Here is a 72,089-nt window from a genome sequence, read left to right on the forward strand (position 1 = left end):
ATGCTGTATTATGCAGCTTATTTCTAGTGCATTGTTGCCACGTTGTCTGTGCACTCTGTCTAAGGTTGGGCATATAGAACACAATGCCCTTGTGTTATGTTTTCCATTGGAGACAGCCTTGAGGCTCTAGACAAACTATCACATCAGCTTTGCACCTTTGACACAATGCAATAGCAACAATGCTTTTATTATGCAAACAGCTTAATTCCTTAGAGGAGCACTCCTGCTGGGATTATCCTGAAACTTCCACAACACAAAGCATAGTTTAAGAAGAAGAAAATGGCAGGTATTTCCAATAAATATGCCACACATATTGTGAGTGCTCCTTCAGAGCAAGATGTGGGCAATGACACTGCTAGACAGCGCAGCAGAGTTCATGATAGTTCACCGGAATCTTCAAGAATTTCTAGTTTCGGGAGCAACTAATGAATTTATTCAAGTTACAAATACCAGATCAGCAGGTTATCCCTCCCGAGAGACTCTATGACTTGGACATCTAAAGTGAGGGTGACATTACGCACACTATAAAAGTAATATTCTGTGAAAATGTAACCATCACCTATGACATTCTTTTAGCTGAGGTACATTAGTCGCCTGAGTTTGGTGGAAAAGTCCCACAGGGACAGGATGTAATTATACCTTCCTTCTCTGTCCTTGTCCTTGAAGTTGTTACAGAAGTATATCTCAGCCATGTAGGTTGGGATAAGGATTTTCCTCATCAGGTCATATTTACATGCTCCTGCCCACAAATGCAACCACAATACCCAATTAAACAGGAAGCTATAGGCGGGGTGAGAGAGATTCTCTCACCATTAGAGTATCAAGGCATGATTGAGCCCAGTGTATTTCCCATGAATTATCCACTTTTTCTTGTAATGAAACCAGACTCTTCATATTGCATAGTCTTAGACTATAGACAATTGAAGTCATACATGCACATTTGCAATTCAAAATTCCCAAAGCGCAATCTTAATGAACAATAGTGTCTGTAAAAATATAAAACAACATTGAACCTTTCCAATGTTTTTTTTCTGCCAAAAAATAGCTCCTGAAAGCAGAGACTTAACGGCATTTAGCGCATTAGGGGTCCAGAGAAAATTCTGCTGTCTCCCCCAAGGGTATAAGAACAGTACAGTTTGCTGCCGGAGTAACATCAGCTCTACAGGAAATTGACTCAGAAGCATTGGTCTATGCTGATGACATATACCTCCCAGGTGATGACTTGAACACACACTTAGCCAGAGTAGACTGCATAATTTTGGGATTTGCTGAACATGGCTACAAAATCAATTTTAAAAAAACAAAAATTGCTTTTCTCAGTGTCTTATTTTTGGGATACAAGTTATCAAATGAAGGCAAAATCCTTGCACCACATTTCTTGGAGAAGTGTGCTCTCTCGCAACCACCAAACACCATAAAAAGACTTCAATCACTTTTGGGCGTTCTCAACTTTGGTAGAACGTACATACCAGACTATGCACAATGGGCTAAACCGTTGTACATATTAATTTGTTTTGACTTCTTCAGTACACATTGGACTTAAGAACACACACAGATTCTCAGAATATTGCAAACTGACATTCTTGCATCCATGCACTTACACACATTTGTGTCAACACAACTAACTTGGTGATCTGCATAATTGCGGGGTCCACTTATTATACATATGTGACCATTAATGAGAGTGATACTGCATGAATTGCTTATAAATCACATTTATACTCTAATGCTGAAATGCATTTTGTGTCAACAGAAAAAATACTGACTGCAGTTCAGACAGCTGTTATAAAGGAAAGACTGTTGGCTAAGGGGAAACATATATTTGTGGTAACCACCTGTCCAGGTTTAGAGGCTAATGCAAAAGGACCACCTCCTTAACAGCTGTTGACTATGTCTTTGACCCTAGTTTGTAAACTCAAGAATTCCTCCAGTATGAACTTGAAAGCCCTATGCCCAGTGACATTTTTACCTATTGAATAGTGTGAATATATTATATATACTGATGGTTCAGCTCAGCCCTCGGTTGGCACTAAACAATGATACTCAGCCGCATGTGCTGCATTATGCGGTGTCATGAAAGATGGAGTATTTCATGCACAAAAACATTTACATAGTCCTTTAAGGATTGTACCGCTCAGCTGGCCAAATTGAAAACTTTGATTCTGGCACTGGAGAATACGGATACTGATTTACCCACACTCATACTGTGTCATTTACATTACTGTATCCAGTCTTTTAATTAAAATGTAAACTATTGGTGCCTGAATGGATTCAGAGATTCTAAAGGAAATGCCATCAAGCATAGATTGCTTTGGGGAAAAGTTGTGCATCTTAAAGACTGCTTGCCACAGGCTCCTGTATTTCATCAGCGTGCTGGAGTATATGTTGGAAGGAATTCTCAGGTTGACAACACTGCCAAAGTAACAGTTCAGACTGCTGTTGTAGTTGTGATTACTCATTCACACATGAGGGTAAATGATGATATCATGGCTGCTGTTACTGCTTTGTGTAGTGGCACTCCATTACCTAACTAAAATATCGAGCAAAATACTCCACTGTTGAATGCTCAAAATATACAATTTTCTTACATTCTTGGGGTAGGTGATCGAGTGATAGCAAACCATCACCGCAGGCTAGAATTAATCATTGCTGCTTACGAATAATTAGTGCCTGTCCATGCAAGTGTGGTGGCTACAGTTTCCTTACTGCAGACACGCTATTGTGGCATACTCTACACAAACAAACTAAAGACTATGGCCCTCATCATGACCCTGGCGGTCTTCTGACCACCAGGGTTAATGTGACGGTATTACCACCAAGAGGCTGGTGGTACATACTGCCACATTATGAGATTAGGGGTTGGCTGCAGTCAACCCACCACTTCTCCACTCATACCGCCATGGCAGTATGAGCCACAGGGCCAGTGATGTTTTTCTCTAGCCCGGCCGCCGACATAGTACCACCCATGGAATTATGAGCTGGCCTACCACCATGGTTTTCGTAGAATTACCAACGGCACGAAAACCATGGTGGTAGGCCCTACTGGTGACAGGGAATTCTTTCCCCGTCAACGGTAGGCGGCTCCCCAACCCCCCCAACACTCACCTGAAATCCCTCACCCCCATCCATCCAAACTCACCCCCACCTACCCCCTCATACACACACTAAACCCCACCCCCTCCGATACATTCTCACACACCACTAGCCCCCATACACGCACACATGACACCCACATGTACCATGCATACACCAATTCACTTACAGTGGCATACACGCATTCATACACACACTGGCATACACACATTCATACACGCATGCAGATATACTCACACACATTCTTACACACAGTCACAATGACATGCAGACACACACTCACTTCACCATTCTAACACGCATTCACTCACACGCATACAACCACACATACACCACAACACTCACAGACGCATTCACATACACGCTCACACATTCATGCACACACTCAGACACACACACACAACACCCCCCCCACTCTACCACCCCCCTCCCTTGTAGGGCACCCACTTACCTTGTTAGGTGAGGAGGTCATCCAGCAGGGAACGGGAATGGGCACTTCTACCACCACCAGCGCCACGCCATCAGAACACTGCCGGGCTGTATTTCTGGTCATAATAGGACTGGTGGAGTCCTACTGGCAGGGCGGGGCTGTGTTGGTGTTATCAGCGCCAGCTTATCACCCTCCATCACCATGAGCACTGCCGGATGTCCGCCATTATTGTGGAGAAAGTCAGGCAGTGCTCATAGTATGGTGGACGGATGGTAGCCGCCATGGTGGGATATTTGCGCCCGTCCCCGCGGCGATAGGCGGTATTTCCCACCAATGTCATACTGAGGCCATAATACGTGGGTAATCATTTTGTGGTTCTGCTACTGTATCACTAGTGTTAGCCGTAAAGAGCTATTTTTATGCACTTGTCTGGCATTAGTGCCATTTTAACATGAATCTGATAACCATTTTAAGTTACTATATAAGCTTTTATTACATTGTGCTTGTGTTTTTAATGACTTGACAGTGCCTAAATTTGCCTATACGATTGTGCCGGTTGCAGGCGCCCTTACTAAAGTATGCCACTTAAACTACCAAGAAACTGTACTATTATGTAACATCAACTCAGCACTCTAAAGCTTAAATCATGGGCCTGATAGCTTGCACTTATCTTGGTGATGGTACCACCTGGGAAACTTGAATCTGAAACCATCTCATATTGTTTTAAGAGCCTTAAATATTTGTATTATTTTTAACACTATGAAGCAGATGTTCAGAAACCTTGGCATCTAAATGTTAAGTTATGTATCGGGAACAATGGTGGACTATAGTAGGCCATGGCCTATAGAAGCTATTTTTATTCTAAACTCTATTTTATGCCAGTGTGAAAGTATAATGGAACAAATGCACCTTCTTTGTATAATTTAATGTGTAACTTTTATGACCCATGGTCGAATAAAGTATATATATATATATATATATATATATATATACTGAGGCCCTATGTTCTCAGCTGTGACATTTGTCAGAAAGTTAAAAGTTCCACCATAGCTCGCCCTCCGCTGACACCCCTTTTAGAATTAAAGAAACCACTACAATGTGCCTATTTGAATTGTTGTGAACCTCTGCACTCAGATTGAATGTTTAAATTTATTTTATTGGGCGTTGATTGATTTTCTAGATTTCTTTGGGTGTGGCCATAGTGAAAGGCTGATGCTTACAATGTTATTAAAGATTTGCAGGTCCTTATCAGAACATATGCATTAATATCATTCCACTCGGACCAGGAGCCAGTGTTTGTGTCTAAGGCTTACTGGGATACCATGGGAACCCTTGGTAATGCTGTGCATTATTCCTTCCCCTATCATCCTGAGGGAAATTTGATAGTGGAAAGGAAGAACCATGACTTAAAGCAGTCCTTAATAGCTAGAGTATTAGGTTCAGGTCATAGCTGGATCCATCACCTGTATGGAGTCCAGAGAGCTTCAACCAATTGTCGTAGAAGATCTTTGTGGAGCCGGACTCCCTATGAGGTCTTCTTCAGCATCCAGATGTACGTTCCATATCTTGATAACTTTGGCCCCTGGCTGGGGACTTCAGATGTTGAAGTTTTACTAGTATCTGTTGCTATTGCTAATACAGGATACATATCAGATGGGAGTCTACAGTTTTCTGATAGTACTCTTGACAATTAAGTTGTTTATTGCCAGACACATCGGGAGGTGTCTACCAGTTCTCCATTAGCAAATTAAGTATCTGTTTTTGCACAGACTGCCTCTGGTTACTTTGTCAAAATTGATGATTTTTCTTAAAATTCCTCGCATACTTCACTGCATGGTGTCTGTGCCTTTCGTCTTTGACTGAAACAGACTTATCTAAGTCCTCCAAGGTCCTATATTTGGATTTCCATTTCACTGAGTTTCCTGTTTATTTGGATTGGAAGTGTTACAGTTTTCTTCTTGCTTCTAAGTGGACATTAGCTTCCTGAACACTCTGTTCCAGAACTGGTGTTCCATAAAGTGCAAAGGGACCTGTCCCTTGTGAACATTCTGCATTTCGTGTCTCTGATGGAATTGTGTAGTATAAGATCCCATTTGATATTTTTAGTTGTACAGAAACTTTACAATTTCCTTATATGTTTGAGGTCACTATGGATAAAATAATTACTCCAAGTTCAATGTCTGAAGGATGGGATGTGGAAACTGTAAAAAATATGCTTTCTGAATTAGAATCTTACACAGTATTCAACTCTGAAGATTTGTATTAAATTCTTCTAACTGTGGTGAAATGTTTAGTTATCATCACTAGGCTCATCTCTATTTACTCAGAGCTAGTACTTCACATACAGTTTTCAATTATACACAATAGGAGCATTGCTGACACCACCAGTAGCTAGTTCAAAAACACACTTGAAAAAGTTTGCATATTTTTCTGGTAATATCCCTTTGGGCTATTACTATTACTATTACTATTATAAGTTTTCTTTCCTCAACAAAGTTAAATATGCTGACCCAAACACAATTATTTTATCCCAACCCATATATTTCCCAGTTGACCCTACAGGGCTATGAATATTGGAAAGAAAACTTTAATTTGAAATTGATTTGGGTAACACAACACTGGCAAGTCTACAGCATTGATGCTTTATTTACACTTTATCTGAACCCTCAACAAACGATCTTTCTGAACAAAACAGGGCAAAAGCAACTTGCCTGGGTTTGGCTTAAATAAAGATATGAACATTCCTAACATTCCATCTGTTGCACGTTTTTGATAATTGACAATATTTAGCAAATTTTACCAATGACCAAGTCTATGGTATGGTACAGAATGGTAGTTGCAACCCTTCAACTTCAGGTTAAGATGAGTGGTTAGTGTGGTCAGTTGGAACTATTGATTGTAATGCATGTTTTTTAAACTCCTTCACGGGTTTTAAAGTTAACAGACCACACTTCTGGTGTACGGTCACAACATTCACGAGTGGTTACTACCTATAGCGCAGGACAGTTATGCCAGCAATGGTTACAACATTCCCCCTTACCTGTATTTAAAGAACATTTATCTCTCCTTTCTGATGACATGAATTTCTTGTTGGGTCCTAGATCACCATGTTCTTAATGTTTTATATAAACTACTTACAATGAGATTTGGAAAACACTTAAGAAAACTTGACAGGGTTAATTTGGAAAAATGTTGGTGGTTGTGGACAATGGCCTGACTATATTGTCTATGCGCATTTATTCTTTGAATAATATTGTATTGTCTGCATTTAATATCAAACAGAGTGATCTGTCTTTTCTCCAGCATGGGCAAGTCAGTTATGATTGATTATGCAACTGAGTCGGACATTGCAGGTTTTCAAATCAAAACTTTTGCCATGGAGATATATGTTAGCAGCAGAGTTTTTTTTACCTTATAATTTAACACGCACACAAAGACTGATGGCAAAGAAAGATGCAAATTATACAATGTTGAACTAGGAGCATTTAGAAAAAATATTCAGTACAGTAGCTGAAACACCATCTGCTGTGAGGTTAATTCATGGGTTCATTTTAATACCAGTATCAATGTTTAATTTTACATCTTGTCTGAAACATTTTCAAGTAAGCAGATATGAAGCTATGGGGGAATGTTTTGTTCATGAAACCTGTTTTTTGCCTTTAGATGACAGATGCTTGAGTGGGGAAACTGAAATTTTCATTAGTCAAAACGAATGTGAAACTTCGTTTGGCCATTCATTGGTTTGTAAAGAAGTGACACTTAATGAGGTTTGCAATGCTTCCGTGGCTAATTTAGCATGTTACCTGAAAGGTGTCCCAATATCCTTAATTCTGCCAGTGTTCAGATTACTTTCAAACGGAAGTTATTTGATTCTGAATGACCAAGGTTGTTGTGTGATGAAGCCAGTTGTCCTTTATGGGGTGGCAGTTTTTAGGATTGTGACATGCTGTAATAACGTGTTGTTTCCAACCACACACACGATTAGGGAAGAAACCTTGTGGCCGACAACTCCTATTTTTAACATTAACTTTGATAAGTTAAGTTGACTGAAAGCCTTATTGGTTCAAAAGGACATTGCCTTACCATCTGCTTGAGAAACATTTTATCTTCAGGCTGCAAGGTCTTCTTCTAAAGTACAATCACTTTTGCGCACAAATCTACAGTAACATTTTGATGAACTTGTGCACTGAATATTTAACACTTCAAATTCTTAGGGAGTGGTGCACTTTTTTTAAGTGATTGGGCCTGGCTTTGTTAGCACGTTCCAGACTGTATTCACAGCAATATTGCCCTTTTTGCACTCTTTAGTTTCCAGTGTATTTGGAGGCATACCCCTTGTGTTATTCCTGATAATTGCTATTTTGGTCCTATTTTTGTTGCTGTGCAATGGATGTTCCACTCTGAGGCCAAATGGTGATGTAATTACCACACGCTCTGCTGTGACGTGAGTGCAGGAGACAGCACTTTGGAGTGTCTTTGCTTCAGGAATTGAACGTGAACTGGTCCTTGACCTGTGTGTCTATATTGTGTGCAGCCTGTGTTCTACTGTCTGTGGTGCCCTTTTGAGTGTGCACTGGACCTATGTCTAGTGATGCACTTGGTTCAGCCTATGAATATAGACCTGCAAGTGCCTTTGTTGAGGACTCACCTTCAGTGCTGTCCCATGAGGCTGCCATTGCTGCAGGATGCTTACTTTGGATCATTATCACTGGTTGACATGGATGCTTCAGCTCCTGAATCCCTTAGATCCAGCTCTCATACGATTGCACTGCAGGCTACCACACCTTCAGCATCTGCTGATGTTGCTGGATATGACCATGTTTGTTCCTTGAAACTTGCTCGTTAGGCTAGTGCGGATCTGCCGTCTATGAATGAGGGTTCCTTCCTGGACCCCACTGCCTCTCTGAACATGGAAAGCTCTTTAAGAGCCTCCTAAGCCTTTAATTCAGCCCCTTGTTTTAAAAAAATGATTTTTTACTATCACACCCTCTAGCGCTACAATGACCACATTACTGCAGCTAGGGTCACAATGAAGGTAATGGGGGAATGGGACAAAATAATAAACAAGATATAATCCCCTGCTTCACTGGTCACCCTCATCTTACTTTCTTGGATGGCTGTCACCCTCATTTGTGATTGCCAGGGGGCGTTGAGGATGTAGTGTGCGCTATAAGACAAGCATAAACAAATACTGCACTACTCAACACGTCACTCTCGCACTTTCTTCTGTGTACAATCACTCATTCCTCATTATTACCTCTCACATGACCAAACTGGCATATAACCAATGATGTCTGCCTATTGTCCATAAGGCCTGCAGACTTTGGGCACCAATTAGTTCATTGGCTCTAGCTACTCACAACTGAGGCCCTCATTATGAACTTGGCTGCAAATACCACTGAACGCTGTGCTGACAGTGAACAAAAGACCACCAGTGGCGGTGGACTGCACACTGCTGTATAATGATGCCAAAAACAATCACCAAAAAATGACAACCTCCATTCACCACCAGGGCTAACAACGGCAGAAAGGAAGGACACAGCACCCTGCCACCACCATCCCTACACACCCCCACCCACCAGACAATTATGCTGAAATCAGCTTGGCGGACAGTGGATGTCGAACAACCATTAGCGGTAATGACAGCGGTGCTCAGAAATGGGACCTGCCAAAAACAGAAGCACACATTGGCAAATATGTATAGCACACACTGGACACATATCCATGCCACCATAAAACACACACATAGACAACCCACAATCCTTTGAAACACCAACAGCACCACAGAAATTGACACCACAACGCACATACACTCAAACAACCAGCACACAAGTCACACACACAAAATCAACACCAAAAATCAACCACAGCATACACACCCCCGCAGACCACACACACAACCACACAACAGCACCATCACCAAAACACCCACAGTACACACCATGGCACCGCCTAAGCACCCCTGCTTCGCCGATAGGAAGCTGAGGCCCATGATGTACAAAATACTCAGGGTTGAGTCGCAGCTATTTGGGGCACAGGTGCAGCAGATGCTCTAGGGCCAAGAAGATGGAGCTATGGCAGAGGATTGTCAACAAGGTCAATGCTGTAGGAATCCATCCACGCATAAAGGAGGACATCAGGAAGAGATGGAATGACCAGCGGGGGAAGGTGCCTTCCATGTCATCACAGCACAACATCGCCGTACAGAAGACTTTCGGTGGTCCCCCACCTCCTCCCCCCGAATACACCGACTGGGAGGAGAGGGTCTTGGCAATCCTGCACCCGGAGAGCCTCACTGGACTCTGGAGGACTGGACTTGGCTAAGTCAACTACACCCAGAGTGCATGTATCACCCCATCCCTCTCACTATCACCATGCCACCATCCCCTACCCAGCCCACAACACCCAGATACTCCTATCCATGTTCTCTGCATGCCCTCAACCCCCCCCCCCACAGATCACTATCCAGCCCCATGTGCACAGTCACTAACCCAGGCATGAAATGGTAGGAGCACTACAACACCCAGAATGCAACACCCCCCTCACTATATGCATCCAAAAGATCACAAAGGGACCCGACATGGTACCACATGGGAATGGAACCACCAATAACTCCTAAGCAGTGCTGCAAGGGACAAGTGTGTGCAGGACACCCACATCTCTATTCTCTCACACATAAGCACCACCACCCATGCCACCTGAATGGAGACGTCAAGGAGTGCCAGTCCTCCACCTGAAGATGAAGGCCCCACTGAGGAGAGTGCATAAGGATGCATGGACACAGAGGAAGTCCCTTGGCCATCCCAGAACCCTGGACAGTCACACTCCAGAAGCCCCACACAGGACACCACTGACACCCCTACCACTCAGCCACCACCATCAGTTCTGGCACGATGCCCCCACACCAGTGTCTCCAGGCCACAGACTGGCTGCCCACAAGTACAGAGGCCCAAGTCTCCACCCACCATCAGGCAGGATGATGAAGGGCCCAGTGCAAGTGGGACTGTCAGACCAGTGCAGGGGACACAGGTACAGGGGGCTAGGGCCAGTGGGAGGGGAGCAGTGGGTCGGGGGTGGCCCAAGGACGGATGCTGCTGCCCAGGAGGCCATTGCTGAGGTCCTGGGAGCATACCACCATTCCCAAGACAGGATAGCCCAGATCCTGGCCATGCTGGAGGAGAATCCGAGGCTGTGTGTAGCACACCATCAGGAGGCCATGGAGCAATGGAAACAGCTCAATGCTCTCATGGCCTCCATTGCAGAGGTGCTGCAGCGCCAGTTCCACAGCCAGTCTGAGTCCACCACTCACCTCCTTTCCACTAGCCAGGTCAATGCCCTGCCATTCACATTTGCAGCTGCTAGTGGACTGGTGGCACTGCCAGAGGACTCACAGGACACCAACACCCGTTCTCCTGCAGCCCAGCTTCCCCTTTGCAAACGTGGCCTCAGACCCAGACATCCCTGTGAAACACCAGCTAAGACCAAGCCAGGAAGCGACTTTGCCCTGAACTGTCTCCCTTGTGTGCCTCTGAGCTACCTTGTCAACATGACACTGCCATATCACCATCTTCCAATGGCCCCATGGACTATGCCCCTGTGCTACCAACAGCTGTGGAAATGTACGTGGGATATTGTTCACCATGTGCTCACGCTCTTCCACTGTCCCATCCCTCATGGATGTTTTGTCTGAGAATAAAAGCACTTGTGCACTCAAAATATCTGTCCTTCATTAATATGACCACTCAAATGGAAATATAAATATATTAGCCAGTTACCATCATAATGCCGTTTTCATTGCATGAGGGGGTCTAACAGACTGCTGTGTTTGAAGTATGTCACACTGTACATTCCATGGCTGTAATACACATCTTCCCATTCATTCATGAAGTATACACATCACTGGTAAGGGACACCACAGCACGTTGCACATGAGTCACCTTGAAACAGTGGAGTAGACCCATCGGCATCATAGAACAGTACCTGAGAGTCAGTGGAAGTATAGCCGGATTAGCTGGGTCCTGGAGTTGAGGTCTGGCCCCTCCTCTTCCCCATCATTCTCATCCATCCTCTGAGGTAGCAGGGGTGATTGGACAGCATCCTCCTCATCTAGTAGTGGGATTGCTTTCCTCAAAGCCAAGTTGTGCAGCATGCAGCAGGCCACCACTATCTGACACACCTTGTCAGGAACATAGCACAGGGATCCCACAGAGAGATGGAGGCAACAAATCTTGCCTTTAGGAGTCCTATGGTCCGCTCATTGACCCGTCTAGTGCGACCATGTGCCTCATTATGGAGTGGAGAAGTGTGGCTCAATGGTTAGAGCGGCAGACCCTGAAGCAGAGATCTGGCTCAAGACCAGGGTTCAAGTCCTGCTTCGGCAGGTCTTGGGCTCAATTCCCCTTGAACAGATAATTCTCGCCTTGGTGCCTAATCTAATTCATGGGTCCCACTCTGCAACTCTGGGCAATAGCTTGCTTAATCTCCACAACGGCCCCAACAGCGCTTGGATGCCTGGCTTCACCCTGGGGGTGCTCAGGAGTGGGTGCCTCACAGGGAAAAAGCCAGGAGGGTTTCCATAGCAGTATGAGTACAGCGCCTTGAGACCCTAACGGGTGAGTAGTGCGCTATACAAGTGCTAATTTAAATTTTTTTACATTTACATTATAATGGATTTCTGCATCTGTCCTATGATTCCTCACAAGTGTCAGGGGCCATTGTATGTTTGGGTAGCCAGAATCCCCTGGAAACGTGGGTAAAAGAGGGTTGAAACATACACTATCTACTTGCATACAGCCTGCTTGTCAGCTATCTAACTGATCCAATGTCAAACACACTCACCTATGAGCCAAGCTCTTTCCCCCGTAGTTGTCCCATCATGTGCGGCAAACTGCTGTTTCTTAGGACAAAGGAGGCATGGACTGATCCTGGGAACCTTGCATTGACATGAGTAATGGACTGATCAGCAGTACACACCAATTGGACATTCATGGAGTGAAAGTTTTTACGATTTCTGAACACTTGTTCTTTTACCATTAGGGGTATGAGGGCTATGTGGGTACCATCAATGGCACCTATCACATGGGGGATATTTGCAAAAGCATAGAATCCAGATATGATGGAATGAGAGCAGCCCTTTGGGGAAACTGGACATAACTTTGCAGGTGTTGCACGAAGGAATCGAGAAAATTAGTCAGGATGTTGCTGAACATTGGCAGAGATACCCCGGCTGTCATGCCCACTGTAACTTGGAATGAGCCTGTGGCCAGAAAATGTAGTACAGATAGGACCTGCACAGTTGTAGGTATGGCATGGGGATTCCTATTAGCTGGTATCAGAACAGGCTCCATTTGTGTACAGAGTTCCAGGATTGTGGCTCGATTCAGGCGGTAAGTGATGATGATGTGACTTTCCTCCTTGGTGGCCAGATCAACCAAGGGTCTGTAAACAGATGGGGCCCTCCCTTGCCACATGGGTCTGTACCTATGAGGGTGAAAGAGAGACACATTGAGTTGTGACAAACACTTCAATGACATTGTTCCACCATTCATCTTGTACATGCAACACTACTGTCCCTCACACAGACACAGAGTAAATGGTAATCCTGTCGGGGTAATGTCAGGTGAGGTGTGTATGTGCCATTGTGTCACCGTGTCGGCACACTTCCCACTATGATTCTATGAGGATCACTGATCATACCAGTACTCGATGAAGGGGAGAGGGAATGGAGCCATGGACTAGGACCCCCGGCAGACTATGAAGGTGTGGTGGATGCAAAATGGCAGCCCCCTGCCCTACAGGTAGTGTAGTGCAAGAAGTGACTTAATTCTGCTGGCGTTAGCCGTCATGGCAGTAGTTGGTGATCACCGCCATGCACCTGTTCATTGGATATCAGTGGCGTCTATGGGGAAGCAAGGCCAATCACAATTACCGCCGGCGGTGACGGTGCACACCGCTGCGGGAAATACCACCATTTTGCTTTGCCCTTGCCACTTGACTCCTGCACCTCGAGAGGGACGGAACTCCACTGAGTGAGCTGCTGTGTCTTGACTCTGGTCCTCAAGATGGCACGTGCTACAGGGGAACGGGCCCTGGCCTTCCCGGCAGAGGAGCTGGAGAAGCTTGTGGACAGGGTCCGACCCCTGTACGCAAAACTGAATGGGTGATCAGAGGCTCAGGTAAGTTGCTATTTCACATCCATGAATGTGTGTGAATGTGGCGGATGCCTGTAGGCATTTTTGTTGGCTGTGTGGATGCTTACCCATAATGTGTCTGGCTGTTGTCAATATGTGTTTCTCCATGGGCCATGTAAGGTCGAACTGGCATGGCATTTGTGTATGGGGCACTCACTCTGACATCTGTTTCTGTACTCTGTGTGTCCAACGCAGGACAGCGCCCATCAGAAGAAATGATTTTGCAAAGCCATTACCCAGGAAGTGCGGACCCTAGGGGTCTACAACCGGCGGAGCACCCAATGCAGAAGGCGGTGAGAGGATCTGTGGTGCTGGGCAAGGAAGACGGAAGAGGCCCAGCTGGGGACGGCCTTCAAAAGTGGGAGAGGTGCCCATCGGACCCTGACCCCCCACCCCTAATGGTCCGCATACTGATGGTGGCCTTTCCCGATTTGGATGGGCGCTTGAAGGCAGCAAAGCAGCCACAATCGGGTGAATACCAACACTATTGTGATGCTACTGTGCTGAATGTAGTTAGGTGCCATGGGATGCATGCAGTGTAGTGCCAGGCACATAGACAGGTGTGTCCCTGCAGTCCTGCCCCCCTCTACATCCGAGGGATTGTGTCCTAAGGTAGATATGGCTGGGAATGTAAGCCTGTGAGGGTCCCCTGTTTGGGCTATTGGTTTAGATGTAGCCTAATTTAATTGCAGATTTGTGGTCTTGCCATTGTCTCTCATTGTATTCCATTGCAAAGTGTATCAGAGTAGAGGGTGAGGATGGGCATGTAGTGTACTGTGGGATCATGCCTACCAGTCAGGGGCAAATTCTTGTCAAATATTGTGCCAGCTGGGGGTTAGTGCCTGAGATGGGTGGGGGTGTATGTATGCAAACAGGTATGTTTGACCTTGATTTGACATACTTCTTTCTTGTTTTTTCCCTCCCAACCCTCTGTGCTCTTGTGTCTTTGTGTGTGTTAGTATCATCTGGCGAGGGAGCTGAGGCACCAGCAAGTGGGAATGCTGCAGCCCACGGTTCCCAGGAGGCAGAGTCCACCAATGACAAGGGAACCAGTGGGTTGGAGTGCGAGGAGGGTACCACTGGGGAGGCAACTACCACATCCTCCAATGGCAGCTCCCTGGTGGTGGCAGACCCTACTGGGCCCACCCATACTTTATCATCTTCCGCCACCCCCATATCATCACCACCCTCTCAGTAGCTCCCCAGCGAGTAACCCGTGCCTGCTCACCCATTAGGGTGGGTGTCTCCTTCACTCCAGGCACCTCATCTCCTGCCCCCGTTAGCCCTGCTGCCCTCACTGAGGAGGCTGTTGACCTCCTGAGGAGCATCTCTAGGTCAGACAACCATTGTGAATGTAATCCAGGGCTGGCATCAGAGATGCAGCAATGCAATGCGTTCCTGGAAGGCATTCACAGTGACATATGTGGCCTACAGAGATCTTTTTAGACTCTGGCCTCCACTTTGACAGCAGCCAGTGTCCCTGATATTTCCATCCCCCCTCCCACCACCTCTACCTCTTCTAGCACCCCACTCCCTTCTCCCATCCGAAGCACACATTCAGACAGCCGTACACCCAAATCAACACCCAAGAAGCAGGCAGACAAACACAACACCACACGCCCCACCACATGCAGGCACACACTCAACATTCTAAAGCGAACACAGCAACATCCACCTCTCCTTCTGTGTCCACCCCCCTCCTCCCAGGACACAGAAACGCTCCCAGACATCAACTCTACACATATCCACCAAACATGATCATACTGTACCGGCACCTGCATCCAAGCACAACAAACCTACACCTCATACCACCACGCCCAAACCTGTCTCCAAGACTCCTCTAGCTGCTCCTCGAAAGCTTTTCCTCTCCTGTGTTGACCTGTTCGAACCCACTTGCCCACCCCGTCTTGTGCTCAAATGTTCCCTTGGCCTCCAGAAGCCCTCTCCTTCCTCATCCAAGTCCTCCCTAGTCTGCCCTACCCATTCCTGTGCCCCTTCCCAGTGAGGAAGAAGGCCTGTGTTGCCCCGGTCCCTCTGCCATCCCCATGTCCAGGCCCACTCCTCCTCCTCTCAAGGGCAAGCCCAAACCTCTCTGCCTCCAGAGCCTATGCCCAAGACCCCCCTTCCAAACCAGAATCCCCACCCCCACCACCCTCTGCCCGTGAACCCTGAGGTGCCTGGCTATCCCAAAGATGCCCCTTCTCAGTGGAGTTTTCTTTTCCATCGTAGAAGTCAAGTGTGGGCTATATTTGCCCTTCTGAGACTTTGAAATGGACTGGCCAATGGCCTTGTTTGAACAAATTGGATTTTGTTAGGAATAAATTCTGTTGCCAGCAGACGTGTTGGTGCTACATTGACCGTTGCACAGTGTTTCACTGTGGGCGGTGTGGTGTGCACAGGATATGCAGTGGTGCAGGTATTTGTTGGTTTGAGTCTGGTAAGTACATTTTGTTAGGGTATGTATGGTTTGGGGTGGTGGGAGGGGTTGGTTGCGGTGTGGGTGGGGTGAGTGGATGTGCAATTGTGCCCTTTCCTCCCATGTGTGCTAGGCTGCGGTACTTACCTTCATCGTCTTCGTTGGCGGTCACAGTCCTGGAGAAATGTGGCAAGGAGGAGCACTGGGATTATTTCCACTCTTTGTGTGGCAGTTGTTCCCGCCCCGGAACTGATGGCGGTGTGGTGTTTCATTATATAGTGGTCGGGTTGAGCCTTTCCGCCAGGCTGAGGATGGCCTCCGCCATCGTCAGCGGTGCTACCAAAACAGTGGTGAGTGGATGGGCCCCTGGCTGTTTCTCCTATGCTTCTTTATTTGGCGGTCTGCACCGCCAGCCTGTTGACGGTAATTACTGACACCGCCGGCAGTGCGGTCTTTCCCACCTGGTTCATAATGACCGCCTAAATCTCTAAGCACTATGCATAGAACTGTTCTTGACCATACCCCATGCAGTTGGTCATCTATCCTGTGTAGATGCTGTAGCCATATACCTTGAGACATTAGAAATAACACGCTAGCAACATACTAGCACACATGTCTTTCTTAGGTTAGTTTGCATGCATAAGTCTTTCTAACATTTATTCATATATGCAGGTTAAAAGTGCTAGCAGTGTTAGGCAGCCTTTGTTAGTCCATTGAAGCGCTAGTAGAGTTATGCAGCCTTTATTGGTTCAGACATGTATACTATTTGGCTTGCAGTGTGAGTGAAGGGCACTGTTCGGGTGCATTTTAAAAGACCAGCAGAACTGATACTATGTCATGCCCTTTATAAGTTGGAACTGTAAGGTATGATGTTCTGGTAGTGAGATACGCGGTGAGAGTGCCCGGGCCTCCGTTGGGAAATGCCTGCAGCAGTGCACAACTTACTGTCATCTTTTACCTCGATCTTGAGTCCGCATGCAAGGGATATCAGAGCCGGTAGGACCTCCAAGCTCAACTGGGAGTGCTGTCCTGTAGGCACAAGACTGGGTGCAGAACACTGGAACAATTTGACGTGTGGTGCTGCTTGAAGTCCCAAATGCCTAGAAAACCGGTGTGGCCAGGGCGTAGCTATTTATAGACTCAATCTTGCCAAGATGTGCGCCGCAAGCTAATAGTCTTGTGCTGATTGCTTAGTCATCAGGCAACCTCCTGATTGCTTGATCATCAGGCAACCTCCTAATTGCTTAGCCATCAGGCAACCCAATCAAGCACACTGAGAACATAGAGATACTCATATAATTTCATGTTGGTAGTGTTATTTCATGTATACTTGCTCACATTAAGTTGGTCTAGGATTTCGTAGTAGGGCGTGCCATATAATTCTCTAGGGAATCGGCAGTGTATATGCCCATGACACAGAATCAGAAACAACACCACCATATAAATCCAGCACTAGTTGAAGAAATAGCTGAAGATGTACCTTTTTAAAGAGCTCTAAATCATTATGCACTAACAGTTCACAAACTTGATGCTCTCAAATCAGTTTTTCACTGTATCCTTGCTTTGGCCCTGTACTGTGCTTTGCTGCCTTTTAGCTAGGTGCACATCATACAAACATTACATACCTACACACAAACATACATATATAAATACCCAGAACAAGTAAGTAACACATAACAATGACAACACACTACAATGGAAAACAAGACAATGCAAGAATGTAACACTGGGGACTGCACATTAGTTAAAGTGGGGTCTGCAGTTTGAAGCTATATTCCGCACTTCACTGCACAGGCAGCAGCTTGTCCTGCATTTCAAATAGAAACAGAGATCACCCTGCAGGCAGATCCAACGAGTGACTGCACCTACTTCCAAGGAGATACCTCAGGTGCTCCCTGGGACCACTTCCCTCCCTTTCAAATGCAGTCCTCAGGCGACACAATGACTGTGCACCACCTCTATTTGGCACAAAGTTAGTCTACCCCCTTAAGACCTCTTGTCCTCCGCACCCATAATGGTAATATGGCATGGGCAGAATGGCAAAGGATTACCTGATTTGCTTGGGATAAGCTCCAGGCAAATGAGAGAACTCCTCCTTAAGATCACATTATGCACAATTTTCCTTTTGCAATCTGTATTACAGAAGGAGCAACGCAAGTGTCTGCGGTCCCTTCTGTAATACAAAAGTTCCCCAGGAGTGCAAAAGTCATGCACACATGCCTGTTTATTCCCCCAGGGCACTATTTGTAATACAGCCCCTAGTGTCCAGTCACCATTAACTAGTTAAAGATGGTAAAGCCACTAGTGTCAAGGGTCTATATAAATCCCATCTGGTCCTTTTAGTCCTAATTTAGGTATAAGAGAATATAGTGGGCGAGTTTCTACTCTTTATCCCAAAGTGGCTTTAAGAAAGGAATCTACCAGCCCATATTTTCTACCGGATGACCGTTTTCAAGGTCAAGGTCACACTTTGAGCCACTGGTCAGGTTAGTGGTTGTCTTATCACCTCTTCAACTAGTGACATATTTTGAAACATAAATTCTGGACCAATAGTTTTGAGTTTTCAGGACAACCTCCTCCTGTCAGGGAAACCAAGCACCCACTAAGGGTGTGTGGCTATAATGTCAACAGGCCCCTGTAAGTCTAAATCAAGTTTAAGTATGGACACACTTCATTCATTAGATGCTTCGGAGAGAATAAAGGGTAACCCTCTATTATCCTTGGGACAATAGTGCTGCTTTTTTCCAAATTCTAAGATTTTCTTCGGGGCAGTTGGTCTGGGACCATCTAGTGGTTCCTGGGCAGTCTCAGTCGGTCAAGCTCTCCACATGCAAGTCCTTTCATTCAGTTTGGACTTCTGTAGATCTTCCAGATAATTAAGGCACTTCCTCTGGCAGACACAGTCTAGCTGTTCAGCAGGCAAGTGAGCTATTTCTCTTCCCAGGTCACTGCAGCTTTTCTGGACTTGGGAGCAGGAGGGTGGGAGGACAGCAACACTATGACTAACCCACTATTGGTATGCCCTTTCCTGGACTGAATCGCTCATATGTGCTCCTTGACTGATATATCAGGAGCAGTGATTCTTTGCAACTGATCCTGATGAACATTTTAATGTCAGGGAGCAGTGATCCATAAAAACTGATCTTGATGAATACTTTAATGTCCTTGCTCTAATGTACAATATTGATAGCCTGTTTTTTTTTGCTTTTCACATTTGAAACCCACAAAGATATAGCCTCTGTCCTCGTAGCATCAGGCATTCAGGGTGGCCTATTTATCCTCGTAGTATATGCTTGTATTATCATGATGGAAATGTAACCAGGCACACACAGCTAATGTACACACCATCTACACATTGCCATAATATAGCACAGGCCACCTTCTTGGCAGTTGTGACCCATGTACAATGTAAAAACTATATTTCCTGGCAATTTTTGAGAAACTGTACTCATTTCAAATAAGTGGTCTGTTTTACTCAGAGTGTATTAATTGTAGTACAGAGGAAATGAACAATCTGGTACTGTGGAGATGAGACTGCTGTATTCATCATCTTGGACAGTGACGATTGCTTCTTTTAAATGGAATGCTAAAACAAAGAGGATTTTTGAGGATTGTTGCTCCCTGGGATTGATTTTTGCCACACTTCCCAGGAAGTGGTCATCACAAGAGGAAGGACCCTGCACCTGATTGGATAACCAGGACCCCCAAGTTTTCACCCAGGAGCAAGGATAAAACTGGCAGACCTGCACCCACACCTCAGTTCCCTGCCAGATTACAACAAGGAAGAACTACAGAAGAAGGACTGCCCTGCTGGACCCCTGACCTGCACCTGGACACTGCACTCTGGAGGACTGCACCAGCTACACACTTGGGCTTCACCGCAAGAAGGACTTTGGCTTGCTTCAACTGGTTCAAGGAGGTTCTCCCTGTTTGCTGCAGGTGAAAACTTGCTAACCAGAGTCCCCTGTACTAACCCCTGAAGAAACTGACCAGCTGACCACTGTCCAGTGGACAAAAAGGAGTTTGCGCCAGGTGCATTCTGGGAGTTGCAGTCTGCACCCCCCAGAGTTTCTGGAACCTTGGGGTGAGCTGTGGACCTCAAAAGAACTTCAAAGGAGCATCTGGAAGAAGATCCAGAAGATTGAAGAAGTTTGGAGAACTTTTGGAAAAAAGCTCCATAAAGGGACCGACCTTCCGCTTCAACTCTAGCCGGCATGTGAACAGCTCAGTCTTGGAACCAGCACACTTGACTTCTTGCCAGTGACAGCAATACCAGAAGTTTAAAAATGTCAAAGATGGATTGTCCATGACACAAGAATGCATTACCCCAAGGAGTTCGAGAGTTGTTATTCTGGAGAGTCTGTGACAACAGATATTTGAAGTGAACCATGAAGGACTTCATGGAATCATTGCCACAAAATGAGCCCTCCGAGACTGAGTCTGGTTTCCTCATCTAGATGAAAGAGTTGAAAGGGAGTTGAAGGCCTGTCATCTATGCAACTGCCAGCCATTGAAAACCACTCAACACACCTTAAGTATGTCAGGGTTGCCAAGGCATGTATGGGAAAGAATTGCTGTTGATTTTTCAGTCCTCTTGACAATGAACATCACCTGATGGTGATTGTTGATGAATACTTCTGTTTTCCATCGATAGAAGATCTCTCATCTATCATTCAAGAGAAAGTTATTAAGAGATAAGACGACGTCTTTGAGACATCGGGCATTTTTGCAATCTTAAAATTTGACAATGGCCCACATTTCAACAGTTGAAAATGCAAAGACTTTCTCAGTCATCTTAATGTGAAGCATCAGAAGAGCACACCTCTTTGGCCACATGCCAATGGCCTTGTCAAACGTTTCATGAGTACATTGACGAGAGCTGCTCAGTGTGCTGCATTAGAAAAGCAAGACCTTAAAAATGTCCTAAACTCTTCCTTGCAAGCATACTGTTCAACCCTCACTCAACCACAGGTGAAAGCCCTGCACCTTTAATGTTAAGGAGAGCCATGTCAACCAGGCTTCCCCAATGGACCAACAAAAGATCACGTACTGAAGAGGAAACCTGTACCAAAGACTTGGATTGCAAGAGGAAAGTAAAGGCCTTTGCAGACAGGTGTTGACATGCAAAAGACAATGGGGCTGATTTAAGAGCCCCTAGCACCTCCATGTGCCAAATTAGTTTCATTCATTTTTTTATGCTAATGTAGCCCAACAAGGCCAAATTCACTGCGCCAAATTTACAAAGTGGTGCAATGCATGCATTGCACCATTTTGGAACCCTTTGCACTACATTATGCCTGCGCCAGACATTATGTATGCAAAGAGGGTGTTCCCCTGTTGGGGGGGGGGGGTGAAAAAATGGCACAAATAAATCTAAAGGATTCTTTTTGCCATTTGTTTCATTACTTTTAACACCTGCTCAGAGCAGGCATTGAAAGAAGGCATGCTATTGTTTTCAATGGGCCTCAATGGGTTTTGCAGGATTTGCACCAACATTTTTTACACTAATCCTGCAAAGCTCCCAACTAGCATCAACAATTTTGACGGTTGTTCTTTTTAACTACTGCCAGGGTGCACCGTATCTTAGATACGGCGCACACATGGTGGTGTTAAGGGGGGCACTGAGGGGCACAAGAAAAGTGGCGCTGCGCTGGGTGCACCACCTCTTTTCTTAAATCAGGGCCACTGTTTTCACTAGAGAAGATGGAATGCTTGTTTGCCAGTCAAGAAAATGCAAGTCTGATTCTCCATTCAATGCTGAGCCATTCCATGTCTGTTGCACATGTAATATAGCATACTTTGCTGGGTCATGTAAATAAGTTTGGGTTTGAATTTTGTGTTAGTGTTCCTTGTGTCATTGTTATGCTGTGCTTACATTCAATATGCTTTCCCATGCCTTGCGAGTGGTGAGCATGGATTCCAGCAGCAGTTAGAGTCAATCACTGCTGGGATATGAGCTGATCAATCACAGTGCATCGTGGGCAATCCAACTTTAGAATTAACACCTTCTTTAACTTTATACAGGGTCCTCCGCCTCTTATTATATTTGGCAACTCTAGGATTTAACCTACTACATTGCCTACCAACGTCCCGCTTTTGTTGAGGCATTTCCTCTGTGGATACCCCAGCTCCTCTCATCATCTATGCATTGCCGCTCCTGCTAACACCCAAGCCCTGCAGATTGGTGCCAGCACATACTTTTGTCTGCTTTCAACATTGGCACTGAGAGGTGGTGTGGCCCCTGCATGAGTAGAGCCGAGCAATCACAGTATTTTTCGGCTCCTCGTGGCTTGTGCTGCCTTGTTGGCTTCATGCACCTGCTTTCATCAGATCATTGCTGCCATCACAGCCATCAATGCCTCTTGTCATTACACACATGCTCACGTTGAGGTGTGACATTGTGGTGGTTCATGTAGTGGTGTTCTTGCTTTGGGCTGTATCTTTTTGTATTTAACACAACTTATGTCATGCGGCCATTTTCAATAGGTCTTTTTTGGCAAATACCGGATACTTATATCACTGGCAATCCTGTGGCAGCTGCTCAGGCTCTCCAAAAAATTCCTTCTCTTTGCATGTACCTTAGCCTTCATTGGAGTTGTGCTGAATGATGTGGAAAAACCTGTGGCAGTTGTCGCAGGGATTTGGGGTATCTACTAGTGGTGGGAGGCAGACTCCACTCTGCTGGCATTGTTTTGCCACTTCACGCTTCACTTGGAGAGCAGTTTTCAGTAAAAACTCTGCATTTCACTGCGAATCTGAGTTTACTGGGGTGGATTACTGGCAGTGTTGTTTTTAAACTCTAAACAAGAGAACTGCTGATGGTTGGGGAGATCGAAGATGCCACAAGGACATTACCAAATGAGCTCAGGTGGTGCTGGTTTGAAACGGGCAATGGTAGGGCAGCAGATGGGTTGCACGCTCGGGATCATGGAGCGGGCAATACAATATCAAGGTTCCTTTTCCGGTTTATCAGAGTCTCGCCGATGAATGAATTCAGTGCCTTTGCCCAGTCAATCTATATACACACTTACTTGCACTACGCAGCCCCAACCTTAGATGGCTTATCATGGCCGTGTCCATTTCATTTACTGGATTTACTCATTATCCTCCAGTCCTTCGCAAGACAACTCTACACTTTGCGTCACCCCGTGCTCGGGAATATGGGATAATTTCTTTAATATTATATTGTTTGCGAACATATGCCTTGCGGAAGTCTTGAAGACGAAACACGTGTTGACTGTTGTCCACTGGATTGCTGTGTTTACTGAATTCATGGTGCCTTGGATGAATAAGGCTGTTGTTTACTGGATTCATGGTGCCTTGGATGAATAAAATCTCAACTATACACAGACACTTACGTGGATTTTTGACTGTTTACATTGTACCAAGAAACTTTTTGTTTTGGACACTTGTGGTGTGTCTTGGTATACTATTATCAGTGCTACTGCCCAGTATGGGCTCTAACAGCTTCACTATATTTAGCTGCACCAACGCCATGATGACGAGTTGACAACCACCACCACGTTCTCAGGTGTGGATCCCAGTGGCAGGAGCAGTTCTAGGTGACTGAGTGCATGTGGGGTGCGCTTGGTGTGGGGAGGGCATAGCAGGAACGCTGGCTGAGGTGGTCTATTTTTATTTTTCCCTGTTTTGGCTGGTATGTTTACTGGACTCTATAGTCTTCAGTGGCATATGCAATTTCCTTTGGGTTGGTTCTTGGTAATGCTGCATTTGTGTCCCAATGTTTTACTTGCTGCCCCCTCCCATCTAGTGATTGTTTATAGCTCCTGTGAGCTAGAAACTAATATGGACAACAGTGGCATCATGCCGTATGCTTTCAGGCAGGAGTAAAGAACTGTTGGTGCACCAGAATAATGAATAACAGACAAAATAAAATGCTTCAAAGTCTCCTTCATGTGAAGTGTAATATTACAGTCTCCCTCCTCCCCCCTATGGTATCTAAATTGAAGGACTGACTGAAACTGCTGGCTGTCTGTTGCAGGGTGGAAAGCCATAATCTCTGCCACTGATAAATATCACCTTAGACTGGTGGCTCTCCAATTCGGGGAATCCACTAACAACCAATGTGTGGTGCTCAGTTTCACTGATATGAATAATTAGTGAAGACTGCGCATTCTTGTCCACTTCATGATAGGAACCAAATCTCTTGAACATCACTGTCCAAGAAGAAGATGCAGAACTGCATGGCTTCGTACTGACTTCATCATTGTGTGCCAACTTCACTGCAAACATGTGATGAAGCTGTCTTGAAAAAGAAGACATGTTCCCTCAATGCACAGTACTCTTGCATGGTTGTATAGCACTCTGTAGTGGATAGATAGAAAAGGCTCAGAACTAGAAAATGAGAAGGCATAGTTATTTAGACAGAACATACAGAACATTACTTTTGAAAGAATTCCGCTGGTCATTGAACTCTGCAGAATTATGCAGAATTTGTAGGTGACTCTGCGGAAATACATGGAGTACAGCTCTGCAAGTTCCTTAGTATCTACTGACATTTGTTTTAACTGTTTCATTCATTATTTCTTGCATCATCGCAACATCCCAAAAAATTATGCAGCCACCTCCTTTTATATTGCGACCAGGGAACCCAGCAATGAAATGGGCACAGTGCTTAAGACTATTTGAAAACCACATTGTAGCCATTGATGAAAGCGATTAGAAGCATGAACTGAAGTTTGCCTTGTTGTTTGGCATCCTGGGTCAGACTGTTCAGCAAACCTTTGATAACTTTCCACCAGTTCGGGCTCCTTGTGGTGAGTCAGGAGATGCATGATGGAATGTGTACATAGAAGTTGTTGAGAGAATGTGCAAGCAATTTTCAGATGAGCCCAGCATTATGCTGGAATGTCATAATTTATTTAAACAGAAGCAGTCCACAGACGAAAGGGGGAGAAGTACATTTCCACTGTTAGGACGTTGGCATCTACGTATGAATTTGGTCCAAACTTTGATATGTACATCCATGACCAGTTTGTTTTCAGTTGTTCATTCAGGAACATACAAGAAAGACTGCTGAGTTGCAGGAACCCTACGCTCACAGAAGTCATTAATGTTGACAAAAGTATAGAAATCCCTAATTTCTTCAAAAGTTCTTAATGCAGACACTTTAGTGAATGTAGTGGCCATTAAAGGGGATTATCAGGTGCAGCCTGTGTGTTTCATAAACACACAAGGGAGAACACACAAAAATGTAAACAAGAAACCTTCTAATGCATGTTATAGGTGTAGTTCTAAGGATCACCTTTGTAACTTTACAGGGTGTCCTGCGATGGTGCCTGTTGTGTAAGAAGATGGGGCATTTTCAATTTGAATGCAGAAATAGTAAGACCCCTGAAAGGATAGGTTGCGTGGATGCAGAGTTTGGTTCTGTACGGAGTCAATCAACATTGTAGTACTGACTGTTGAATGTAATTATGAGTGTCCACCAGTTAAGGGTTCTACTTGTGAGGCATTTATTGGTGATATTTCCTTGCAGGTCATAAGAGACTCAGGACCTCCATTCAATTCACCAATCTAAGGGATACCACATTTCACAAGAACTGAGTCAGACCACTAACACCCATTGACGAAAATCCAAAAGCATTTGGAGAAAAAGAAATTGAAATGTTGGGATTTTTCTCTCCTAAGGTGGTTTGCCTAGGGAGGGAAACACTCACAAAGGTTTATGTGGTCATCAAAGGAAAGGATATTATAGGGTGACAAGGTCTAGCAAGAATGGGGCTATCTTTAGAGCCAGGGTCTGATAACCTAGTTGTGTTAGATGAGCGCCCTGCAGACAATGTCTGCAGTTTGGAAGATTCAGTGAAAGAACTATTAGGGGAGTTTAAGGATCTTCTCGGTGGGCAGGTTTGTACAGTGTGGGATTTCTAACACTGCATTAGGTTGAAAGCCGAAGCACAACCTGTCATTCACAAGGTACGTCCCATTCCCTTCAGCGTCAGGAAAGAATTAAGACTCACTTTGCAAAATCTGTGTTATCAGGGCATAATAGAACCTTGTGATTTCTACCATTTGGGTTGCACTAATAGTAGTGGCATAGAAGGGGTCAGGAGAGATCAGACTTTTCACTGATCTAAGAGCTCTTAAGTCCAACATTCTGGTGGACGGTCACCCACTTCCCAAAATCAAGAAACTGTTGGCCAACCTGGGTGGGGCAAAGTGGCTCTCAATAATTGACTTAAGATCAGCCTATCACAAGGTGGCTCTGGCAAGGATGTCCCAAGAGCTAATTACCTCTATCACACCCTTTGGTGCCAGCAGGTACCTGAGATTGCTGTTTGGACTTGCTTTGGACACCAGAGTATTTAAAAAAATGATCAGACAATCTATTCAGCAATCTCAGGGGAGTGCAGACTTAACAAGACGATATTCTTGTTTTTGTTGACAGTCTAGAGAAGCACAACTAGATTCTAAGACAAGCTCTCATGATTCTTTCTCAGCAGGAAATGACTCTCAGACATGAAAAGTGTAAGTTCACCACATGTAATCTCGAACATCAATCAATCAATCAAAAAATGTATAGAGCGCGCTCGGGGGGAGAAAACCAAGTAGGGGGGGCTGCCGATTACTGTTCGAAAAGCCATGTCTTGAGGTGTTTTCTGAAAGATAGGAGGTCCTGAGTCTTGTGGAGGTCGGTAGGGAGGGAATTCCGGGTTTTGGGGGCGAGGTAGGAGAAGCATCTGGCTCCGGTGGTGGCGCGTTGGATGCGGGGGACCATGGCGAGTGCGAGGTCGGCGGAGCAGAGGTGGCGAGTGGGAGTGTGGAAGTTCACTATTTCGTCGAGGTAGGACTTTGAAGATGATCGGAAGCCAGTGAAGGGATCTGACGTGGGAGGAGATGTGTTCATGGCGTGGGAGGTCCAGGATGAGGCGGGCGGCTGCGATCTGGATCCTCTGGAGTTTGCACTTAAGCATGAGCTTGAGCATCTAGGCCACACAATATCTGCCTCAGGTTTTCACCATAAAGGCCATCAAAGAAACTAAGACTCCCACTAATAGAGGGGCCGTCCGCTCTTTTTTGGACCTTGCTGAATCCTATGCATGGTTTGTACCTGGTTAAGCCCAAGCAGTTGAACCATTGAGGTTACTGCTTGGAAAAAGGCAAAAGTTCCTATGGTCGTAGGAAAGAGAGGATGGGTTCAAAAAAAGTTAAGACCCTAATAGAGATGGCACCAGTGTTGAACACCTTCCATTAGCGATGTACCTCTGTCATCACAGTGGACACCAGTCTGGAGGGTTTGGGGGCCATCTTGAGTTTAAAAAAACATACCTAGTAAAGAACAGACTGCAGCCTTTGCATCAAGGTCCTTAAGGCACTTTGAGATACAGTATCGCGCGGGAAGCTTTGCCTTGTGTGTGGGCCGTCCATAAGTTCCAGATAGGAAAATGTCCTTTTTCATGAAGGCTTTATCATGCATAGGCTTTACAATGAAAGCAGCACCACAAAGATGTCGTTACTAGGCCCGTCTTTAAGCTGAATAGTTTTCTATTTTGAATGGCATTGCCCTACATGTCACTGCAATGAAAATTATCATTGTAGTTGACAACATTAGTGCCTAATGTTAGTGGTAGGTGGGGTTGCGCATGGTGTGGGTCTTAAGGCTCAGAGCTGGGGAAGGGGCAGTTTGAGGGCAAAGGGTGTGCAACCCACAAAGTGTTCAGAGTTTAAAAAACGCTGCTTAAGGAGTGGGAGGGTTGAGGTGGCTTGTGCTTGGTGTGGGTCTTAGGGCTCATAGCTGGGGAAGGGGCGATTTTGCCTTTCCAAATGAGGCTGGACGAAGTCCAGTGAGAAAGTATCAGTGCCAGGAATTAGACCGTTCCAACACACCGCACATGTATGATGAAATTACATGCATTCTTCCAATGTAAGGGCACCTTTATTCTTGAAATAGACGAGAAAGAACTACCACATGGGGTACTAGCTGCATTACATCTGGTTTACATGACACAAAAATACCAGCCCAGCAAGCTCCATGTACAGCAAACAGACTTGCAGCCATGACTCCATGAAGGGTTTTGGGGTTTACCTCTGTAGGGCCTGTTGCTATGAGAGACCTACTACAGTGGGGGTGTTCAGGAGGACAGTTGGCAGGTGAAATTCAATACAAATGACAACAGAAAATGGCAGACTGCAGCACAGTCTATCAAACTTACCACATGTCATTAATAACAATTAACTTTCCTTTTCAGAAGCGGCAGTGAGTTTTAGTTTGATGCTTTTCCTAAAAGCCTAAATTACATAGCCATTTTGCATTGGGGAACATTGATAAATATTACTAAACAGTAAGGTAGGACTACAAGTCCATTATTTTACTGCTTATGCGCATAGGGCAGAAATGTTACAGTGGTGCTTTTGAACTAATGACTCCATTTTCCCAAAGCAGATACATTATTTGGCTGATTTCAAAGCTTACCCAAATTGAGTGAAAATGAGTGAAATATCTTTATTGTTCGATTAATAAAAACCATTGCAATATAAAATTTAATAAAACATTATAAAATTACCAATTGCTAGAGTCAAAAGTTAAGTTCTTATAAATGCTTGAAAGCAATAGAAACTAGAGTTTTAACGGAGGCTGTATAAAATGAATGAGAGCCCTGCCAGCACGTTACAGTCATTGATGGAGCATTTCTACTCAATAAAATGATAAATCATGAGTGGGGATTAAAACTAAGGCCCTCATTTTGACAATGACGGTAAAAACTACCTACTGCTGCCGTGACGGCTGCTAAAATACCACCACCGCTGCTACCATCCATCCACCAGATTATGACCACTCCTGGACTTCCACCACAATCAGGGCGGAAATCCGGCAGTGGTCATACTGGCGGATGGTAGTAAGGTGGCGCTGCTACCACCAGCACCGCCACACCAGTGGAACGCCACCAGCCGTATCATGACCTGTGATACGGCCTGGTGGTGTTCTGCTGCGGGGTGCTGCTGACGGTAGCAGTGCCCATTCCCATTCCCTGCCGGAAGACCTCCTCGGACAAGGTAAGTCAGGCTTTCAACAGGGGAGAGGGGTGGGGGTTGCTGTGTGTGTGTGTTTGAGTGTGTGCATGTGTGTGTGAGTGTGTGTATGAATGCGTGTATGCCAGTGTGAGAGATTGGGTGTATGCGTGGTGTGTGTCTGTGGGTGTGTGCTTGTATGAGGGGTAGGGGAGAGTGAGGATCAGAGGGAGTGGGGGCTGAGTTTGGATGTTGGGGTGGGGTTAGTGTGTGTATGGAGGGGTGGGTGGTGGCTGAGTTTGGATGTCGGGGTGGGGGGGTTAGTGTGTGTATCGAGGGGTGGATGGGGGCTGAGTTTGGATGTCGGGTGGTGGGGGTGTCAGGTGAGTGTTAGGGGGGTGGGGGAGCCACCTACTGGTGACAGAGAAGGAATTCCCTGTCACCAGTAGCGCCTACCGCCATGGTTTTTGTGGCGTTGCTAACGCCACAGAAAACATGGCAGTAGGCTGGCTCAAAATGCCAGAGGTGGTACTCTGCTGGGCGCCGGGCTGGGCATTCACATCCCCGGCCCGGCAGCTCATGCCACCACAACGGTATGAATGGTAAATTGGTGGCTTAGCTGCAGCTAACCCACCAATGTCATAACATGGCAGTAAGTACCGCCAGCCTGTTGGCGGTACTACAGCCACCTTAACACCTACCGCAGGGGTCATAATGACCCCCAAAGTTCTTAAGGTGGAGAGACTTGCAATGTGTTGTCCGCAACACTGTATATATCAACAGTTATTCCAAATCGGCCATGGCCAGTTTCTTATGAAGCAGTTGTAAAATCTTTACCCCCCGCAGCAGAATGGAATTGGATCGCCCTTGAGCCAAGTTATTACCGCTGGTCTGCAGGAGCGTATATTATGAATTAAAAAGACAAGTTTTAGCAGCTTCCTTCTTTCTAAGCCTAGAGCGGGACAGGGAAAAGGCGTGCAACAATGATTCCTGATTGTATCCACAAAGGCAGCAGTTCTGTTGAGGGTACTGCTCTTTCCATGGTGGGAGAGCGTCTTTGGGATGCCCCATTTGGCCAACTTGGACCAAAGCCTTTCCCTGGGGACCTGGTCGAAGGATGACTTAAGATCAACAAAACATGCATAAAGGCTCAACTTCCTATGGCTGGTCTTTTCCACTATAAGGGAGAGGGCGATTAGGTTTGTTGACGTTCCCATGCCTGCCCTGAAGCCCTTTGAAATCTCGGGAGAAGCATTTATCAGCAGCCCAGGTTTGAAGATGTTGTAACAGGCAGGAGCCTTGTAGCTTAGCTTCTACATCGATGAGAGCTATTAGCCAGTAGTTTGAAGGTAGGGCCGGGTTTCCGCTTTTAAAGATAGTATATACAATGCTGCTTCTCCATGATTCTGGGATCTGATTAGCATAGGCAGCGGTAATGAAGAGTGGCAAGAAGTACAGTACCAAGTATTCTGGATCACATTTAAAGATTCAGTTTGGGATCCCATTAGGTCTGGCAGCCCCTTTGTGCTTCATCTTCCTAATCAGACCAGCTATTTGTTCTAGCTTCCAAACTTGATCCTAATATCCCTTCTTGGAGATGGTCAAAAGCATTCCCTCAGCTTGCTGACCTGGGGGGTAGTTGTTGCTCAGGGGCAGTTGCACCCCTATCAATTTAAGTGGAGGATTGGCTGATGTTCCACTCCCGTCTGTCGCTCCATACAGACTGTAAATATAACACCCCCAAGTGGCTGAATCAACCCCAAAGCTTTGGTGCCTATTTTGGCCCAGGGCCAGTTCTCTCACCATGCCCCAAAAGAGCTTGCTGTTTGGCATTTTGCTTGCCAAAAGTAACTTCGGCCATGAATATTATTGAAAAATGTTCTTTGCAGACACAGTCAGAGTGATATTTTTTTTTATGGCCCTCAGGGTGAGTTTGTCTCCAACCTCTCCCTGACTGATCGCTTTTACCAGTTTCCTGGCCTGCTGTGCAATTTGTGATTTCTGTGTGCGCAAGGCTTTGTTGAACCAGGACTGTCTGACTCTAACCCTTTTTGAGTCAGAAGCCAAATGCTGAAAAGTTGTTTGATAGGTGGCCGGAAATTTTGAAAGCAGACTGTAGCTGAGCTCAGCCCAATCTTCATTCTTATTCCCTTTGAAAGTGGGCTCCTTTTGTTGCATGACAGCTATATTTGTTCTCTCTTCTAGGGAACCTGGCCTTTGATACACCTCATCCATCATGGCCGCTATCCCTGTTTGACACCATTTTAATCTCTTGAGGTTGAACATCACTGGAGTTGAAATTAAGTCATTTGAGGTTTGTAGCTTCTCTGGTTTGTAAGCCAGTTCTTGTGTTTGTGGGAAATGATCACTCTCAGCTCTACATTTAATTTGAAAATTCCACACCAGGGGTGCCGTGGAGTTGTTTATCAGGGTGTAATCGATGGTTGAACTTGTTTTTATGCTTACAAAGGTTACGGATGCTGGAGAGTCCTTCTCGCTGTTTCAGTTTAATAATGTTAGGCCTAAGAGTTCCAGGTGTTTCCTGTGAGTACTTGTGGTTCGGTTCTTCACGGTTCCTCCTTTTGTGGTGAGCAAGTTAAGATTAAAATCGCCACTAATGATGAATATGGACTTGATGTATTTTCTTTGTAGTACCTCAATTAGTGCGCCCAATGTTTCCACTTTCCCCCCCTTCGAGCTTTTTTTGGATGAATATACACATTTATAAGGATTAGCTTTTATTGACTGCTATGCAGCCTACCAAGTGCAACCTTGGTTGCCTGAATCTAATCTCTTTGTCGATTGAGACTTTGGCCCTCATTACAACCCTTGCGGTCGGTGATAAAGTGGCATTATTACCGCCAACAGGCCGGTGGTAATTAGCGCCAAATTATGACCACGGCAGAAACAGCTCAGACAGACAGCCACTTTACCACACCGACTGCCAGGGAGGAAACAACAGGCACCACAGCGGTAACCGCCTACAGCCAGATGGAAGACAACGTTCCGCCCACTGTATTAAGACATCCCAATCTGCCACCTTTTCCGGGGCGGTACCAACGACATCAAAAGTCTGGCAGAAACACTGCACAGAAGGGAAACAACTCACCTGTGGTGACTCAGGGAAGAAGCCCGAGTTACATGTCTTCCCCATGCTCTTCTACGTGCTGCTCCACTACGAACACCAACGACGGCGAAGACGACCACGGTGAGTACAGCCACCTAGCACACAGGGGAGGGGGAGGAAAAAGAGAGTGACACACACACACACACGCAATACTCAACACCCCCACCTCCAACACCATACACACAAGCAGATGCAGTAACATAACATATCGATCCCGTAATACTCAGTAATAATGCAAGGACAACTCCAATAGATTAAAGTAAGTGTAATAAGATAAATATTGTAGGAATACCTGCACCCAAATAAAAAAGTATATACATATGTACAAAACAAGGGACACTGCCCAGTTCTCAATGTTCGTGGGCCACAGGGCCACATCACAAGGTCCAAGGCCCCACCTCACTCCTGCAACAACACGGAGAGAAAACAGCAGGGGAATCAGGTCGAAAATAGGCAGGCACCTCAGGGGGACGGGGAACAGAGGGGCACCTCAGGTGGACGATAGTACAACGCCACTGGTCCTGGAGGGGGCAAAATGCCCATTTCTCTGTCCTGGGGAGTGCAAGGCCACAGTCTCTCGAGTGGATGACTTCTCCACTGGCTCTGGAGGGGGCAACATGCCCATTGTTCTGTCCTGGGGAGTGCAAGGCCACAGTCTCTCGAGTGGATGGCTTCTCCACTGGCTCTGGAGGGGGCAACCTGCCCATTGCTCTGTCCTGGGGAGTGCAAGGCCACAGTCTTGCGAGTGGATTACTTCTCCACTGGCTCTGGAGGGGTCAACATGCCCATTGCTCTGTCCTGGGGAGTGCAAGCCGCAGTCTCTTGAGTGGATAACTACGCCACTGGTTCTGGAGGGCGCATAATGCGCAGTTATCTTCATCCTGGGGTGGATGGGGTGAATGGATGGCTTCTCCACTGGTTCTGGAGGGGGCATCGTGCCCACTTAGCTTCATCCTGAGGAGGATGGGGTGAGTGGATGGCTTCCCCACTGGTTCTGGGGGGGGGGGAGCATCGTGCCCAGTGATAGAGATCTTGGGGAGTGCGAGGTCAGTCTCTCAGCTGGGTGTCATACCCACAGGATGTGCAGTGGTTAGGCCCCACAATAGCCCATGGATGCAGGACTACACACTGTCCGCCGGCGGAGACGGCTGTTCAGTAGTGGCAGTGGTGGTGCTGCTGCTAGTAGTGGTGGGGGGAGGCTCCAGCTCATCCCCTGCAGCCTCGGACAGCTACCCACTCGGGTTGCTGCTGCTAGTGGTGGTGGCGGTGCTGCTGGTGGTGGTGGGGGGAGGCTCCAGCTCATACCCAGCAGCCTCGGATGGCTGACCACTGGGGCTGCTGCTGGTGGTGGTGGCGGTGCTGCTGGTAGTGGTGGGGGGAGGCTCCAGCCCATCCTCTGCAGCCTCGGATGGCTGCACCACCATGGCTGGTGGTGGGGGCTTTAAATGAGTCCCAGCACCAGGCCCTTTGTCCTTACTGCCTGCTAGTGCAGCCCCTTGTCCTTCCTAGCAGCAGCTGGGGCTGGCTCCTTGCCCTTCCTTCCATCAGCTGGGGCTGGCTCCTTGCCATTCCTTGAAGCACTTGGGGCAGACACCCTTTCCGTCTTGCTGGCTGGTGGCCGGGATCCCTTCTCACCTGGCATTGCTAGGGACACTACTGTGCCCATGGACTGGGTGGCTGAGGTGCTTGCCTGGGATTTGACCACCCTGGCTTGACATGAGGGACCGGGGAGGGGTAGGGAAGAGGTCGGTGGTGGAAAGGAAATGCTTCTTAGGGAACGCCATATACCCTTCTTTTGATGGGCGCTGACCTGCAGGGAAATACACACAGGGAAAGGTATTAGTTTGACCGTCCTGCCTGTTACACTTATGGCCCACCATGCCCCTTCCCATCCCCATTAGCACAGACATGGCCCAGCATACATGCTACACGCTACCCATGGCCCATCCACCAACCCCCCTACACGACGCCTTCGCACACAGCACTCCATGCATTCATGGCCCATGCATCGTACTCACGGTGTACTCAACTGTTGGTCTGGAGGTCCATACAGAAATCGGTACTGGGGTAGGACCCCATCCACCAGTCTCTCCAACTCTGCTGATGTGAAGGCAGGGGCACTTTCACCAGTCACATGAGCCATGGTCGGTTCCAGACACAGGTCACAGCAGCACATGCAGTGTAGGTCCTCTCCTGTTGAAGGTCAGGTAATAAGTGAGTGAACAGATAGAAAATGGCCGTCACATCCGCAGCGGTGCGTATCGTCACCACCGGCGTACATCACCATTGGCCACTGTACCTCATAGGGCCCAATGACAACCAATGAGGAGTTGCACAGTGGTTCTTGACTGCCTCTCGCAATGGCGCACAAAATCAGCGGAATTACCTCACTTCCGCCTGTCCCTCCATACTGGACAGGCGGACACCATTTCAGGGCGGGTGCAGGCCATTGATCCTAAATGCATCACATTACATAAATTCACATTTTCGACCTATCACACCTAAATAATGTAACAATCACAATATGCGGAGGAGGCTGGAGATGGCTGTGTGGCAGCAGTGGACCCTGTGGACAGTGAAGATGAGGAGACAGAGGATGAGGATGAGGACAACAGAACTGCCGTCATCTGTCAATACTTCCAGTGACACACAGGTAAGACAGTGTTATTTCACATTTCATTTACAGTTTGATGTGTAACATTGTCAATGGCAGGCTGTGAATTCCTACTTTTATGCCCACTCACTGTACCCTTTGGCATCTCTGTTTGCAGATGTTGGTGCCCCACTATTGCTCCTGGTGTGTTCAGTGCAACCAACTACAGGTCTTTCCTATGTAAACATTACTGTACAGTTGAATTGCAATGTTTGAACCTTGTTATACGAATACATTTTGAAATCATTTGGCATACACCATACTTGTATTATTTCAAAGAGTGTTTCTTGCAGTGCTCTGAAGAAGAGAGGGTAGTTCAGTGGGCTGGGTTGATGATTGAGGAAAGTCCAGGGTAGAGTCCAGTCTATTTGTATCACAGATGCAGTGTCCAAGGGGGCATAGTAAGGGGAGAAATGGCAGTTCAAGTTTGACAGGGTGACAGTGTGGGACACAAGGGTGACAAGGGAGAGTCTTATTTCCTGCCAGGGGTCTTGGCAATAGTCTCTGGCTTCTGCCTGGATCGCAGGGAACGTTTGTGGGGTGGTTCACCTTCTGCAGGGGGAGGGATGCTGGTGGTTTGTTGGTCCTGTGGCAGGGCCTCCTGTCCACCAGCGGCAGCAGAGGTGGAGGGCTGTTCAGTAGTCAGGCTAGTGTCAGGGGCCCGGTGGTGTGCCCGTGCCTCCCTCATACTGTTGCCCATGTCTGCCAGCACCCCTGCAATGGAGACCAGGGTGGTGTTAATGGACTTCAAGTCCTCCCTGATCCCCAGGTACTGTCCATCCTCCAGCCGCATGTTCTCCTGCATCTTGTCCAGAATCTGGCCCAGCGTATCCTGGGAATTTTGGTAGGCTCCCAGGATCGTGGTGAGTGCCTCCTGGAGGGTCGGTTCCCTGGGCCTGTCCTCCCCCTGTCGTACAGCAGTCCTCCCAGCTTCCCTGTTGTCCTGTGCCTCGGTTCCATGAACCATGTACCCACTGCCACTGACCCAAGGTCCCTGATTGTCCTGGGTTTGTAGGGTGCCCTGGGGTCCCTGTAGGGACAGAGGTATGGGCCCGCTGCGTGGGTGCTGTGGTGGTGTTTCCTGAAGAGGGAGGCTCTGTGATGGTGTGAGACTGTGGCTGGCTAACCGACTGTTCGGAGGTCCCTGATGGGCAAGGTTGCTCATCCAGATCCAAGTGAGCAGAGCTGCTGTCATCACTGTGGGCCTCTTCTGTGGGGGGGACTGGATGTTGCTGCCACCTTTTCTCCGGTGACATAGGCTGGGATACCTTTGGGGATGTAAATGCAGTGTTATTGTTTCTGTGTGTGACATCTTGTGCATGGGTGGGTTGCCCTCTATGTTTGTTATTGCCCTGGCAGCTTTGCCTTCTGTGAGTTGTTTTTTGGTGGGCTAGCTGATTGTCTCTTGTGTGCATGCTTTAGTGATGAGTGTCCATGCAGGGTTGTGAGGAGTGTCCATGCATTGGTAGAGTATTCAGGGCTTGGCATTGGGATGAGTGAGATGTGATGTGGGGTGTGTGGGAAGTGGTGGAGTGATGGGAGTGAGGGTGAGGGTGGCGGTATGTGATGGCATGCAGGTGGGAGGGTGGTAGTAGTAGTATAGAGTTGGCTTACTAGAGTCCAGTCCTCCTGCTACTCCTGCCAGGCCCTCAGGCTGCATGATTGTCAAGACTTGCTCCTCCCATGTTGTTAATTGGGGGGAGGAGGTGGGGGTCCACCGCCAATCCTCTGTACAGCGAGTTGATGTCTTGCTACAATGGAACGTACCTTCCCCCAAAGGTCGTTCCACCTCTTCCTGATATCACCCCTTGTTCTGGGGTGCTGTCCCATGGCGTTGACCCTGTCCATGATTCTCCGCCATAGCTCCATCTTCCTAGCAATGGATATCTGCTGCACCTGTGATCCAAATAGCTGTGGCTCTACCCAGATGATTTCCATCATCATGACCCTCAGTTCCTCCTCAGTGAATCTGGGGTGTCTTTGTGGTGCCGTGAGTGTAGTGTGAGTGGTGTGTGTGAGGGTGTGTAGGGTGATGTGGTGGGGTGTGTGTTGTAAGGTGCGTGGGTGGTTTACAGGTGATGGTGGTGTGTGGGTCTGGTCTTGTCAGTAGTCGTGATGTCAGTCTGTTTGCAATGGTTTGTAGTCGTAAAGGTTTGTGGGTAGTGTGGGTGTGTGTTTTATAGTGGTGTGTGTGGGGGGTGTGTGTGTGGGTGTCAGGTGTGTGTAGTTTGAATTGTTAAATGTGGTGCTGTTTTATTAGTGTGTGTATTTTGAGCGCAGCAGTATGTACCGCCAATCGTTTACCGCCATTGAATGCCTGCCATGGTGATTCGTGGATCATAATGTGATGGGCGTTGTTCTGTTGGCATAACGCTGTGGGTTTTGATACCACCTCTTTATCACTGACCTTCGGGCTGGTGGATTAGTGTGTGTGTCTGAATAGTGACAGACTGGTGTGTGTGTGTCATAATATGGTTAGCGGATATCCCCGGCGGTATGTTAGCAGCAGTTGGCATGGCGGTAAGTGGAATGCAATGCCAATGTCATAATGAGGGCCTTTGTGTCCCATGAGTGCTGATGAGACCATGGTTGCCAGGCCTCCCTTTCCGTGACCATATTTACTGAAGCACGTTCCTGGGTTGTAAAAGGCAGTGTACCCAGACACTGTGATCGTCTCTAAGCTCTAGGTTTTCTGAAGTAGGATGATGTCATACTCCTAGAGAAAACTGTGCTTCTAGGTCTTGTAATATTGATTCAATCCCATGAGCAGATGTTGACGTATGGTCTGAGTGAGCCCTGGCCCCCGGGCTTTTTACCATAGTCAGGAATGCTTTTTTGAGATAGGGGGCTGGAGCTCTTTGGAAGCCCAAAGAATGTGGCCTATGCCTGTTTCACCAACGTGCTTCCCTACCATTAGATTTTCCTTGGCCGATGCAATTGTGTCTGCTCCTGTTGCTCCTCTTAGTACTGATTTGTTGCAGCGCATTGGAGTCCACCGTGGGCCTGGGTATCAAGGGTGATCTACTTGTCACAGTTTGATGCCCCATGAATGAAAGGTGTCAGAAAATGAGACTAGTTGATATACTAGGCCTACCTTAGTCCATGTAGTAAGTGTGACCTCTTGGTCGCTCATTAGTGGTTGGGTTTAAAATTCAATGGAAAGTAAGTCTGTCGATGAGACCTGGGATAGGTCTTTTGGTTCCCCTATCAGTTTGTAGATGTTTCCTCTGTTGAGGTGTAAAAATTTCCCTCTGACTTAAAGTGTGGCATGAGGAGTAGTTTGGGCACCTCTGGAGATGTGATGGGTGTTTGAACCACCACTGACCTTTCCGTACAATGGATCAGTGAGGGTCCATTAAGGCACGCTGCTAGGCGATGCTGGGGTGATTGATGTAACTGCAAACTGATGCTAGGTAAGCCCATCTCTTTCCCTCTTTGTTCCTCTAGCTCCTGTTTGTTATAATCTATTGTTATGGCTTTCGGGGCTCTGCGCTTGTTGAAAAGCACACAGGGATGCATTCCGTGATGGCTGGCTTTTTCCTACCCGGCTTGCATGTCAAGTCGGCCTCTTTCTCTTTGTTGATTTTCCTCTTTGCCAACTGCACAACAGTGGCACCTTGAGCCTTACTGCTCTGACCCTCATCGGCGGAGGGTGTAAATGAATTTTGGACCTGGGTTGGGCCATTCCTTTAAAGTTGTAGTCTGTTTAAGGTCTGGTGGGGATGATGATTTTGCATTGGTTTTACTGGTATTAGGTGACAAATTGCCAAAAGCTTTTCTGCTTATCCATTCTTACTTTTTTCTGTGCTTTCCTTTGCTTTCCTCTCCTTTTTGATTTTTGCGGCGTTGGGCTTCGTGGGGCAGTGTGGAGGGCGTTCACCTCAGTTGTTATGGTGGTACTTGTACTTTTGCATTTTTTTCTCTGAGTTGTGAACTCCTTCCTGTGAGCGGGTCAGAGACCTTCCGGGTTATATGTGCCCTGATGATTGTGGGGATTTTAACATTGGCTCCCTTGACGACTGTTCCATGAGCGTGGTCTTTGCTTCTCGTTCGTCAAATTCTGCGACTCAGAGCCTTTCCCTTGTGTTTAGGGCCTGGGCCCTGACTTTCATAAATATTTTGTTGAGGATAGGGGCAGTGACCTGAGACTTGTTCCCTGAGGGAATGCAATTGCATGACACTTGTTGAACATAGTTGTGCTTTTGGGCTCTGAGAATTAGATTGTTGAGTGCTTGGAACTTGGAGTCAATACCCACAATATATTTGGCCATGATGTTGAGTAAGTCGACTTGAATATCTTGTTTGTCCGCCTGATGGTTTATTGCAACTGCCATGATATCAAGCGTTGACAAAAGAGACCCTCATGTGTTGACTGGCACCTCCGGTTGTAGCTGAGAACTTTGTGTGCCGTCCTGGAATGGGCTTAAAGAAACTAAGGGTGTTTGTGGATTCCACTTCTTGCTTTTGGATAGTTTCTAGGGGAAGGGTGGTCATTTCCTGCATGATACTGACCTTGTCCCTGAGTGAGTCCATATCCAAGGGTTCTATTGGGGAGTGGTCGCAGGAGCCAATGGGGTCTGGGTGGATTAGATCCTTCCTTGTGCGTGGACTTGGGGACTGATCCTCCCAGCTACTAAAATCCAACACTGAGGTGAACTCTGGAGAAACTGCTTTGTAGGATGCGGCCTTCAGACTCCCTGCTGTAAGAAGGGAGTGTACATTTTAGTTATTTCTGGAAACTGACCTTTCAAGTTCTTGCAGTATAGTAGTTTGACTTGTGGGGGAGAGGACCCTTTTGGATTCTTTCTTTGAGCTCTTCCTTGATGCTGAGGCTATTGGTTCCCTTAGTTCTGTTGGTTTCTGTGAACTTGGGTGCCAGGCAGTTAAAAAGTCTGTGTTTTTTTTACCCCACTTATTTTCCTGGTGGTGCTGGAGACGATTTGGAAGCGTTCTCCCTCTGTTCCATGAGCTGATCTCCTTCGTTTGGTGAGGCGCCTATGAGTGCTGATGGTGAATTCACTGGGGAACTTTGCCTTGTTCTTTTTTGTGACCGTTTCCTCCTGCCATTGAGTCCCCCCGGGGCTTGCCGGATAACATTGTTCTTGCCTTCTAGACCAAGAATTGAGGGATCAGCAGTGGTGGATGTCAACTGTGAACTTGTTGGTAACTTTCAGATTCTGCTCCTTGCGAGGACAAGACCGCTGCTTCGGCACACATACAAATGTATGGTTTTAGTCCACTCCTGTTGGCCCTGATGTTGGGATATTGAGATTTTGATGGCTTTTAACCAGTGAATAATCGGGTGACATTGGAAAGAAGGCTCAAAGGAGGCTTCCAGGGGGGCGTAAGAGCGGGTCTCACTAGGGGAATCACAAGCCAAACCTAGACCTAGCTGGGCCGCTTCTGTGAACCCCGAGGGCTCGCATTCAGTAACGGCTGGCTACAGCAGCTGTGCTCAACCAGCCCCCTCGGGCACCTCCACGCCTGATTTGTTTGAAGTCCTGGCTTCCTGGTGCTGGCAATGGCATTGTATGCACCGTCGCAGGGATGTTGAGCCTTTTTATTTTCCTTTGTTATCTTTTGTTTGAGATAGGAGCGAGGGGGTGTTGTGCAATTTGGCAGTGAATTTGGGGGAGTCCCTGGTGCTATAGGGAGTCAGCCCGGCAACTCCTCCTTCAGGGGGTGCAGGGAGCATGAAAAAAACAGGGAGCAAGGTCAAAGGTCCAAAGAGGGTCCAATAAATTGGCAGGTAATAAAACTTTTTAAAGAATTAAGGCGAATTTACCTCCCTCGCCGCTGCTGCTGTGCCGCTGTTGGAGCTGATTGTGCAGCTGTGCTGTTGTGCCATGCCCCTCCGCACCTCCCTGAGCCCTGTGCCACTCCAAAGGATGTTTTGGGCTGTACTGGACAGTGTGGGGCTGGGCGGATCGAACCCCGCACATTGGACAGTCAGGGCAAAAAGGGCAGTCGGGTGGTCGGGATGGGCAGGCAGGGTGGGCCGGGTCGGCAAGGACAGCCTGACATAGCCTGGAACTAACCCCCTCTGGTTCCCTCTGACCCACTGCCTGACACCGCCGGTGCCGCGCCAGTGCTGCCCTCCTCCCGGCTCCTCGTGGCTCAGCAGAGCCGAGATTCTCTCAGCGATCGGCTCCTCTGCCTGCGTCCTCGCTGCTCTGGTATTCACTAAGCCGAGCCCAACATGAAAAGGTAAGTGAAATGCTTGTTTGACTTCACATTGCTTTTAAATAATTACTGGTGTTTATTACCATTAGTCATTGTCAGGGGCGTTTTTTTTCATGAGGGCGTATGGGCTCCACCCAGGCCATATTTCCTATCTTCTATCTTGTTTATATTATTATTTTTATGGTACAGTACGTGTGTACAGGTTCATCAGGCAGGGTCAGGCAAGTTTCACCGGCACATGTGCTTAGTGCGCATGTGCCACTTGTTGCAGGTTTAACAGGGCTTACATTCTCCTAGCCCCAGTCCTCTTTGGGGTTCCACACCATAAATCCACACCCCTCTGCGATGAAAGGCATGCTTCGCTGATTGAACACAGTGTGGGCGCATTAGGTTTAAGCCCTGTGCTGCCCAAGACTGTGTGTCAATCAGCAAGGCTGTCAGAGGGCGGGCTTCAAATTAAGCTGGCGCTTCTTTATGACACAGTTAATTCAAGTCCACTGACTCTTCCTCTTGATCAGCAGGAGCTGTGACATCGTGTGGGGCCCACGCGCTGACACGGAGGCAGCAGATGAAGTCTTCTCTAAGCACCAGCCCCGCTTTCCTTGACATATCATTGGAGGGCCTGCTTGCAGCTCAAAAATGTTGCTACCCCAGTACACCTACCATGGTATGTGGCTTTACACTTATTAATTGAGATGTTTGTGCCCCTAAACTGAACTTGTGGTTGTGAATTGTCCCGTCTGTGGGTGGAAGACAGAACGTGGAAATGAGTGTGTGTTCTAGGTTTTGGTGTGCTGTAGTTAGTGGTACTGTGTCCCATTGTTATATCAAACACATCTATATTCTTCTGAGTGGAAAATAAATGAGTGACAGTCTGTGTGTATCTGAGTGTTTGGGTGTTACTCTTTGGGTGTGCGCGTACGTGTTACTGTGTGTGTAGTAGCTGAAGGTTAGTATGTGTGTGTATTTGCCAGCATGCCTGCCTAAGGTCACAAGTCTCAGCGCAGATTCTGTATACCTCTGTGTGCTGCTTCTGTGTACGCTAGCGTACGTGTGTGTTAATATATGTATGCGCACGCGTGCTACTGTGTGTGTGTGTTAGCATGTGTGGGTTAGTATGTGTCTGTGTGTATTTGCATGCGCGCCTGCCTAAGGTCACAAGTCTCAGCACACATCATATATACCTGTGTGTAGCTGCTGTCTAGGATGGTGTGTGTGTGTTGGTATGTCTGTGTCAAAGGGGTTGTTGTTGTTGTTAGTGACCGGTGTTTGCCTGGGAGGTCATCAGGGTTACCCAGTCAATTCTTTGGCCTCTTACCAGGGCCTGAACAGGCCGAGCGGGTCCGTTGAAAGCTCAGAGGCCATCCTGCTCCACGCATATGTTTAAAGCACAGATGCACTCTTGCCTTCTAGGCTGGCTCATTTCTCGTCTGGTGCCACCTGGTGCTGAAATGCCCACCTCTTTCCAATCCCTCAGACTGAGGTGTCCTTGTGGGTTTCATTTCAACCCCCTTTGGTGTGTTTAACTAGGTAAAACAGCAGCCTTGTTTCTGCCTGCAATGGAACGTTTCAGGTCGTAAACTTTCTTACTGTATAAAATGTCAGAATCCGGAAGATGGTAGTTAAATCATTAGTTATGTCATGGTAATCCGGGTGACCTGTTTCTGGTGGCGGCGCTTATGGCACTGGAAGCAGTGATGACGGTCTATGGCTGTCCAGGAAGGGGTCTGTGCATGTCCTTTCATCAGGCTCCTGTGTCATACAGCACACACACAGACTGCCAGCTGTCATCTGAGGACAAGGGGCACTGGTGACTTGTGCACATCCTTGAACTGTTGGACACAGTGACGTGCCATCTCTGCCTGGGAGCGTTCCAACTCCCCCAGTCCCATACGTGCAGATGGGAACCAGCTGCCTTCTGTGGACCAGGGAATCAGGTGGTCTCTGCACATCCCTTCACAGTTGGACACCGTGGGAGCCAGCTTCTCTCTGGCATAAGGGACACGACACCTGGCATTTACACATCCTTGCACTGTTGGACACATTGATGTGTCATTTCCTCTGGGGGACATTAAAACTTCTCCAGTATTATAAGTGTAGAGAGGAGCCAGCTTCTCTCTGGAATAAGGGACACACTATTTATTTGACCATCCGTTCACTCATCAATCCATACCATATTTCAATTCACCAGGTTATCCATCCTTCCACAACACCATCTGTTCTTCTATCCAGTTCATCCATCCACCCCTTCCTTCCATTCGCCCCACAACCTCATCCATCCTTCCATCCATCCATCCATAACCCACCCATTCATTCATTAACCCATCAACATATTTTCTTATTCATCCATTGATCCTCTTCAAACACAACCATCCCCTCACCCATCCATCCACATCACCAGTCACCCATCTATACATACAGACCTGCATGCATCCACCAATCCGTCCATCCACAACTGGCAAATAACACTGATCAATTTCTGAACAAATGAATGCATAAAACGTTAAGGTATTCCATGTCAGTGATTTACTTCCTGTTTATATTTCACATGTTTTACTTAATCTTGCATTCCTTAAGAGTGCTCACTATTTCCAGGATGTTATATTTCTGTATTTTTTGTGTAGCTTATTTCTATGTACAGTACATACTTTGAACTAAGTTGCCCTCAGGCATTTTTAACGGGCCACCATTGAGAGCTCTGAAGCAAAGGCTGAAGGCACTACGAATTTCTCACAGTACCTGTCAATGGGTCTATGGCTTCTCTACTGAACAGAGTAATAGTCACTTATTCCAGGTGCAATTGTGATTCCGTGCAACTGTGCGCGAAAGAGGTGCACAGTTACCAAAAAATTGAGAATGCAAAAGTAAATACAAATATAGTGCTTACAGGTGAGTGGGTGTGTTTGGGGGTTGAACTGAAGTCTCTGGTTATACTGAATAAGCATCTACCTACGTCATTATCATATGGAATCTCTTTATTGATGTCATAACTACATTCACAATTGCTTTATTAACCTTCTTGCTTTCAGATTTGCTTGAAAATGTACCATTTGCCCACTCTTCTTTCAAACATTTCCCAGGGGAGAACCCCCGAGCTCCCGAGCTCCCTTTGTGATAGTCGGGCTCCCTCACTAAGCATGCTCACCACTGGGCACTCATCCCGCACTATTATGCCCCACCACCTTCAAATGGTGATTTCTGGTCATTGTAATGGTAGTCGTTGTAATTCGAGTGTTAGCATGGCATTTGTTGTTCCTGTATTTCCAATTATACAGTAGGGCAAAGCATGATGTCTATATTCCCTGTACAAACTGGTGTTGTAATGCCAACTTCGTTGTAAAGATTTTGTTGTAAAAGCTGTCAGGATTTCAGCTTTCGTTGTTGAATCATACATCCTTCCAGATGATTATGTGGGGCTGCAGATTTGAGTTACACACTGACCTCAAGCCTTTGGTCCATATTTTCACTGCTGTTGCAAGCAACAACCTGTCAGCCAGACTCACCAGGTTGGTTGCTAAGCTTCAAGAATGTCTTTGTGATTAAACATCTGCTAGGCAGGAAGAAGGTTTGCGTGGACTGTTTATAATGAATGCCCATTGAGGGTACGGACGATGACAGTAGTTTGGATGGCATTGAATGAATTTCACTGTTAAATGCTGTCAATGCAGAATATAGTGCTGGTCTGAGTGAATCTGAGTGAAGGACGGCATGTCAGAAAGACAAGACTTTAAATAAAGTTAAAGAAAACATAATTCAAGGTTGGCTGGAAAACAGGTGTCTTGCAGGTGAGCCGAAGATCTTGTGTCAGGTTGCAGGTGATTTCTCCATGGTATAGGGCATAGTTTCGAGAGGAGATTCACATGTACCTCCAACTAAGCTGCAAAATGCCATTACTACTCAGGGGCACCAAGGTCATTTAGGTGCGACCAAAACCACCATGTGCATCAAACAACCTTATTGGTGGCCTGGCATTGACTCCTAAGTAAAGTGTATGATAGACAAGGGTTCAGAATGCCGACTCTGACAAACACTGGAGAGTCAACAAAACACTTTTACATCCTGTGGGCTTCCCCAATGCAGCATGTGAGAAACTATGACTAGATTTTTCCGGTCTATATTTGTTGTTACCCGATAGCATGAATTTTTTAAAATTAGTTATGGATTACTTCTCAAGCTGGATGTCTTTTTCGTTTGTGGGGTCACCCGATACTGATTCTGCTGTGAATTTTTGGAGATGTTTTTCCTGGAAGGTGCTCCGAGAAGCATTGTCACTCATAATGATGCACACTTTACCTCGGAGCGAATACGTAGATTGTTTAAGAATCGTGATATAAAATCCTTGTAAGTAGCATTGTACTCTCCTTCTTCCAATGGATTTGTTGAAAGAGGAAACAAACTCATCAAGGATGGGGTACAAACCACTTTAGATTCTGGTCTTGATGTAAAGAAGTTTCTTAAACAAAAGGTTTGGTGTTACAAAACAACGTCGCACTGCAACACTAGCGTCACTCCATTTTCCCTGTAGAAAGGAAGAAGTGTTCATACAGCGTTGTCTCCCACCTAGTTAGAAAAACAAGTAGAGAAAGTGAGTGAGGTGGATGATAGTGTGACACAAAGTACGAAAGACATTTCCTTTAAGGTGGCGTCAAGTCAAATTAAGATAAAGCACAACTTTGACAAGAGGCCCAATGTTTCCAATCAGTCAAGAGACAGCTACAGGAGACTGGGTGTTGATAAAGAGTTATGTCAAAGTTAGGAAGGGTGAATCGATTTTTTCTGCCCCAGTCAAAGTCAGCAAGAGCAGTAAGGGTGCACTGCTACTTGAGAATAAAGGTGATGGAACAGGCAGCAGCTCGTAAAGCTCATTGAACAACAGACCAACATCATACGTGAAAAAGTTGGTTCCATTGTTGAATCGGATTGTGGCCTACGGGTGCAACCTATGGATGCAACACAGGATCAAGGAGAAAGTGTCGGGGCTGTTGCAGGGAGGTCCTCATGTGTTACATCCAGACCTGGTCCTTCAAGTGAACAATAGAATAGGAGGCTTGCTGGAACACGTGACGTAAAAGTACCTGAAAGGTTCAAAGATTTTGTGATGTATCAATTTCTATGTTTACACGTTTATAATGCTTAAGTTGCAGTTAATCACCTTTTTTTTTTCATTGTTAGGGGGGAAGGTGATGTAGCACTTGTGATATAGCCCGCACAGCCATGTCATGTAAATATGTTTGGAGCTGAACTTTATGTTAGTGTTCTTGGTGTCATTAGTATGACACATGTTTACATTCAATATGCTTCCTCTTGCCTTGCTAGCAGTGAGCATGGATTCCAGTACTAGTTAGAGTCAGTCACTGCTGGGATCCGAGCTCGCCCGGCACAGCATGTCGTGGGCGATCCAACTTTAGAATAAATGCCTTCTTCAACTTAATACTGGGTCATTTTCATCATATTACAAAGTCGGAACCAGCAAAGGATACATGGTAACTGCCCAACGTCCTGGGAAGTCCATTACACAAGACTCCTCCCATTTCCAAAATGTAGCTCACCACTCGTCAGATGCGGATGGTAACGTAGAGGCCGGTTCTGAAATGACAATTGAAAAACCCCTGACTGCTGTTACTCCTCCATCACCAGTGCAGATCATGGCCTCTTCTATTGCTGGTTTCCAGTTTCCAAAAACAAGATTGAGACCAGTAATCACAGAGCCACGAAGGCTCATTGAAAAACTATGATTGTGTATATATTGTAAAAAAAGGAAAATTTTTATTTAACACACAGGGGAGATATAGGCCCTCATTATGACCTTGACGGTAAATACCGAATACCGCCGTGCTGACTGCCGCCAGCATACCGCGTGGAGGCATCAGTCTGCCAGATTATGACACATACATATAAAACTGACAGATAACAGCCACAACCACAAATCTGCCAGACCCACTGAATGTGATAAACTGTCGGTACTACCACCCATTCCGTTACGCCACCAATATACACCCTCCAAATAATGACCCACGAATCAACACAGCGGACATTCAATGGCGGTAAACCATTGGTGGTGAACACCGCCGCAGCAGATATGGCCACCCCAATACAAAACAATACAACATTGGCCAGAGCCAAAAACCCACACCTGACACAAATACACATACCTCTCACACCCACCAACAGAACTATAAAACACACACCTACATTACTCACAATCCTTTGCTAACACAAGACGGTTACACTTTGCGATGCTAATCCAAAAGAGAACTACACACACATATCACAACTACCAATTCATCCAACATGCACCACAGACCACACGCCACACCACTTCACACATCACCCGCTGCACAACACCCATGTCCTCACAAAGGCACCCCTGTTTCACCAATGAGGAGTTGCAGGTCATGGTTGAGGAAATAGTCAGGGTAGAGCCACAGCTGTTTGGAGCACAGGTCCAGCTGATATCCATTGCCAGGAAGATGGAACTATGGCAGAGGATCGTGGACAGGGTGAATGTCGTGGGACTACTTCCACCCACAAGGGACGAAATAAGAAAGAGGTGGAACGACCTATGGGGAAGGTGCGTACCATTGCAGCAAGGCAACAGCTCACCATCAGGAGGACTGGCGGTGGACCTCCACCCCCACAACTGTCTGCATGGGAGGAGTAAGTCTTGGAAATCCTGCATCCTGAGGAACTCACTGGAGTAGCCAGAGGACTGGACACTGGTGAGTCACTATCTATCACCTCCGCATACGCGCATGCCACCACAACCCCTCACCCTGACACCCATCACCCCACTCCTCCAACACAGTGCACCGCCACATTTAGCAAAATGAAATGTCAAACCCTGCATGCCATATCACTGCATTCACATCCCTTCCAGCCTTGCATGTGCATCCACTACCAATGCATGCACAGCATGGAGAACTAACAATCCCACTATCCATCACCACACACACCCAAAGGTGGCAGAGCAATAGAGAAGCTAACGATGCACAATATGTCACAGACATGTAGCTTAATACTCCACATATATCCCCACAGGTGCCCCAGCCAATGTCAGCGGCGAGGAGGTGCCACAGCTACCCAGTCCCCCAACAGAAGATGCCCCCAGTAATGACAGTCATTTGGGGGGGTATGGCTGATGGCAGTGTTAATGCAGCGGCATGGGTCATGTGTGTGCCTGATAAGGGGCAAATGCAGTTTGTAGGCCATATGTGTGTCAGGCTGGATTGTCTGGTCCATGGTGCCCCTCTGTTTGGGTTTCCTCTACAGGTCAGCACCCATCAGAAGAAGGGGTTGTGGCATGCCATCACCAAGGACGTGCGGACCCTGGGGGTCTATGGCAGGCAGAGCACCCACTGCAGGAAATGGTGGGAGGACCTGAAATGCTGGGCCCAAAAGACCATGGAGGCCCAGCTGGGGACAGCCTCCCAATGAGGGAGGTTGTGCCTGTCAGAACCTGGCCCCCCTGATGGCCTGCATACTGGCAGTGGCCTACCCAGAGCTGGATGGGCGCTTTAGGGCATCACAGCAGCCAGAAGGGGGTGAGTACAGTGTGTTTGACAACTATCACTGTTGCATGGCATGGGATTTGGGTGCAGGGTACTAGTCAGTGGATGCCCCAATATGCCAGTTTAGACATTGCTGCATGGTCCAGTGTAGGTTATTTGGGTGAAATGCATGATTTTGCTAGCTAGGTAGCTGGTTTTCCATGGCAGACAGGGCTTAGCTGGTCCCAATTGGTGTGCAGATGGCAGTATTTGGCTCCTACCTGCTGTGGTACTTGGCCAATGATATGCCAGTGTGGTCCATACTACCCATTCTCAGTCTCAGTGTGTGACAGTGATGTGTATGCCATCTGTTCTGTTACTGCTGTGATTGACCCTGTGCTCCCTTTCTTTCTGTCCCCTTCCTTTTGTCATCCTGTCCATGTGTTCTTTAGCATCATCTGGCAAAGGAACAGGGGCACCGGCAAATGAGGGAGCTGCAGACCACGGGACCCAGGAGGCAGAGTCCATTGATGCCGAGGGGACCAGTGGGAGGGAGGGCAAGGGGAGCACCACGGCAGGGACAGGAGCTGATACCACTGACTCTGATTCCTCCTCCGATGGGAGCTCCCTGGTGGTGGCAGAACCCTCTGAGACCACCCAACTACAGGTTCTACTGTCACCCCCTGTACCAGCACCACACTCCCAGTAGCCCCCCACTGAGTTTCCTGAGCCCGCTCACCCAGGAGGGTGGGCATCTCCTTTGCCCCAAGCACCTCAAGCCATGCCCCAGTCAACCCTGCTGTCCTCAGTGAGGAGGCTATTGACCTCCTGAGATCCATCTCTGTAGGGCAGTCAACCATAGTGAATGCCATCCAGGGGATGTCATCCCAGATGCAGCAATGCAATGCCTTCCTGAAGGGCATTCACAGTGGATTGGCGGCCTTACAGAGAACGCTTCAGGCTCTGGCGTCTTCACTGATGGCAGCCAGTGTCCCTGTTTCTTCCGCCCCCCCCCAACTACCACTTCCCAGTCCCAGTCTCCTCACCCCCAACCCATCTCATGCACACATTCTGATAAGCATGCACATAAAACATCACACAAGTCTCACACAGGCAGCACACTTCAGTCCACAAGCACTCACACAGCCAACACACAGATGCACACACAACATCATCCACTGCCTCCACTGTCTACCCCTCCTCCCTCACAGTCACATCTGCACTCACACCTGCATGCACTGCATCAACAGTCCCTGAAACTGCCACCTGCACAACCTTGCCCACAGTCATCACAGCAGCAGACCCGCAGACATGCACCCCACACACCACATGAACAGTCACCACCACCACCTCATGCAGCACACCCACCTCACACCATCCACCCACATGTCCTGTTTGCCCTCCCCCACCCTGTCTGCCCCCCTCCAAAGACACACAAAAGCTCACACTCAGACCCCCAACAGCCATCCACCTCATATACACACAGTGTCCGTACACCTGCACCCAAGTCCAGCGCACCTCCTCCTCCTACAACCACTCCCTCTACCTCCACTCCCATCTCTCCTCCCACATCCCGCCCCATTAGCCCTAAGAAGCTTTTCCTTTCCTGCCTTGACCTCTTCCTTCCCCTTCCCCCCATCCTGCCCGTAAGAGGAAGGTCCCATCCCCCAGCCAAGTACCTCCAGCACCCAGTCTGACACTGTTCCACCCCCAAAGTCTCCAGCTGCCACTAGGGGCACATGAGTGCGACACCGGCCCCCGGCCCCAAGGACACTCCTCCGCCCCCAAAAGGGAGGGCTAAAGTGCTGCCTCCTCACAAAGAAACAACCAAAACCATGGAGCCACCTCCAAAACTAAAGGCCAAGGTGACCCCTCCCAAAACAAAGGCCAAGGTGATTCTCCCAAAATGAAGACCAAGGAGACTCTCCCAAAATGAAGACCAAGGAGACCCCTCCCAAAATGAAGGTGAAGTAGACCCCTCCAAAAACAAATCTCCATGAGACCCTCCCAAAATAAATGCCAAGGAGACCCCTCCAAAAACAGAGGCCAAGGAGACCCCTCCCAATATGAAGGCCAATGAGAACCCTCCAAAAACAAAGGCCAAGGAGACACCTCCCAAAACTAAGGCCAAGGAGCCCCCTTCAGAACCAGTGGGAAAGGAGCCCCCTCCCGAACCAAAGGGCAAGGACCCCCTTCCAGAACCAGAGGGCAAGGAGCCCCCTCCAGCACCAGTGGGCACGGAACACCCTCCAGAACCAGAGGGCAAGGAGCCTCCTCCAGAACCAGAGGGCAAGAAGCCCCCTCCCAATGTGTAGCCCCCCACCCTCCCCAATCCCCTCTGCCCCCTGAGGTGCCTGCCTACCATCTCCATGATGCCCCTGCCCAGTGCACTGCCACTGTTGTCAGGAGTCAAGTTGGGCCCTTGGACGTTGCCCTGTGGCCATTTGTGTACTTTGGACTGGCCAATGGGCCTGCTTGTACATATGTACTTTGACATTATTTATATTTATGCTCATTATCCAACATGATTACAGTGGTTGGACCAGAGGTATGTGTCCTAGCTTTCTTTGCTCTTGGGTTCTGTTTCTGTCAATTTACTCTGCAGATTATTCTGGGGGTGTGGTGTGTGTGTGTATGGTGTGTGTTGTGCATGTGTGTGTCACTCTCCCCTTCGTCCCTCCCTCCTTTGTGTGCCAGGCGGCTGTACTCACCATCATCGTCTTCATCGGCGTTGGTGCTCCAGGACAGCCATGGCGTGGTACAGCATTAAGGAAGACTTGCAGTTCAAGTTCCATGGTGGCCACAGACTCCTCTGTGTCCATGGAAACAAGTGTCTCCTTTTATATGATGTGTTTCTGCCATGCTTTTGGTGGTGTTTATACCACCCCCGAAGTCCTGGCGGTATGCTATGTCATAATATGGTGGATGGATCCTTGTGTTGCGTCTGCCTGTAGGTTGCTACTGCTGTGTTCAGTGGTCGTACTGTGCTGAAGCTTAGTGTGGTACATTGGCTTTCTATGGGAGGGATCACCACCATGGTCATTATTTGGCGGTCATTACCGCCGGGCTGGCGATAGTACTACCGTCATCGCCGGTGTGGTTGTCACCTGGCCGCCAAGGTCATAATGAGGGCCATAGTGTCATGTGAGTTATGAATGATGGAACCCTTGTGGCTCCTGATGGACTCTGTAGAACTGTAACACAAGTATTGCAGCGTGGTGAAATGAACACAGGTTTAGAATGTTGAGTTTGCGGTTACACACAGATGAATAAAGACGTGTCATACACAGCTCAGTGTGTTGCATAATTATTGGCTTCTACCCCCGGCTGGGGAAGACACTACATTTTTTAAGTCCAGAAAGGAACATACAATAAACAAAACAAAACAACCTAATGAGAAAATAAAATGATGCAGTATAGTAGCTAAATCGAACAATACTAACACAAAAAACACACACACACAGCACACCATAAAAATGCAACCCAAACAGAACAGCAACAACATAACAGAAGTGTACCTTTTAAAATCAAATGACTAATGTCTCACCATAGCTTGCTGTTATTCTCTTACACTGGGCTATTACTCAGTTGTACATGGGTACTTTGCAGTTCATTGTTACCACAAGGCTCTAAGGACTCATAGTTTGTGTTAGTGACACTATCTGATGCCCACATGGATATACCAAAAGTTAGAAGCTGGACTAACAGAATCGTAGGAAATTATGGGACTGAATCACAAGCATTTTGGAGTATGTGAAGTAGTCCTCCTATAGTATTCTTTGTTGTACTTTACACACCTTTGTGAATTTATGTCAGCACTTCTAAACTTAGATTATTCTGTGACTATTAAGGAAATATTCACTGACAATAGTACGAAATAAAAGGATTGCTCGTACTACAGTTTGATATTTTAGGGCAGATTCAACAGTATGTAAAATAAAGCTCCTGGCCCCCTACTAGTAGTCATATAAATAAATGCTTTTCTGAATCACCTCACCTGTGCTCTACTTCAGTTAGAACCTTAGATTGAGTAAAAAGACCTAACAGCTGCCTTTGTAATTCTTCTTTTAGTGCTCCTTGGATGAGACCTCAGTACCACCTTTCTATTGGAGTTCTGTGAATGAATGAACAAATGAACCAATGAAATAATTAATGAAGACATGTATAAAGCTCTCAGCTGCTCAGTGTGAGTCCCAGTCTTATGCTCTTATGCTGTTGTATTCTAAGGGACCTTACTTTTAATGACAGTAAAATTATTCTTTTTCATTTTCACTTTTCTTCTTTTTGTTGAGTTGTTTCATAACTTGATTTGACAATGCGTCTTCATTTTGTCATGGGTTTATTGTAGTACTTTGCTTGGGCGCATATATTTTAGCTTAACCTAGGCCTGCAGCCTGTGCTCTTTTACCTAGAAAATATGCTCTATTCTCATTTATTCATTTTAGAATAGCTTGTTTTTCAATGGGGATGTTTTATTTTTCCTAATCAGATGCTATTCTGAAAGAGCTTTGTTATTATTACTATGCACATTTCTCATCATGTTCCTGATGCAAGGTTGACAAGGAACATTACAAGACCAACACAAGATAATGCTTGGCATTGATGCCACAAGAGCACGCACACAGTCAGTTACGCACATGGCCAGAGAGGGGTCCTTTCAACCAGGATTTCCATCTATGCTGCATGCCCTTTTCCAGCAAGACCCCAGCCTTGTCTCTGCAAGCCAGCTAAGAAGACTAAGGACACATCTTGATTCTAAGATAATAAGGGTGGGTGCTCCACTCATGGACTGAGTATAGACAGATTGGGCTATCACCGCTGTGCTCTCGCTAGAAGCTAGATGCAAGGCATTAGGTGGGAATTCTAAATATATGTTTATTGCAATATGATGGGATTGTTCATCTTTTTTTCACCAACCGTCTCAATCCTAATTTTGTTATGCCTCATTATCCTAATAATTGCAATTCATTTATTTTAGCGTAGATTGCAGTCTTTTCAACAAATACATTGAAAACCACCCCCATCTCTTTATTGCCTGTATGTATGAGACCTTTAGCTAATGAGAGAAAGGGGTGAGATCTTTTCACAGTGACTTCCATGAAGTCAAGTGATAGGCTACCACATGTCACCTTTCCTTCCTGGGTTGGGTGAGGTGCTGCTAGCAAGCTGGTAGGGCTGGGCCGGCAGCCACCAACTAGTGTGGGAATGACTCAGTCACCCACAAGCGATGGTGCTGAATCTAGCAGTCTCATTTGAATAACAAGAGTCTTTTGATATGGTGCTGCCAGCGATGGCTAGGCACTAATTACACAGGTCTCCTGTGTATCTCTGTCTCACACACACTAAAGGTACCCTAAGTACTCTAAAAGGGAGACATCCGCAGTCTTAGAGAAAATGCTTCTAAGTACCTATTTAGGCTGTAGGTAGTTCAAGCGTGAACCTTAAAAGGATTTATCCCGGTGGTGTTTCCATTGGTGATACTTACTATTTAAAAGGCACAACCAGTAAATTTCAGAGAAAACTGTAGACAACCAGTCACACAGTTTCTTTCAGCTAATGTCTTTACAAATTAGGGCAAGGAAGTTACATTTGGTGTAGAAGTTCATGACAAATACAGAGCAGATTTTTTTTTATTCTTGGGTCACCTTTCCTGAAGTAAATGCAGACTCCAACACATTCCACACATACAGAATTGCAAACGTACCACAACAGTACAGAGCATATCAACATTTAGAAATACCTCTAAATGATCAACAACACCACATGTAGCACAACCTCTTAGATTAGGTCCTTTAAGCAATGATGGAGCAACATGGCCTAAATTTGCCACTTATACACCACATCCCTATGTGCAGACTATGCAAATAACTGATGTACACACATTATACATTGAGCTAGTAGCAATATATAGAAGCTTAATACAATTTGTAATGCAGACCTTAAACACCGCTCCAGCGAGGGCTTCTACAGCCATTAGCGAATTGGTCGTTACAAGAATAAATCCACAAACAGTTCACTCCATTATGGGTAAAGCACCCACTGAGTACAGAAGATTCCGTTCTGGGTAGTGCAAAAAACAAACCAGCTGGAAGCAGTGTTTTCCTATACAGTATACCAAGATAAACATAGAGTTCTCACAATGTGCTTGCCATTTGGAATGGGTCCCTAAATAGAGGATTGTGCCACTTGGGGCACAGTATTCACCACAATATATACCATCACGCATGGTACCCCGACACTAGCAAACTTAGCTGAAGTGTTAAAACAAATTCAAAATGAACACGGGGCAGCCCGGGCCCTGAATTTGGGGATGAAACTGATGCACAACTTTGACACAGTGTCCCCAATATTTTAAATAACATTAAAGGGAAAGCAGCAGCAGTGGTGATTCACCAGCGGTTCTGGGAGGTTGCTCAGCGGGACCAGGAGCGCAAGCTGGCAAACATTATTTCTGAAACCTATACCAGTATAGGCTGAGATAGTCTGGGAGCCAGACCAGCTAAACCTAAAAAATCAGAGTACTTCGACTAAGGAAAGTACTAAGCAAGCACAGGAGGGCTTTAAAAAACGCTGGGATGAACAAAAACATAATAAAGATAAAAGCCAAAGGGGAAAATCTCTGCAACCCTAAACCTCAGAAAAAAAATATAATCTCAGAAACAGAGACACTATAACAGCTCTGGATATATACCAACATACTGACAATCACCCATCTCGTTCCTTCCAGGTCACACCATATAAACTGAGTGACAGAGTGGGACAGTCAGAACACTGAAGCTGAAATAGGACTCACAACGTTCTTCAGAAATGTACGTTAAAAAAGAGGAAAAAGCTCCTCAACAACATCTCCAATTTAAAAAGAAGAAGGTGGTAGCAATATCAATTAAGGATGCTACTCACATTGTGAATGTTGTTGAAGAACAGGACGTGGGCAGTGACTCTGCTACACAGCGGGGCAGAGGTCTTGGTATGTCATCAGAATATTACAGATCTTCTGGATGTGACAGCAACTACCGACTTTCTTGAAGTCGAAACAGCGGACAGACGGGTCTCCCCAGCTGACAGGATCTATAAATTAAACATTCAAATTAAGGGAGACATAGAGCACACTAATAAAGTAATCTTCTGGAGGAGTTTAAAACTAAATTATGACATACTCTTGGCAGAAAAGGATTGGCTACCTGAATTCGTCTACAAGCTCCCAAAAGCAGAAGATGTAATTTTGCCTTCTTTCTCAGTCCTAGTTTCAGACATGGTAAAGGAAATGTAGGAGACTGGCCCTCTATGTATTGTGCAAAGCTGGGCGCTCTGTGCAGAGGGTCCAGGCAACCACATGTTGGTTTAAAGAGGTAAAAACTAGACCACCTAATGCTCTAATTTTTATGGTAGCTTGGTCGAGCAGTTAGGCTAATCTTGGAGTGCAAAGCATTTGTTGTACTCAAAGTATCAATAAATTGAGGCACACACTCAAAAGAATAACTCAAGACCAATTTACAGCTACATTTCAGATTTGTATACATTTTGTAAGACCAAGATCATCAAAAATCGGGTAAGTACTTTTTAAGTTCTGAATTTTTAAGGTTTTAATAAAGTTAGACTTTTTTGCATAGTTACGAACCATAAGAATAAATGAAGAAATACTTTGAAAATTCACAATAAATCAGGCAATACGATTACCAATTTCTCCTTTTGCAGGTATGTCAAGGTCATCGATGGGTACCCTTGATCAGCTGAAGAAGTTCAGGCGACTCCTGGTTCCGGTGGGAGAAGCTGCAGAAAGTCGATGGAGCTGGTGCCAGGTCACTGCAGGGGACCACTTGGAAAGGTACTGCACAGGCAGACTTAAAGGTAAGTCCAAAAGTTCCCCTTGGGGTGTCAAGATTGCAAGGGGTGTGGTTCCCTTAAGGAACAGCAGATCTTCAGTGCAGGGCACAGGGCGGCCGAGTGCAGAGCAAATTGGTGAGCTAGAAGCTGTGTGCAAATGTGCCCTTGGAAGCAGGAGGTAGGTCACTTTGAGGGTAACTTGCGGGTCAGCAAAGGGACTCTGGTGGGAGGTCCAGGTGGTTCCTGAAGTTCCTCGACTGGGGCTTCCTCCGGGCCCTTCTTCAGTCCAGAATGGTCTGTCTTTCTGGGTGTCCAACATGAGGTGAACAGTACTTAAGGCTATTGCACTATCCGGCCACTGGAGGGCGGAGTGCCACAAAACCTAGCACATTGGTTGGGTTTGTCCTCTCGGTCAGACGGGCAATGTTTGTTCTAGCTACGGCATCTGGTTCCTTGGTCAGCAGCCGATCAGTAAAGTGGCCTTCACTGGGTCTTTGCTTTCTTGGGGTTACAAAGTGATGCTCTCACTCTGGAGGGAGATTGTTGGTGATATTTGAAGAGTGGAGGTCCTCTGGGTTTTGTAGAGTCTGTCAGACATCCAAGCAACCCCACAGTGTTGATTGTCGAATCCTGGGTGCAGCAGGCAGGGTTTGGAACTTTTTCTTGCTACAGCAGGACTTCAGTTCTCAAGCCTTGTGTCTCCTTTGTTGCTTGTCTTCTTTTTTCTGTGGAATTTGATTTCTTCATCTTGGGATGCCCACTAAATACTGTATTTAGTGGGCGTTTTAGGGGGTACCTAGTAGTGACCAATAGGTCATCTACTTTAGAGTGGCTACATCCACTGAGTGACCATTTCCTGGTGGCAGAGGTCACTTCCCCAAACCTGATTGGCTATTTTCCTTCCATTCAAGATAGAGGACAATGAAATGGAGAGGTCATCTTGCATGCAACACCTTTGGGGGGAGTGCAAGCCAGGGCTGACTACTTCTCCTGTCCTTTGTCTGGTTTCCCACTGTTGTTTCTGCCAAAAGTGGGGGGTTGCAGTGGGGGCAGTCATCTGCTGCTAGCAGCAGGCCTGGGGGTCAGGTTTCAAGTGTGGTAGGCCCTTTGAAGCTCGCTAGCGGGATAGTGCATATTCCTGAGGAGGGGGTGTTAGCACCTCCACCCATAAAGGGCTTTGTTATGAATCTCAGGGAGCGGGATCTCTCTCTCTAGGGATTAAGACTCTTGTCAGGTGGTGGCAGCCTCGTTGTGACCGGCCCGCAACCATGCCAGGGTAGGTAGCTTTTGCAGGGGGCACCTCTAAGTTTAACCTTGGGTACATTTTGTAATAAATTCATTACTGGTACCGGTTTGGAGTTATCATTCTGAGTTGTTTGATACCAAACAAACCAGGGTTCAGGGTAGCCATCATGTAGCTGTGAAACTCGTACTGACCAGTGTCCAGCACATGTATTAAAATGGCTGCCCTGTTCACTTACTATGTCTCAGGTTTGGCAAAGACACAGTAGGGGCATATTGATTATGTATCTATGCACACACATGATGTAGTGCACCCTGCCTCAGCGCTGGAAGGCCTGCCAGAGGGGTGACTTACCTATAGTGCATGCAGTATATGGCAGACAGGGCACACAGGCAGTGTGCCATTTCGAGTTTGTCTTTTCGGATTGTATCAGAACGCTCAGCCTGCAATAGCAGTGCAGGGTACTTCTGGATGCACGGCCCTAGAGGGCGGCATAATCTGTGCTGCTGCCCTCAGGGGCATACCCTTAGTACCTCATGCCCTGGGTACCTAAGTACCATTTACTAGGACTTATAGTAGCAGCTAAAGGAGTTGCCCATTGTGCCAATGCATCACAACAGTTTTAGGGAAAGAGGTCTGGAATAGGGAACAAAGTTAGCAGGGGCCCTGGGCACTAACAACTTTGAGACTACATCACACACCAGACAAAAAGTGGGGGCTAACCATGACAAAAAGAGGTATTTTCTCATGGGAAGTATACGCTGCTGATTGGGCTTTGGCATAGGCTCCTGCACTGTACGGCAACCACATAGGGTGGGATAAAGATTCCCCATACCATGAAATTCCAATTAGATAGACACCACGGATCCAGTCTCAATATCCCATTAAACATGAAGCTAAAGCACCTGTGAGAGACGTTCTCACACAACTGTATCTCTGCAATGACTATCCCTTTATTCCCAGTAGCAAACCAGACCATTCATATAGAATAGTCTTGGGTGACAGAGATATAAGCAGTCACACACGCACATTTGCAATACAAAATGCACACAGTACAGTACTAATACACAATCTGGTGCAAAGAAAGTACAAAACAACCTTGGATATTTCCACAGTTTTTTCCTGCCAAAATATAGCACCTTAAAGACAGGATCTTAGTGCCTTCAGCGCACTTGGCTCTCAGTGGCACTTTTGTCATCTGCCTCAAAGATTTAGGAACAGCCCTGGGTTGTTTTCTGCACAAGAAACATCAATATTACATGATATTGACCCTGAGGCATTGTCCTATGTTTGTAATATCTATCTCTCAGATGACAACCTCAATATACATTTAGCCAGGGTGGATCGTATTGTCTTGGGATTCGCCGCCCAAGGCTACAGGTTAAATTTTAAGAAAACCAAAACTGCATTTTTCAGTGTCATATTTCAAGGATACGAGTTATAAGATGAAGGCAAGAGCCTGGCTCTGCACTTTCTAGAAAACTGTGCTCAATTAAAACCTCCAAACACCATCAAAATATAAAGAGTGAAAAATATGCATCAAGAAAACCTTTGTATTTCCAAAATGGGCACAAGATAAGGTGTTGAGAAGCAGTGGTTATTTGCACATCTCTGAATTCCAGGGTGCCCAATATAGCATGTGAATTACCGGGCATTTCTCAAAAAGACGTCTTTTTAACACACTGTCTTACATTTGGAAGGAAATAATGTAGAGAAAGACAAGGGGCAATAACACTTGTTTTCCTATTCTGTGTTCCCCCAAGTCTCCCGATAAAAATGGTACCTCACTTTCGTGGGTAGGCCTAATGCTCGCGACAGGAAACGCAACATGGACACGTCACATTTTTACATTGAAATTTGACGTGTTTTTCGAAAGTGCCTAGCTGTGGATTTTGGCCTCTAGCTCAGCCGGCACCTAAGGAAGCATACCAAACCTGTGCTTTATTAAAAACTAGGGGCCAGATGTAGCAAACGTTTTGCGACTCGCAAACGGCAAAATTTGCCGTTTGCAAGTCGCAAAACGCGTATCCCAATGCAGAAATGCATTTTGCGAGTCGTTACCGACTTGCAAAATGCATTTCAGACTCGCAAATAGGAAGGGGTGTTCCCTTCCTATTTGCGAGTCGCATTGGGATGCAATACCATTTGCGACCGCATATGCGGTCGCAAATGGCATCGCAGTTACCATCCACTTCAAGTGGATGGTAACCCAATCGCAAATTGGAAGGGGTCCCTATGGGACCCCTTCCAGTTAGTGACTGGAGCCCAAAATATTTTTTCAGGGCAGGGAGTGGTCCAAGGGACCACTCCCTGCCCTGAAAAAAACCGAAACTAAAGGTTTCGGGGTTTTTTTAAGTGCAGCTCGTTTTCCCTTAGGGAAAACGGGCTACACTTCAAAAAAAAAAAACTGCTTTATTTAAAAGCAGGTCGCTAACATGGAGGTCTGCTGACGTCAGCAGGCCTCCATGTTAGCGAGTGCCTATACTCGCAATGGGGCCGCAATTTGCGACCCACCTCATGAATATTCATGAGGTGGGTCATTGCGACCCCATTGCGAGTTGCTGTCGGTGTCTGAGACACCGTACTGCATAGCAATTTGCGACTTGCAAATTGCGAGCCGCAGGGACTCGCAATTTGCAAGTCGCAAATTGATTTTTTCCTACATCTGGCCCTAGATACCTAGGGAAATCCAATATGGGGTGACCTGTGGGGCTATCACCAGGATCTGTTACCCGGAATCCTTTGCAAACCTCACAATTTGGACAAAAAACACTTTATCCTCACATTTCAGTGACAGAAAGTTCTGGAATCTGAGAGGAAAATTCCGCAAAACACAATGTGGACACAGCACATTTTCCCAAAGAAAACAGACCTCTATTTTGCAAAGTGCCTAGCTGTGGATTTTGGCCTCTCGCTCAGCCGGCACCCAGGGAAACCTACCAAACCTGTGCATTTTTTAAACCTAGACACTTAGGGGAATCCAAGATGGGGTGACTTGTGGGGCTCTCACCAGGTTCTGTTACCCAGAATCCTTTGAAAAACCTCACCATTTGGCCAAAAAAACACTTTATCCTCACATTTCGGTGGCAGAAAGTTCTGGAATCTGAGAGGAGCCACAAATTTCCTTCCACCCAATGTTCCCCCAAGTTTCCGGATAAAAATGGTACCTGACTTGGGTGGGTAGGCCTAGTGCCCGCAAAAGGAAATGCCCCAAAACACTATGTGGACACATCACATTTTCCCAAAGAAAACAGAGCTGTTTTTTGCATAGTGCTAAGCTGTGGATTTTGGGCTCTAGCTCAGCCGGCAGCTAGGGAAGCCTACCAAACCTGTGCATTTTTTTAAACTAGATACCTAGGGGAATCCAGGATGGGGTGACTTGTGGGTCTCTCCCTAAGGTCTGTTACCCAGAATCCTTTGCAAACCTCACAATTTGGCCAAAAAAACACTTTTTCCTCATATTTCATGACAGAACGTTCTGGAATCTGAGACGAGCCATAAATTTCCTTCAACCCAGAATTCTCCCAAGTCTCCCGATAAATATGGTACCACACTTGTGTGGGTAGGCCCGCGAACGGAAAGGCCCCAAAACTCTTTCTGGGCACATCAAAATTATCAAGTACAAAATTACTTGTTTTTGTGGGCGGGGGCACCTGTGTTTTTGGTCCTGGGCTCAGCAGCCATCTAGGGAAACCTACCATAACCAGACATTTCTGAAAACTAGGCACCAAAGGGAGCCCAGGGAGGTGTCACTCCCCCAATGTTTTCTTACCAAGAATCCTCAGAAAACCTCAAATTTAGCTAAAAATCAAATTTTCCCCACATTTCTGTGTGGGATCACCGCAACGGGACAAATTTCCTACCACTCAACATTCCCTTCAATCTCCCAGTAAAAATTATACCTCACTTGTGTAGGTGGGACAAGTGCCTGTGACAGGGAAGAGCCAAATACATGTTGAAATTGAGGGGTACCCAAAGCGGGTCCAAAAGGGCAGTTTGAAAAAGAAAATTTTTAGGCTGACAAGTGCAGCAGAATTGTTAGCGGTATAGATGAGACAATGCTGGGTTGAAGGAATTTTGTGGATTCCTGCAAATTCCGGAAGGTTCCATCACAAAAATATGGGAAAAATGTGTGATTTCCAGCAAAGTTGGACGTTTGCAGGGCATTCTGGGTAAGAAAAGGGTGTGGGGTGCATGTGAAGCACACCACCCTGGAATCACCCAGATGTTTAGTTTTCAGATGTGTCTAGGTCTTGTGGATTTTTCTACATGGCAGCGTCCCAAAGTCCAAAAAGTAGAGCGATCACCATTCCAAGTGGGACGATTTTGAGAGTTAGCCAAGCTCTCATGGCCCAAATGTAAAACCAAAACCCAAAATAATCAAATGTCCTCTTGCTTGTCTTGGGATAAGATGTTTTAGTGAAGAGGGGAGAGCTGAAAGACTGTTACCCCCTTCAGTTGGGCTGGGGGCATAGCCAGGCCCATACTGGTTGGTAGCCACCACCCCACTATTTATTTTTTTTATTCCCTGGCATCTAGTAGACTTTCTGCCCCCCCGAGGTTTGGATCGGGGGTAATTGTCCTATCTGCCAACTAGTGGGCAGAACAACTTTGGCCCCATTTATTTGGGGTGGGGGTATGGCCATACCCCCGCCCTCTTATTTTGAAAAAAAATCTTCCCTGGTCTCTGGTGTGCATTCTGCCCCCCTTGGGGACATATGGGCCTTCCAAAAATAGATGGATTTGCCCCTAAGGGTGGCAGATATGGCTAATAGCAATGTTCCCAAGGGGCTTCTCCCCCAACAAAACACACACACACACACACACATACACACGCATCAATCCCTGGTACCTAAGTGGTTTCTGCCCCACCTGGGGGCAGAGTGGTCTAATAGAAATAGGCCGATCAGCCCCCAAGGGGAGCAGAAATGGCCTAAAATAAATTTGCCCTCCCCCACAGGGGAGCAACCCTTGTCTAAGGGGTCGCTCCCCTTGTGTGAAATTAGTGAGAACAAAAAAAACCTGGTGCCTAGTGGTTCCTGCCCCCCTTGGGGGCAGATAGGCCTAATGGAAATAGGCCAATCTGCCCCCAAGGGGGGAAGAAATGGCCTAAATACAATTTGCCCCCCAGGGGAGTGACCCTTGCCTAAGGGGTCCCTCCCCAGATTTAAAAAACAAAAGTAAACATAAAAAATATATAACCCTGGTGTATAGAGGTTTCTGCCACACCGGGGGCAGATTGGCCTAATTATAATAGGCCGATCTGCCCCATGGGGGGCAGAAAAGGCCTAAAAATATTATCCCCCCCTGGGGAGCGGCCCTTGCCTAAGGGGTCGCTCCCACATATAAAAATATATATATATATATATCCTTGGTGTCTAGGGGGTTTCTGCTCCCATGGTGATAGAAATGGCATATAAATAATTTGTCCCCCTGGGGAGCGGCCCGTGCCCAAGGGGCCGCTCCCCTCATGTTAAAAACAACAACAAAAAACTCCCTGGTGTCTAGTAGGCATTTCTGCTGGCCGATCGCATTGCGATCGGGCAGCAGAAATGCTGAGAAAGACATCAAAAGAAAGGAAAGGTCTTTCCTTTCCTTTGATGCCTGTGTCAGCCCCTGCACGTGATCACAGGAGAAATACAAAAGCGTTTCTCCTCCGATCCGTGGTGGAAGCTTTCCAGCGCAGAGGGGTAGGCCTCTGATGAAGTTAGCGTGCGATAACGGCTTCCCCTTCCATCCCTGCCAATCAAGCCTACGGAGGGAGCATGCTCCCTCCGAGCTCTGGTGCCGGGAGGACGTAATGGTTACTTCTTTGGCACAGGAGCACTCAGCTGCGGGACGTAACCATTATGTCCCCAGTACAGAACCAGTTAAAGCGATCCTTATCGGCAAGGGTATTAGTTTCTGGGTGTAGATGGCTTCATCACATATATGGGGTCCAGAGAGCATTACATAATCTGCCCAGAAGGTCTTTGGGAGCGTGCACCCCTTATGAAGTCCTATTTGGGATACCTATGTATGTCCCAGATCTTGATAGCCTTGGCATGGTGGCCCTAGAAACACAGTTTGACATAAATGAACATGTTGCTGGAAATATAGCAATTCTGTGATGAAAATTCATCTGCCTATGCCACCACCGTGGGAATGAAGGATTTGCCGACAACATCAATGGGTTGTATTCCTAAAGTTGGGAGTCTGGTGCAAGAAAAGATTGCTTCCAAAAAGGAGTTAAGCTCATCCTATAGAGCACCGGTTCCAGTCCTGGGAATACACGGTACCAGAAATGCCATTCTACCATCGCTGCCTGGTTACAAAGTAAACCGTTTTGTTTAAATTGACAGTGTCAAATTGCACCATGTGGCCGATCCTGCACAGTAGACCACGAGGATTCTTGGGTACTTCCCTTTCTCTTCTCACTCCCCACGGGAAATACCTCTTCAAGCACTCAATAATGCTACTGTAAGTACCAATGCTACAATTGCCTCCCTGAGTTGGGGAATGTGGAGAATGAGCTTCCATTAATTCCTATCACCACTTCATCAACAAGAAATGGCCAGCTTTGGATCTATACTATTCCAATTAAACACAAACGGATGGCATTGTTTATTATGAACCAACAGCATTAGGTCCACCCACCAGTTCTGCAACGCCTCCTATTATTGCCCAGACTGATACAGTTTTTTTTCATCGACATGGATGACTTTTCTTCAAACTTAACTGCAACTGCACCAGTATCAAAGACACGCAAGCTGTATAACTGTCTTAAGCATGACTATCTGGTTCATCCATGGTACTATCTACAGATATTATTGACATTGCTTGCCTTTCTGCTCTGGATTGCCTTTGTCTTTGTTTTCTTTACATTGATAAATGATCATTATCTTCCTGAACGCTCTCCTGTTGAACTGGTGGATGAGGTTTTTACACCTTACCTTTCTTCCCATAAGGTCCGAAGAGACTTGCCCTTAGTGAACATTTCAGCTGTTCTGATTCCAGATGGCTTAGGAAATATACGTGAACTAAATGTGCTGAGAATCACTACACCAGCTAAATCTAACAATTGACTAACATTTTAAATGTCACTGAAGAACAGCTCACTACTTGGGTTCAGAATGGTACCTTTAATTCCTCACTTTCAAGTCCCGGTGGGTGTGTATTGTGGCCAGTGGACACAAATGGTTGTTAGGCATGTTTTGCTAATTCCTTAGGGAGTTTCAGAGCAAGACTACCAGACCCTCGCTACATCATGACTCAGCACTCGAGTATCATAACACTATAGAAGCCCTCATTACGAGTTTGGCGGTCTTTTGGCAAGACTGCTGCAGTTGCAGCCGCCACAAGACCGTAAGTGTTGGTGGTATCCTGTCCACAATGAAGTCTGCCAAAAAAGCCACAAATCTGACACTGCCAGGACACTGGTTGGTAGTAAAGATGCGGTTCCACCACCAGTACTGCCATACCAACAACATTCTACCCACCATATTACGATCCACAAATCAGCACAGTGGTCCTTCCATGGTGGAAAACCATTAGCGGTCTGACCTGCTGCAAACTGAACATACTCCTGTCAGAACACACCACCACATCGGACAGTTCGAAGACCCCACACCTGACACACACCAGACAGACCCACACACAACACTATATAACACATCCCCACACAGCACACAAGCCTTTTCAACAAAAACTACAGAACAAGAGAGGAGAGCAGCCACATTCACAAACCTAGCACCTACACACTAGGCACATATATACTATACACTCACCATGCAACTGCACCACCTACACCATACACACATCACAATTACACACAAACACCACAACCTACTAGCACTCACAACCAAATACCCCACCCCACCAAGCACCCTACACTGCATCCTACACACACAATACCCACCCCCACCCCACCACAACCACCATGTCCTGTCAAAAGCACCCATGCTTCACTGATGAGGAGTTGAGGGTCATGGTCAATGAAATCCTCAGGGAAGAGCCACAACTCTTAGGAGCACAGGTACAGCAAACCTCCATAGCCAGGAAAATTGAGTTATAGCAGATAATAGTCAACAGGGTCAACTTTGTGGGCACCCATCCACACACAAGGGAGGACATCACGAAGAGGTAGAATGACCTACGGGGGAAGGTGCATTCCATGGCATCCAGGCACCAGCTGGGCACCAGCTTGCGGTACTGAAGACTGGCGGTGGACCCCACCTCCTCCCCCAGAGTTCATATCATGGGAGGAGAAGGTCTTGGACATCCTGCATCCAGAGGGCCTGGCTGGAATACCTGGAGGACTGGACTCTGGTGAGTAACTGACACTCCCCTTCCACTAATTTGTCCTGTCCAGCATGCTTCCCCACCACCCACACACTCCCCAATTCACTTCTTCTCTCACCACACCATCCACCCAGTCTCTTAATGCCCCTGTCCTGCATGCCACACCACCACACACCCTCAATGCTCACACACTCCCTTCCAAGTGCACAGATAGCACTGCCAATTACAATCACTATTGCTCCCACAGTGCACTAGCCCATCCACATCTAAACCTGCAATGTGCACGTCACATCACATCCCTTGCATGTAAGACTATTGCATTAGCTACAACAACTGCATGCTTTGACTGAGGACTACCACATGGCAATGACAGCAATGCAATGGCACAACACAATGCCAAACATGCTCAAACACAGACACAGCACTGTCACCAATCCTAAGGGCCACTAATCCAGGACTAAAACCCTGATATGGACTAATCCTGGCTTTGAATGTAAGAAGGTATACTCCATGCACAACAGGCACAGACAGGACAAACGACCTTGCATACACTCCCTTCTCCCCCTCCCATTTGGACACCATGCTGCAATGTACAGCCATTCCCACTCACATATACCAAGGCAAAGTGGCCACCAGCTAACAGGACAAACCTCTCATGTGAACCATCACATAGAAACTGAACCCACCTACCTAAAGTGACCAAGCCTGAGTCACAACAAACCCAAGGAGCATGGTACACATGTCACAATCCACTATCCACAAATAGTGCTATCTGTGCTGCACCTGTCAATGCCATTACTGGAAATCTCAAGTCAAGCCACGGTATGCATCAGACTAACAGACAACCATACACATCTCCAACATTTAACTCTCACTCCATTCACAGTCACCCTTGCCAGAGCCACAACGGAGAGGTTACCAGAGACTGCCAGTCCTCCTCAGGATGAAGGCCCCAATGAAAGCAACGCTACTGGATATATGGAGAGGGATGACCTACCAGAGCCATCTGGGACACCTGGTCAATCTACCACTCCCTGCCTCACCCTGCTCACATCAACCCCCCACCCTGTGGCAAAAACCACTAAGGCAACCCTTTGTCTCCGAACCTGTGCCTCAAGGGCTGTTCAATCAATAGTGTGCCCCACAGTACAGGGACCTAAGCCCACCCCTCACACCCAAGACAATGAAGGTCCAGGTGAAACTGGGAGTGGGCACACCATGCCAGGGGCACAGGCACCTGGGAGCAGAGGACATGGGAGGGAACCTGTGGTGCAGAGAACGGGGCAGCCAAGGGAGGCCTAGGACCACAAAGCCATCTCCCATGTCCTGGGAGCATATCAATTATCCCAGGACAAGATGGGCCAGATCATATCCATGTTGGGGGAAAACCAGAAGCTGCAGAGGTAATACCACCAGGAGACCATGCATCAGTGCAAACCCACAATGCCACCATGGCCTCCATTGCAGGTGTGCTCAAGGGACATCAGCACCACCATGGTGTTTCCTCCAGCCACCAGCAGTCCCCTTCCACTAGCGACATCACACCTGAACCTTCAACCTCAGCGGCAGCTAGTGGAATGGGGGACCTGCCAGGGGAACCACAGGCCTCAGACACCACTCCCTTTGTAGCTGAAGAACCCCCCCTGCAAACGTGTACGTCCACCCAGACATCCTGCTGGAGCAGATCCAAGACCAAACTCACTGCCAGGAAGTGACCCTCTCCTGATTACTCTCCCTTGTGTGCCACTGAGACACTCTGGGCTGTTCAATGACATTACTCCATTTTCCTATAGCCCATGGACACTGGACCTGTGTTATCTACAGCTGTGCCACCTGCTCTGAGTATTTCATATTTCCATGACCCCACTCATCACCTGTTTGCCACTCTATTCACAATAAACACAATGGATCATAGCTACTGCATATGTGTCTTTATTTGTATAGATACAATTGTATGTTTACCTAAATTTCAATGCAGTATGGGCCACAGTCCAACAGGCAGTGAAATGGAGAGGCATCCTCTGCAGCACAGATAGTAGAACAGATATGTGCTAGGGCGGGTGTAAGGGAATCAATAGTCTTGCCACACACCAGAGTAGATCCACTTATCACACCTGCAAAAAGACCCTGACAGAGTCAGCCATCAGGATAGTAGACATGGTGCTACACAAACCACATATGTAGTCCATAGTTGACGTGCCCAGTGTAGTAGGCAACTAAACAGGGCACAACAGATGACACTTCTACTTCAGCAGTCGCAGGATATACAACACAAAGCACTGTAGATGGCATCTCTTATGTACAAAACACCACTCAGTGAACAGTAATCTAAGAATACTGAGAATTAATGGCTCAAGCAATAGGTAGGAGTGACAGATGAACAGTGCACAGTCAGTCGCTAGAATGACATGAGTACAGGAGAATGTAGGGCACAGCACAATACAGGCCTGTCCATAGGAGATGTGAATCTTTCAATCTGCATAGAGTGGACATTTTAGAGATGAGACATTTCAACTCAGCACTTTACATGCAGTCAGGCACATCCTACAACACACACATAGGGATAGGAACACAATACACCACCACTGATATTCCAAGTCAGGAGGACCATTGATACCAGAATATGTTGCAATACTAGACATGCAAATGCACAGACAACATACCTGTATGTTACTGGAATTACTGATTAATGAGCTCAGACCTTGAGTCAGCTGCACCTTCCTCATCTGCCTTCTCATCCATTTCCATGTCTGCATCACCAGTCACTGGTTCAGATGCCTCCTCCTCATCAGCTACTAAGAGTATTTGACATCTCAGGGCTAGACAGTGGAGCATGAAGCAGGCAACTATGATCTGGCATACCTTTTGGAGACTGTAGATGAGGGCACCTCCAGAAATGTGCAGGCACCTGAATCTGGCCTTCAGGAGGCCAAATGCCCTTTCTAATACATGCGTTGTCCTGCCATGGGCTTCATTGAAACAGAGTTCCCCTTCAGCGGCAGGGGACCTCACTGGAGTTAACAGCAAGGGAAGGTTAGGATAGCCGGAGACACCTGTGTGCATACGAATAGGACCTGTTACAGGATAGGTACAGCCACAGGAAACATAGTTATGACAGGTGCCATAACAGGGACACACATCCAAATGTAAACATACCAATGAGCCAAGCCCTCTCCCTCTGTAGATAAGTCATCATTTGTGGGACATTGCTGTTCCTCAGACTGTACGAGTCATACACAGATCCAAGCAAATTGGCTATCACTTGGGTATTATACTGGTCTGCCAGACACACCACCTGAACATTGATGGAGTGGTAGTTTTTCTGGTTACTATACACCTGTTCATTGGCACTGGGAGGGATCAAGGCTATATGAGGAATGTGTCCCAAATCATAGAAGTCTGCCTTTACAAAGGCCAAATCTCCTCTTTGGGGGAACCTGGTGTAGCTGTCCAGGTGTTTCACAAAAGCACCTAGCACATCCTTCAACACAAGAGTGGACATGGGCTGTGACATCCTTGCTGCCAAGCCCACTGTATTTTTAAAGGATCTTGCGGCAAGGAAGAGCAGCACTGACAGAACTTGAACTATGGGAGGGATGACATATGAATTACGTGTGGCAGGCAATAGATCTGGCTCAAACGGGGTACATAGATCCATGATCTGAGGGTTGGGACGATAGGTCTGTATTATATGCCTCTTCTCCAGGGTTGCAAGGTCCACTAGCGGACAATACACTAAGGCATGTCTCAATCTCCTCATGACTGGGTATCTAGGATGGAGAGGAGAAATTGTACAATGTGATATGTACACCACACATGTTAGCAGAATATATCAAAATAGCACACACCTAACACTGTAGAAATGCTGCACACAGCTGACACATAGTATACTGGGCATACTGAAGCGGAATGGACTCCTCCCTTGATGCACATTGCTGCCCCTGAACAATAGATTATGACTTACATCACATGTGTCATGTACCATAAGTCAAACACCTACCTGTTCTGCACTGAGCATTCATGTAGTCATGCCATATACCAATACGGTAACAGCGCCAATCAGGTGATGAGTATCTGGACATGATGGCCATTAGACAACCAGCCACATGAGGTCATTTTGTTATGCATGTCACATGTAAGTGCCAAACCATGATGGCATAACTGGGCCCTACTACGCATTCTGCCGAAAAAGGTATATGGTGCACTTATTTAACTGCATCAAGGCATGATATGTGCATAAAATGGCAGCCGCCTGCCCTGCAGCACTGGACAGGTGGATGTGACCTAAGGCCGTCAGCGTATGTTATCATAGCGGCAAGGCGGCCGCAGCTGCCGTGCAACTTCTCTTTGGCTAACATTGCTGCTTATGGGGGACTGGGGCCAATGGCGATCACCGCCGGTGGTGGCGGTGCTGTACGCTGTGGCTGTCATTTTCTGCCACCTTGCTCATTTGACTCCTGACACTCTAGCAGACAAGACCTCCACTACGTGAGCTGTTGTGTACTGCCTCTGGGGACCATCATGCCACGTCCTGCAGGTGATAGTGCCCCTACCTTCACCCAAGGAGGATTTGGAAGTTGGTGGAAGGGGCCCTACCCCTGTATGAACAGCTGTATGGGGCACCAGAGGAACAGGTGAGCCCAATGCCTTAGTCATGTGTGATTGGGGTGTCTGTGATGGTAAATGGCGTATGTGTACCGGTCAGGGATTACATGCATGTAGGTGGCATGGAGTTTAGGTATCTGAACAGTGAGGTGGGTATGTGTGGACATTTGATGTTTCTGCTGTCAATAGTCCACTGCTGTTGGTATGTTGCCAGTGTACATGACTTTCTCCTTATGTCTGTGTCACACATGCAGGTCAAAGCCCATCAGAAGAAGGGGATCGGGCGTGCCATCGCCAAGCAACAGCGGACCCTGGGAGTCCTTAGCTAGCAGAGCACCCATTGTCGCAAGCGGTGGGAGGACCTAGGCGTTGGGCCCGGAAGACCGCCGAGGCCCAGCCGGGGATGTCCTCCTAACGAGGTAGGGGTGCCCATCGGACCCTGACCCCCCTAATGGCTGCATTTTGGTGGTGGCCTACCCTAACCTGGATGGGCATTTGAGCGCAGCATAGCAGCCCCAAAGGGGTGAATACTGACTGGATCCTGGGAAATGACTGACCTTAATTGGGATATGGGTGCCTCACTGCTGGTGAAGTGCCATTGTAGGTAATGCCACATGTGCAACAACTTTTGGGATTGGCAATAGGCACCCTGTCAGAGTATTATATGTAGATGTGTCCCCATGCTTTTCTGTCAGTGGATCTACATCTCCCTGTTCCATACCTCTCCATATCTGTATGTGGAGATGCACTAATGACATAGGCACATGTGTGACTCCATCCTGGCCATACGATGGATGTGAGTGTTAGTAGCACCCTAAGCATTGTGAATCAGAAGCTCCATCTATCTGCATTAGTGGCTCTGAGGTGTCAGTCCACTGCCATCTCTGTAGACTACCTGTATATGCTACTATGTGACTCTCCTTTCATCACTGGAACTATGTAAATCATGTACTGTTTCTGGTATAGACAGATTGTGGGGCTGAAATCACAGAACTGGCCCTCATGGGACAGGAGTACTGGCCTGAGAACTGACTATGCTTATATAGGTGATCTGCAGACTGTAGGGTATATGTAGGTAGGCATGATACTGATACATGTGGATTTGATGAGGCCTGATAGCACAGACGTTGTATTCCCAGGAACAATACTTATGGGAATATGACCTTCCATACCAGATCCCTGATGTGTCACCATGGTGTGTATATGCCATCTATTACAATGCTACTAGCTTGTCCTCTGCTGCATTGCTGACTGACTGCCTACATCATGTTGACATGGATAGTTGGGGCCACATCATATGGCCTGTGACTTTTACAGCTTTGCTTGCCTATTGGGCTATGCCAGCTTAGGCGGGCATAGGTTGGCATCATGGGGATGAGTCTAATAGTGCTGTCTTACTTAGGATTTGCTGTAGGTGTGAGGGTTGGCAGACAAGTGTGGGTAGTAGTGACACGCAATGACATGATGTAGGTAATGTGTCCTTGCAAATGCGATTACCTAGCCATGATATGTATTGTGATAGTTGTACATGTTTAGGTGTGTCAGTGGGAGGTGTATGTTAACCATTTCCCCCTATCTCTCTCTCT

This window comes from Pleurodeles waltl, chromosome 2_2 (assembly GCF_031143425.1).
Source record: "Pleurodeles waltl isolate 20211129_DDA chromosome 2_2, aPleWal1.hap1.20221129, whole genome shotgun sequence".
NCBI lineage: Eukaryota > Metazoa > Chordata > Amphibia > Caudata > Salamandridae > Pleurodeles > Pleurodeles waltl.